Source organism: Bidens hawaiensis, unplaced genomic scaffold (assembly GCF_021521415.1).
Source record: "Bidens hawaiensis isolate Kalapana, Puna unplaced genomic scaffold, B.hawaiensis_p1.1 tig00000978_1, whole genome shotgun sequence".
NCBI lineage: Eukaryota > Viridiplantae > Streptophyta > Magnoliopsida > Asterales > Asteraceae > Bidens > Bidens hawaiensis.
In genome coordinates, this window is record NW_027491058.1 from 590,038 (window position 1) to 662,126 (window position 72,089).

At 36.2% G+C, this 72,089-nt stretch overlaps 1 protein-coding gene and 1 pseudogene across 2 annotated transcripts; both read right to left on the bottom strand.

Moving 5' to 3' along the window:
• Positions 1 to 27,350: 27,350 nt before the first annotated feature.
• LOC143549317 (G-type lectin S-receptor-like serine/threonine-protein kinase At4g27290) lies at positions 27,351 to 38,021 on the bottom strand (annotated as a pseudogene). The gene is made up of 7 exons (XR_013138121.1): positions 38,015 to 38,021; positions 33,797 to 34,987; positions 33,431 to 33,720; positions 33,150 to 33,360; positions 32,808 to 33,045; positions 32,555 to 32,701; positions 27,351 to 27,646 (listed from the first exon to the last, which is right to left on the bottom strand). The product of XR_013138121.1 is annotated as a G-type lectin S-receptor-like serine/threonine-protein kinase At4g27290 (transcript).
• A 17,445-nt stretch (positions 38,022 to 55,466) lies between these two features.
• On the bottom strand, positions 55,467 to 58,992 carry LOC143550234 (G-type lectin S-receptor-like serine/threonine-protein kinase At4g27290). The gene is made up of 6 exons (XM_077040928.1): positions 57,602 to 58,992; positions 57,070 to 57,365; positions 56,783 to 56,993; positions 56,451 to 56,688; positions 56,196 to 56,349; positions 55,467 to 56,120 (listed from the first exon to the last, which is right to left on the bottom strand). The coding sequence occupies exons 1-6, from the start codon at positions 58,881 to 58,883 to the stop codon at positions 55,824 to 55,826; spliced, it is 2,478 nt and encodes an 825-aa protein (XP_076897043.1). The 5' UTR covers positions 58,884 to 58,992; the 3' UTR covers positions 55,467 to 55,823.
• Between the last annotated feature and the right edge of the window lie 13,097 nt (positions 58,993 to 72,089).

Consider the following 72,089-nt stretch of genomic DNA (forward strand, 5'->3'; position numbering starts at 1 on the left):
CACTACTGGAAGTACCTCTTTCCCATCATTGTCCACTTCCTGTCAGATCTGAAGGAAGGTTTGACAGTATGAGAATCGATTGGATTAGTTTCATGGCATACTTTATAAACAAGGTCAAATTAAACTACTCAAAGCTCATCTTTCTATGCATGCATGCCAATGTAGGATTGGAAAGTCGTTGGATGCTTTGTCCAAGATTTGTACAATTATTTATCGATGACAAGATGTCAGAAGTACCAAGACCGGTTTACGAGAAAGAATATGATGAGAATGGAGTAGAGATGCCACCTTATAAGCCTCACCATGCTAATATGGTAAAAGAATATATTTGATTACATGTTAAGTAGTGGTTCTAAGAGGAGTTACCGGTACTCAAGCAGGGTGCAGTGGCATAAATTTGGGTTGTTTAATGAAACAAAACCAATTTGTGAATAAGAAGGAGATAATGAGCAGAGTACTGATCAGTCAGACCTGAAGTTGAAGTGAGAAAGCCTATAACGAGGGTTGCGAAAGCTGAAAAGAAGAAGAGAAAGACCTCCAGCAATCCTTCAGCTAGTGGTTCTACCCAACAACAAGGAGAGGAAGAAGAAGAGGCTGAAAGATCTCTCAAATGAATAAGGGTTGGAGAAACAAAGAGGACTGCAAGTTTGTTGATAAGAATATCCAAGGGCCAAGGGACAGAGACATCTACACCACCACCCAAGACAAATCACCGAGACCCACACGTTACCTCTCCCACCACCCTACACCGTGATATTGAGAAATTGAAAGGGAAAAAATTAAATTCCCTAAAACCAAACCCAATCCAAACCCTTAAAACTAAACCTTCACGACTCTCCCACACCAAGCCTAGAACCTTCACCAAACAACAACACTCACCGCAGACTTCCCAACCTCCCCTGACCGACCCATAACCTCACCAGAACAAACCTCAACCTCTCCACGTGCCTCACACCTTGTACTTTCCCCACTACAATCACCCCTTAGGTTTTATAGCACAAAAACTTCACCCACTTGCTTACCACTTACCATTTCATTCCCTACATTTTCCTAATCCCAAACCCAAACTCAACCTTAATCTACAACCCTTCCACCTCAAACCTTACCTTTAGTTCAAACAACTACCTACCAAACCCAAGCTATAACCATGCCCATTCATTCAATCACTCACCCTACCCAATCAGACACTCCACCCTCAACCACCGAACCAAAAATCCTATATCCCATCCCTCTATCCAGTTTCAAGTCACAAAAGTATCTCGTGCTCACAAATCCTATTATAGAAAGGATTGTAGCATTGGAGGAATCAAACTTAAAAAGGGCAGAAAGGTAGACAGTTATAATTAATGTTGGGAAGAAAAAGAAAGATAAGATGGAGAGCCTCAAGAAATAAAGGGTAGCTGATATGCCTTGAAAAGGAAAGGGCAGTCGATAAGGAGAATATTGCAAGACATGAGGTCTTGATATCAACCCTTCAGCCATGAGTGGACAACCAACAACGTTTGATAAACAATCAATCGTTGTCCGAATGAATTGCGGATGTCAAAAGACTAGAGTTTGTGGTTGCATCTTTGGAGAATGATCTCGAGTCATCAAACAACATTGAAGACAAACTAATGACTGAGATCACCCAGATGATCATGTCAGAGATGGACACTATTATGAAATCGAGTTTTAGTGATATACACCCCGCCGGGTCAATGCGACACTTTCGAAGAAAAGTGTCACCGTATGTATGCTTGAAAATTTCTGGAATGTTTTGGTGACGATTTCAGCGGGCTTGTGTGACTATTGCGTAGAGAATCACCTCTTTGGTCACACTAAGCATAACGTATGTCACATATATTAGTGACGTTTAATCGGAATGTGATTAAATGTCATTATTTGGTCCCGTTTTTCGTTTGTCACAAATGTAATTTTTTTGTGGTACCATAGATAAACATATGGTCGCATATGGCAATTGTTTGTGTCACTATATAATGACGCACATTCAGTGACTTAACGTAACTGTGAGTAAATGTAGTTTACAATGACAGTAAACATTTGTTTGTGTGACGTTAAGTTTATGTTTATTAGTCACACTAATTAATTGTGTTACCATATGTTAAAGTTTATGGTACAATGAAAATTACAGTGTCACTAACTATAACTAATAGCCATGACAAATGTAAAAAACATGTGACTAGAAGTAACAAATGGTCAGCTTCCATTTTACTATGTGTAACTAAAAATTTAAACTAATGAAATAGTTATTGATGTATAAGAAGTTTATGGTCACAACTAGAATATGGATGTGTGACAATTTATATATTCTGGTTATGGTCAATGGAAAAAAACATGTGACTAGAATTACAATTTGGTGATTGTTCACTTTATTAGGTGTGACTAACGGTTAACAATAAGAGAACGTTAGTGAAGTCTAAGTACTTTATAGTCATAGTTCATTTTAGTAGATGTGACTAGAATTTTTAATACTAAGGCAACATTATTGATGTATAAGTATTTATTTGTCACATATCCAATTCGGATGTGTGATAAAATATATATTATGGTGATGGTAAATGCATACAATATGTGTCTAGGTGTAAAATATGTTAATTGTTCACTTTGTTAGACGTGACTAAATGTTCAATAGACAATCATCGTTGTTGATGTATGATTACTTTTTAGTCATATCTCCAATTTGGATGTGTGACAAAATATATATTATGGTGATGGTAAATGCATACAATTTGTGACTAGAAGTAAAATATGCTAATTGTTCACTTTGTTAGGTGTGACTAAATGTTCAATAGATAATCATCTTTATTGATGTATAATTACTTTTTGGTCATATCTCAAATATGGATGCGTGACAAATTATATATTATGGTAATGGTAAATGCATACAATATGTGACTAGAAGTAACATAGGTTAATTGTTCATTTAGTTAGGTGTGACTAAATTTTCATTACTAAGGAAATGTTAGTGTAGTGTAAGTACTTTTTAGTCAACATGTGACCATTACATTCTTTACATTCTTTTAAGGAAACGTTAGTGTTGTCTTAGTAGTTTATAGTCACAGTTACATTATTTACAAAAGAGTGTGAATAAAGGTGTGTTAGGGTCATGTATTGTAAGGTCCCGTTACCGGTAGCCCGACTTTAGTGTTTGATTTACTCAAAACACAGTTCTAAATATCAGAGTTAATTAAAACTTTCGCGGAAATAATAAACTTCAACCAATATATTACATATCCATCATTCTTGTCTTCAACGAACATTCAAATCATTTAAACTTAAAACATTGTCTTATAAAACATCATAACATAACACTTCATTGAGATGCCAGTGTCTTCAAATCCATGCCATGTGCTTCCCCTCAAGCAAGTTGCCTCATTCTACTCACCTGCGTGCATACTAGAAGTCAGCTACGCTGAGTGAGTTCTAGTTAATCAGGCGACATACAATACATTCACATACGTGCATATGCACCCGGAGGTACATACCTTCATATCTTCTTACACACTTACTTACATACGTACTTTCATTCTTTCTTTCGTACTTACTTACATACTTTCATTCATACATATACGTTTTAAAGAGCATTCCGCCCTATAACATTCGCCGATACTATTAGGGTCGGTTCCCTACATTCTCCGATACTATTAGGGTCGGTTCCCTACATTCTCCGATACTATTAGGGTCGGTTCCCTACATTCTCCGATACTATTAGGGTCGGTTCCCTTCATTCGCCGATACTATTAGGGTCGGTTCCCTTCATTCGCCGATATTATTAGGGTCGGTTCCCTACATTGGTGCTACTATAATGTAACAACCCAGCTACCACCGCACCATAATATTGTCCGCTTTGGCCGGGACGTACCACCATCGCCTCACGGATTTGCTTTTGGTTGCCCAGGTGGTCACCCATTCTCATACTTCTCCCACCTGAGCACGCTTAACTGTGGAATTCTCCTCTCATCCACTGCCATTAAGCGCCCAAAACGCGTTATGATGGGGAAGGTATCCACCTCCTTATAAAGAAGGCTTAGTTCTCCTTCCCAACCGATGTGGGATGTCACAATCCACCCCCCTTAGGGGTCCAGCGTCCTCGCGGGACCTGACACCACCGGTCCGGCCCTGGCTTTGATACCATTTGTAACAACCCAGCTACCACCGCACAATAATATTGTCCGCTTTAGCCGGGACATACCACCATCGCCTCACGGATTTGCTTTTGGTTGCCCAGGTGGTCACCCATTCTCATACTTCTCCCACCTGAGCACGCTTAACTGTGGAATTCTCCTCTCATCCACTACCATTAAGCGCCCAAAACGCGTTATGATGGGGAAGGTATCCACCTCCTTATAAAGAAGGCTTAGTTCTCCTTCCCAACCGATGTGGGATGTCACAATCTACTATAACATACCAGTCCTTTACATACTTTCCTCGACATATGTGCAATCTCCGAAGAGCGTTCACGTACCATCAACATATCATACATATATTGTTCATACATCATATATATTCATACATACATCATTCATACATCACACATATCAATCATACCTTTAACTACCACTTGACGGCACGTGCAATATCCGAAGATCGTTCACACACCGTCAAGCAGTCATCATACATAAATCATGCAAGGCGTACACTTATCACCTAAGGTAAGTGTATTAACTATATGCACACAGCCCCGGAAACACAACAAGGAATGGAGCTAGAAACTCACCTGAAGTCGGTTGTGTTTACTGTTAATAGTTATTCCCTTCTTTAGCTGTGCATGACTAACTGTATAACAATTACACGTATCAATTAACTATCACTACCCATATCACGTTTCTAGTCTAATTATAACCCTCAACTAACGGGGTCCGGGGGCAGCGGGGTCTAGGGGTGGCATCCCCTAGAAGGGTCCTAGGGGCAGAGCCCCTGGCTGGGGTCAAGCTGCCAGGTCAGCTTGGAAAAATTTTATTTCTATTAACCCTCTTATCACATTTTCCATTAACATTTTAAATCATTAATTAATTTACTAACTTAAAAGTTCAAGGGTTAATGTGTAATTATATCATTCTTTTATAGGCCAAGGACTGTTCTGTCATTCTTCCAAACATCCAGTTCGTTATTCCGTTCTTAACGAATTAGCCCCCATAACGAACCGACTATTGTAGCGAATTAACCCATTTAGTGAACTGATCTGCATAACGAATTGACCTCTAAGACGAATTGATCTGGTCAACGAATGAACTCTATAACGAATGGGGTTCATTCGTCCCTCTCATAACGAATGGCCTTAACGAATGAGCTAGTTCGTCCTTATTTCCTTAACGAACTACATGCTAGTTCGTTATTTTTCCGCTAACGAATTAGGGTTAGGTCAGAGAATGTCAGAAACATTCTCTGACACTTTAACCTTGTACATAACTTTTCTGGCGCCGCCATTGCCGGAATACCGCAAAACTCACCAGAAAAACGTATTGTCACCGTTTTACACCATTTTTCATCGTTTTTCGTCCCGTTCGACCCAGATCTGAGCTAGGGTGACCCCTAAGCTAATCTTAGGTTCGGTTTATACCCGATTCCACCCAAATCTCGTGACTTTAAAGATGTAACGGTGTCGGCTCGTCGTTTTGTGATTATATCTAACAGGTTTAAGCTCATACAATATCATACTATCATACCTTGGATCGTAATCGGTTCTTCTTCTATGTTTCGGCTAGAGAGAGAGACTAGAGAGAGAGAGAGAGCGCTTAATTGTGTGTTTTGGGAGGTGTATGGAATATGTATGAAATGAAATTAAATGGGTATTAAAGGGAAAATAGGGCCTACGTTCTGGGGTGGGAGGGTATTCTAGAAATGTGATAACCGTAGTACTATTTATACTTGGTTACATACCAATATTGTCCAATAACATAGTCAGAGGGCATGTATTTATTTTAGTCCAACGGATATTGTCATATGGTTAAACACTTAAAAACTATTTATACATATATTACTATTTATTTACACTAATTGATATGACTAACCAGCCTCTTTTTTCTATTTTTAGTTAAAACAATATATATTCTTTTAACAACAAATTGATTCTATCAAAATTCCTCTAACACCTTGTACTTATAAGGATGTAAACACATCATCTTCATTTTGAAAGAGCAGACACCATACCACTAGACCATTATATTTATAGATCATGGGCTTAAGCCCATGGTCTTTTCCTCTTTCCTTAATAAACCAAGTCCATAACCCAATTCCATTTAGCCCAACACTAGCCCGACTCCTAATAACTCATACTTTCATTTATTAACCAAAACCCGAAAAACGGGATGTTACGTGTATTTTTGTAACAATGTGATTAAAGGTTAAACAATAGTGACTCTAAAAATAATTCATGTCTTTATGGACCTGTATTATCTATATTATAATTTTTCATTTTTTTAGGCGTGTAAAATATTACTAATTAATTAGGTGTAATTATAGTGAGTTTTAATTTTAATGTGTGACTAAAGACTATATTATGGTTTTTAATGGGCCATTTTGCTTAAAATATGATTAATTGGGCCTTTTTTTCAAAACACGATAATTTGGGCCCATTTTTGTTCTAAACACAATTATAAGCAGTTTGATTTATGAATAACAAGTGTATGCAACCACGATTTCGTCATCCTTTCTATTCGCGTTTTGCGTAATGAATGTAGTTAATAAATGAAGAGTTATTAATTATACAATCTATTTTATGAATCCAATTTTGATTTATTAAAGTTTGATCAAACTATTTGATATGTATGCATGTACTTTTGAATTTACCGAAACGTTTATATTTACTATTCGATATGGTATAGCGGAATTTATAACATAAAGTAGTCACAACACATTCACTCTTAACATTCAGTATATTGATTATAACAATCAGAGTATAAACTGAATAACCGTCATGATTGTTACAAAAATCAACATGAAAAGCTCTATATATAGATGAACAATGACAACGTATAAGGTCAGGCTCCGTATAAGCTTATACGGGCATAATCTATAAAACTTAGAACTCCATCCATATAAACCTTTCTGTTACTATTCATTACCATCAAAAACTTGTCCATCTTTGAAATCACCACTGTAAACAAATTCACATAATTTATTTAGGTATGAATCTATATTTACTTTCCTTTTCAACTAATCGAACAACATAATTATTCTACTCATAATTAAACTAAATAAGTATTTATTATTTTCAATTAATCGAAAAACATAATTATTCTACTAATAAAAAAGAGGGAAATAATACATACCTTACTTTGTATTTCTCACAAACGTTTAGATTTGGAACCTACGTTGTGATGTGTTTATAAATTGGGTCGAACCTACGTGTGATGTGTTTAGATTTGGGTCGAAACGGGTCATGGGTCGGAACGGGTTAGGGTCGAGTTATATATATATATATATATATATATATATATATATAGATATAAGAAGGATAGAATGGTAATTTACCCCAAAAATTCTTAAAATTAACAGGTACAAACAATTTAAGCATAATGTACAAGATTTTATTGCATTTGAAACTTCCAAAAATTCAACCTACATACAAGTGGGCTCCTGACTGAGAACTTAAAATTCAAACACCAAAACTCTCACTCTCTCTCATACATACAAACGCATAGCATCCAACCATAAACCTTATTTACACCTGCAATCGATGAACAGGAGTAGGAATCGATCAAGTGGAACAATTTACACCTGCAAACAATCCAAGCACTAAAGTCTCGACGCCGCTTTAGCCTCGAATCCATCAGACACTCGCTCCGGCACCAGCGAAGGAGTTGAAATCCAGTGGCCTAGGGTTTTAGGAGATAACGAACAGCTAAATGGCAGCAAACGGTTAATAGGTGCGATTGAGTATTGGATTATGAGGCTTGAGGTTTGTTGAGATTGAATTTGAGAGAGTGAAAGAAGACGTCTGCATTTTGAGATCTTGGTGTTTGGTGAGAATGAATGAATGGATGCAGTGTAGAGGTGTTTGTGTGGGGGTGCTGTTGTTATTTTATATGAGTTGGGTACGGTGTTTTTAATAGGGATATTCTTGGTATTGCCATTGGTTTGGGTTCGAATCGAGAAAAGGGTGAAGAATCGGTAGCATATGTTTCATATCGAGACTACAAGAGGTATGTTTTTGATTTGATTGCGTTAGCGAACGATGATAATCGATAATGACTGTTCCATACTTGTGCTTTGTAAATGTATTTGGGGTTTAACGGGACCCATTGTAGCTGCTCAGTGGTTAGATCTAAGACAACCAAGGTATGTCTCATTTTCACCTATGATTTTCAATATGTCATCAGTCTAGGATGTTCTTGTGAAGTTTTTAATTTAGTTTTAAGTTGTTAAGTTCCATGAAGGAAGTAGATTTGGGTTTTTCAAACGGATTAAGGTTAGGATGTGACTTTTGATGCTTGTATAACAATATATGAATTTGTGATGCATCGCTTGCATTGAATTCATAATGGTTTTATATTGGTTTGAAGTACATATGCTGTTAAGAAATTCATCTTTTGTTTTTTTTCTACGCCTTTGTGCTATTAACTTCGTAGATCCTTAACTCTCAAAATTATAATATATGCAGCTCATAGCCTCATACGCATCAAGTGATGTGAAATGGTTATCTGCTAATTGCTTTAAGTGGTGGGTTCAAAGTTCAAACAACAAAGAGTAATGGTAAACATTTCCACTCATGGTACTTTTTATTTTTAAATTTCAGAGAAGGGTTTTGAGTTGACCAAAAGTAAGCTTGTTTACTAAACGAGTCCAAAGCTTGAGCCGGCTCGCGAGCCTGAATGAGTTTTATATATAATAACAGTAATAATAATTATTAGTGTATATATAATTATGCAGACCAGCGCGCCGCGGGCTGTCAGGGCGCGCTCGCTGTCAGCGGGTGCAGACCAGCGCGCGCGGGCTGCCGGCGGGTGCAGACCAGCGCGCGTGGGCTGCCGGCGCGTGCAGACCAGCGCGCTGGCTGTCGGCACGTGTAGACCCGCGCGCGCGGGCTGCCGGCGTGTGCAGACCAGCGCGTGCAGACCATTGCGCGCGGGCTGCCGGCTGTGCAGACCAGCGCGTGCAGGCAGTAAGCTTCAGTCCGTTGGGGCCACATCAGAGCAAATGAACACATTATTTGGTTTTGTTTTTCGAAAAGAGTATAACATATGAACTTGATTATAATATGATTCTTTTTTGTCTGTTAGGTTGCATGGGACTGCAGGGTAGTATGCCCATATTAAGTTCTAACCCAACTAATTTCAGGTTTCGAGCCAACACGAGTTTCGCATTGAACGAGTTGGGTTTTGGTTTCTTATGTTTCTTTTTGGACGATTTATTATATTTTATAATATAATTTTTTGAATTTTTTTCTGAGAAGTTTTTGTTAAGATTAAAAACCCTCAAAAAAGTATTCAAAATTAATAATAAAAAAATCACAACTTAAAATATAAATCAAAAATAAAAAAAGTAAAAAGACTAAAATGTTTCCTCTGTTTTCCTCGATAAATATATATATATATATATATATATATATATATATATATATATATATATAGGGGATGGTTCAAGAGAGAAATGAAATTACTGCGAGAAATGAATATGGACCACTAGTTTTATTTTAGGTTTTAAAAGCTTCAAAATTAATTAAGAATCTATAAATGCATCTCTCTCTTCAATTAATATATCTATTAAATGAATATAACTAATCAAATTACTATAATTGAAAAATATTAAGAATTCATTTATTTTCTATCCAAATTTTTATCCTACACAAGTACAATTTATTCATACGTTAAAATTTCTTTCTATCCAAATTTCTTCCAACTCAATATATAAATATCCATCAACATGTAGTTACATTGTGATAAATAATATAAAAAACTATTTTACATGTGTTAGCATTAAATATCAACAAAAAAAATATATAAATAGCCTACACTTGTTATGAGAATAGGAAAACATATAATATACACACAAAATTCATTATCAATAAAATATACACGCACACGAAAACATATAACCTACACATGAAAACTTTATCCTACACAAATACAATTTACTCATACATTGAAAAAAATTTCTATTTAAAACCAATTTCTTCCAACTCAACTTATCAATATCCATCGACACCTAGTTACATTGTGATGAACAATACAAAAACCTATCTTACATATGTTTGCATTAAATGTGAAATATACATCCTACACAATAACATATAACCCACACTTGTTCTAAGAATAAGAAAACATAACCTACACACGAAAAACATATAACTTACACACATGTAGGATATGTGTATATTTGTGTAGTTTATATAATTGTTGATAACGAATTTAATATGTAAGTTGTATGTTTTTTTTGTATATTGTACGTTTTTATTGCTCAAAACAAGTGTAGGTTTTATAATTTTGTGTAGGTTGTATATTTATTGTTTATATTTAATGGACACATTTGTATGACATTTTTTTATTATTTATGAAAACTAAATTAGTGTTTTTATCTTTTTAATTATTTTAGTTAAATTATGTATATATTAATTAAAGAGAGATTTATTATGGTTATATTAGTTGTATTAATTGGAGAGAGATTGTGCATTTATTGTTACATTTATATTTTTTTCATTTATATTTAAACTTTTAAAACCTAAAATAAAATTACTGGCTCATATTCATTTCTTGCATTTCTCGCAGTAATTGCATTTCTTTCTTGAACTTAAACATATATATATACTAGTAGGTGCCCGCGCGATGCGGCAGAGCCAACAAGTTACAACATGATACTCGTTTATGTTAAAAAAACACGTGTTACGGTAAGGTTTATCACGTATAATTTACAATCCGTTCAAGTTTCATGTGCTACAAAGAAACAACAAACATCAAGATATGTGCAAAACAACCATATTCATTGTTAATGTTGGTTTGTTTATTTTAATTATGTGACATGTTACTATCAGAAAGTTTGGCACTTACAAATAGCCAACCTAGCATGTAGTCAACACTCAAAGCAAATATAGCACTAAGGTTTCACAATTTTTAATTATGACTTGTTTAGGGCCTCATACGACTTGAAAGCTCTTTCTAAACACGTAACTTGAAAGCTCGAGTATCCGCCTGGTCATCATTAGCAAACAAATTTTAAATTTGGTTGGTAAAAGAAAAAACAAACTATTCTTAGAAAAACAGAATAATATAAACATAAATTGTGATGTAAGTGAATAAATCATTATAAAAAACAATTAAGAAAGCAATATCATGCATATATATACATAACGTACCAGTAGAATGTGAGCCAGCTAATCCTCCACCAATACTGCACAACTTATTAATATTTGTTCAACACAAGCCAAGATTTCCAACAAAACTGTGAGCGGTCAACCGAAAAATACAATGTATTTCAAGAATTCATGTTAAAGTTGCATTAAACTATTATTTGAAAACTCAGAACTCACCGATCGTTCCAAGTTGATCAAGAGCACCATTAGATGGAATGGGATAGGCCTAGTCAGAAAGTTGTTAGAGTCTTTGCTTCAAAAGTACTGAATACATAAATCAACAAAGGGTTCAATAACAATATTAAAACGTATTGCTATGATATCCCTGCAATTAACATAAACAAAATTCTATTAGTTTTAGGAATGAATTATCCCTTGATCTTGAGGGTAACATATTTATTATTTAACTAATAAGTTTCTTGAACAAAATAATGAATTATAAGTTTCTTAGAAGCTAAGAGGATATTTACATAACAACTTACAATTTTTGAAGCTTGGAAAGATATCCTAATACAGTTGGAATAACCCCATCGGGCTAAGTTTTTAATTTCGGTTTGGTTTCAGGTTTTTTTTGGGTTTCGTCTTTCTTTTTTGTTTCGTTTCCGTTCATAATTTTTTATTTCAATTCGGTTTAATTTTTTTTTTTGGGGTTTTAGTTAAATTTTGGTTTTTGGTTTTTAATCATTTTTGGTTTTTGTTTCGCTTTCTAATCCGTCAGTTCAGGAAGAAAAGGTTTCAGTCACTTATATGAATAACTTCGATTTTCATGGTCGAGATTGATAAATTAAAGTCAACAAAGATTCGTTACAAAGGGTTATCACTGTCAATGTTGGACGGTTATGGTAAATCAAGGTTAGGTCTGAATAGTGTAAGTATATATGGAGTATAAGACCTTCCTCTATGGGCGCAATGACAGGAGTAGGTGGGCGTGATGCGCTAAACACCACCAATGGGCGCCCTTGGTGGTGGGGCGCGGTGATGGAGTGTGGTCAGAATGATGGGCGCAAGGGGCTTCCTCTCTCCATCTTTCTCTCTCTCTCTCTCTCTCTCTCTCACACACACACACACATATATATATATATAATAGGGTGTCCAATGGCTTTAAACCACAACGAGACATTATAGGTTGAGGCTTTGATGCCCCGGTGCACACGTGTCGCTGACGTGGCATTGTGAATGGGCATCGATGCCCCTCCCCATAGAGGATAGTCTAAGGATCAATTAGAGTAAATATGTATATCAATATTGGTCTTCGCGCATCAAATGATGGACATATAAGGTCAATATTGGCGAATGATAGTTTATCAAGGTAAATGATGGTTATTACGTCTCACTTAGACTTAAGCTGTTGGGTATGGGCCATGGAAGCCCCTTTAAGGGTCCTACGTGAACAATCCCTTCTTCAATGGTAAAGGAGGAACATCACGCCGCCCTCAAATAGTCACACGTGAAATGAGATGAATGGGGGGTGGTCATACCTCCAAGTGTCCAATAAAAAAATCTTTTTTTTTTCTTTTACATTTCCTTGTATTATTAAATAATATAATGATGAAAAATGAAGGGAATGAACTATGATATGGGTTGTGTGATGAGATTGTATGATAAAGAAAAAATTAAGTTGACACTGACATCGTGCATACATAATAAACAAAAAAAGAATAATGAAAATCAACCGTAATGGTCTTACTATAGTCTGATAGGCTATTTAAGGCTTGTGAATTGGTATATTAATGTGTTACAAGTGCGACAACAAAGATACACATAATTTCTATATATTTAGATGGATCATCTGAATCAGTTGGGCTATCGACGATTAGCCAGGTAATATATTATAGATGAATTTGGTAAAAACATAAACATTGTTTATTTATGTTGGTTATAATTAATATATTATAAATGAATCAATTTATCATCAATTTATCCACTTGACTAGTTTTTTTTTCTCGCAATTTGCCTTTTGGTCAATTGAAATGAAAGGGATGTTTAAGACTTTGGATATTTGAGTTCTTATGTTTGAAACCTAACTGAAAAGGATTTTTCATAATAGTGAGTTTCCTCCTCGATATGAACATGAACGATTAATAACTAATCTTCGGAATACTCACTTGGTAATAAGAGTTCCAAATGTTGTTAAAAATATTAAAACTTCCCACCATCCACAAATTCGCTCAAACTCATTAATTCTCTCATGTTTAATTAAATAATATTTTTTTTACCATTATCATTATTATTTTTTCTCTCATTTACTCACAACTAATTCAACAAATATTAAAAAATATATAGGGGCAAACAAAGTTTTCCTAAATTTATAAAAAATCACTACCTTTTTTTTCTCAACCTTTTAATTTACACTCATAACCACACCCTGTAATTTGCAAAACACCTCATATAATTTTAGAGGATGGGCTAAGAATGCTCTAATTAATTTAAAGTTTTGTGATAAATTGGTTGAGGCTCAATGGTAGAGCACTCACTTTACTAGTGAGAGGTAGGGAGTTAAAACCTCACTACCACCAATTTATAAGGGAGATATGAGGGATGACCTGGCTTGCTAGGGTTCGAGTCCTGATCTTACCCGGTTTTACAAGCTCCTCGCTGTCGTGCCGTTTGGCGGGCGTGGGGTCGGGTTTTATCCGGTGAATCCCTCAATAGGTGGACTGCTAGGGGCTCCGTTCGTCCGGACTAGTGGCCAGATCGAGCTACCTTTAGTGATTGGGGGCCACGTACAGAGTACCCGGCGTTACTTAGGTGGCCGTTCAAAGAAAATTTATGTTTTGTGAGTTTAATTGGATCTAATAAGAAAATAACAAGTGATCATAGTTGGTGTTTAGATCGTGATCATAGAGCAAAAAGTATTTTTCTTTCTAAATCTAATTTATTGGGGACGATAAGTCATACAAGTGGATCACTATGCTAAAACATTCAACCCATTTGCTATCCTTTTATGGTTCACCTAGCAAGGGCAAATGAATCAGTGACCTTCTATTCATAATTTTCTTTTAGTAGCGAGTGTTGCTATTCATACTTTCTTGTTCATATTCTTATTGTTGGAAAGTTGTGTCTTCTTTGCGATTCACAGGTTTATTTTTGTAACATTCGTCATTTTCGGTCCTTTTTGTATTTGTATTTGTATCAAAACCCGACCCGATTTGTAAACCGAATCTTTCAATAATATAAGATAATGGGTTTTTATGTTTCATAATCATCTCTTACTTTTTGGATTTGTTACTAGTTTGTATTATTTGACTTGTTTAAACCTTTTTTTAAAAAAAAACACATGCAAGTATTGATATAAAACAAAGAAAACAACTTTGACTACTTCCCTATATAAACAAGCCTATCCTCTTCATTTCTTCTTGCTCATTTCATCTTCTTTCTCTCTTAAACTAAGAACACCATTCTCTAACCCTCAAGGTTCATAATTATCAAACAACAATCTTCTTTAACTTTTGTTTTGTTACTTACTAATTCATATCTTGTGGTACAACATATATATAATATGCACCCCTTGTTTCCTTCGGCTTTCATCTTCTTCGGGAGGTGATATGCTACAAGGCAAGGCTTCATGGAGAACTTTTTGTAGTTCTTGATTATACTATTTTCCTTTAATGCTTACTAGTCTTGTTTATATTGTAAGTAGTTTAGTTTCTAATTCATGTTTAAAGAGTTCATGGTATTGGGTATGAAGTCACTAGTCTTGGTTTCATCACGAGATTAGATCCGAATCAAGACCGAACCAAGACCGAACTCTTGTTTACTAGTTTTTGTTTTAAATAGTTTTGTTTACTAGTTTTGTTTGAAGTAGTTAAACAAACATGTTAATGTAAGATTTGAATATTATAACTTCTAAAAATCATTTTTATAGTTCTATGGTATTTGGGTATGTGGCAACCATCCTCGGTATCATTCCGAGTCAAGGACCGAACCAAAACCGAACTAAACCGAGTTCAATTGCTTAAGACACACAAGTGTGTTTTTGGCCACCGAAACTCATCTTTTCTTCAAGAATGTATTTTAAACTATTTTACCAACTTACTTGGTGTGTCGGAATCTAACTTGATCTTATAACAAGTTTGGACCGGTGAAACCAAATACTCACTTAACGGACGTTAAGGTTCTTCACAATAGAACTATATACTTGGTTAAGTCTTTTGATTTTATTGAGTTATCTCAAAACATTTTGGAAAGTTAACTTTGAGTTTAGTTAATTATCTAGACCCAAATTAACAAATCCGAATACTCGATTAAAACCTTGTTTTGGTATTTATATAACCAAGGATCTTGCACTAGTGCATTATAACCCACATAAATTACTTAACATAGGTTGAGTAATATTTATGAATGAAATACCAAGACCCGGTTTCGAGTAAACTTACTTTTTAGAACATGTCTTTAATTTCCCAAATATTTACATTTTAAACCATAAGCTTCCTTTATTTACTTTGCTTGTCATATTTTACTTTAAACCCTTCCAAGACTACCTACTAACTTAAGACCCGTTTAATCTAGGTCTTGCTCGTTAAACCCGATCTCCGATTATTCACGAATCAATCTTTCAAGTTACTTAGTTAACGTGAGTACATTTCATCCCCCGTTTTCACTTTTATCTTTTGGGGGTAACATACATACTTATTCAAACAAAAATGATTTATTATACTCATTTCTTAAACCACAAACTTTAGGGTGTATGATGCTAGAATACTTGCTCTATTGTGTGTTATATGTCTCATATGCTTTACGTGCGCGAGTGTTTATTTTTATGTTGTTGTTGTGCCTCATTAAGTATGATTATGCGCTCCCCTAACTACTTAGCCTTGTGCAAGTAGAATAGGGCCTCATTATCCAAGTATGTCGGTTGTTACCGATTAGAAAGGATCCTCATTTACATATGTTTTATATACCACGATTGATGCTTTTATTTATAGTTTCATATATGTTTGTGGATTTCGCTCATATTATATATACTCAAAACTATGAAATTGCTCACCAACATACGTGTTGACAAATGTTATTTTATGCATTGTTATAGGTTTGATTATTACTTAAGTCGGAGTTCGAAGACGTCATTCTATTTGATACCACTAGGTTATTAGAAGAATGAAAAATATCTATCGTTTATATTTTGATGTTTATTTGTATGAAAAATATGTGTTACTTTGATGATTGAATGAAATTAATGAGTTGATTAAATATTGTCACTTTAATAGTGTCTTGTGTTCTTGGGCAATCAGTTACACCCCGGCATGTTCCGCCGCCTTTGGTCGTGGTGTTACAGATTCGTATTAGAGCCAAGACTATAAGATAGGTGGTTAGATGTAACAGCCTAATATAGTTTTGCTTTAGGGTCCTTATACGTGTTGCTTATACGTGTTACCCTACTTGATTGTTCATTACACTTATACAGTTAATTGCTTATTTATTTCATTTAATTTTCAAAAAATATACACATGCACACACTCTCATAGTATTCCAATGTATCCTTACCTTAAAACGCAAAACATTAGTTTTTATATTGTGTTTTATGGATCACAAACTTAATTTGGATCTCGTTATTTAAGATCTCCTTAAAGGTTGCATTTATATTGGATCTATAACCATCATGGAAAGCGAAACACTATGAAACGACCATTTGACAAAAAGATTCCACGAATCGAAGGTGATATACTTACCTGGGATGGTTGAATTATAGTGTGTGTTTTCTAGGCCTACGAATCGTGTTATACATGTCAATACTTTAAGTTGTCGAATGCAAGCGTTCCGGTTGCCTCCTTATATTTTTTTTGGCGTTAAAAATACAAGTTGTTTTTAACATCTCGTTGTATCTCCGTTTTTATTATATGTTATTATCGTTATTTGAGTCACATCAACATAATTAGACGCGGTGGTACGTGCACATGTTCGACTCCACCTATTATTTTATACAACTTTATTTGTCGGGATATCAAACCCTAGTGATTTCATGTACGATTTCCCGACTATATATATAAATTTTAAAATCTCAAAACCTCAAATTTTTAAATGGCAAAAGTTTGAAACTTATAAATATATATACATTTTTATTTTTTGATGCAAGTATAAAATGGTTTTTACTAACATTCTTATTCTCATAACTCTAGGTTTCACAATCATTAAACCCTACATTTACTTATACCATTTCTCTTTTATTATTTTAAAATGCCTCCAATCCGTCGCCAACTATGCAAGCCGAGCTAAGATGGCCCTGCAGTAAATTGATTTCAAGCCTTGATAAATCATAGGGTTTCGAGGTATAATTTTTCGTTGGTGATATTCTTTTGTGGGCTTTCTGACTTTTTCAACAAGTAAATCAATAGGGTTTCGAGGTATAATTTATGTTAACCGACATATTCAAAAGTATATAAGGAGAATTAATTCTTTGGTGGAATTTAATTCTGTCATCAAAAGAAGCTGCTGTCGAAGACAATAACAAAGAAAGTTTTGGTGCTTCATTTTTCTGGGGTTTATGTGAAGAGATAAGAGACGTTCAAGAGACCGCTATTTTTCTTGCTGGTGTTACTTCTTACTCTTTGTTTTATTCCATATACTTGATGTTAGTTTGTACCAAGTATATGATGATTTGTGTATGCCTCCAGTTTTATCTAGAGAAGAACTTTTTGTATTGTTCATTATTGGTGATAGTGGATTTGAAGCGGCTCTAGTAGTCCCGTGGTTTTTACTCTCGCCTTGAGAGGTTTTCCAAGCTAAAAATTATTGTGTCATATTTACTTTTAATTACCCTATTTGTTTGCATCCTCATTGGTTCATCGGGTCGAGAAAAAGTTTAGCCAAACGAAGATTATTTCCGCAATTTTTGTTTGTCATTCGTGGCTAAGTGGTCATTTTTCCCAACACACTCAATTTATTTGCACAGATTTGGATTCCCACTACATCATAATAGGGAATTCAAATTCGTTATTAATTGCTTACTCAAACAAATTGTAATTATTGTATACATAGATATATAATACACTCAATGATGACGCGATGAAAAAATGTACGTGACAAATTGACCGAGTGTATGATTATTAATGCACTAAAAGATGTCTAGTGAATGTGAGGAATTGACCAAGTGAATATAACCAAGTGTAAGATTATTAATGCACTGAAAGATGTCTAGTGAATGTGAGGAATTGACCAAGTGAATGTGAACGCACCTAACAATATATAGTGAATGTGATTTGTTGAACGTGCATGTATATTAATTGTTAGTTATTATTAGGGCACTACATAATTGTTACAGTATTTGTCCCGCCGAGTAAATGTCGATTTTATTCAGGTGTTTATATTGTCTTTATATAGTTCGGTTATAGGATCATACAGGAAGATTTAATTCAAAGCTCAGGGGATAATTAAAGATTTATGTCTATACCCAATTTTTGTATTTGTTGTAAAAGTGTAATGCTTTATCATTAATGGAATTTATGCATTGAATTCATATAGTGTAAAAGTGGCATATCAGCCCTCGTGGTGGAGGGGTGTTACGGTGCATTCTTGACTTTGACCCAGCATACACGACTTTGAAAGTCAAACAATATCATTTCCAACCTATTCATAAATCATATTAATACTTTGTTTTAAATTGAGTTGAATTATATAATATCAAACCTTATTCATACACCCCGTTACGAACAATTTATGTGCTCGATTCCTGGTCCCATTAATATGAAGAAAACCTTGTCAAAGAATTCAGAACATAACACTTTGTATGGAATCAATGTAGGTTAACTATTTTCTAAAAGGAATTAAGAAATTCATCTTTCAAAAAAAAACTGTTTTCTAAAAGGTTTCCAACAAGGGATTAAGAAATTCATCTTTAAAAAAAATAAACTGTTTCCTAAAAGGTTAACCGTTAACACAAAATCATGGAAATAAAATATTGATTTGCCATGTACTTTGATATGCCTTGTTTGTGTCCAATACCACAAAATGGAGAAGCATTTATGCAGAGTTTGGTATGTATATATGAAAGGAGAATGAAATAAGTCAGTGTGAGGGAATGAAAAATGAGTGTTTGGTTAGCAAATAGAATAGAATCAACTATTACATAAGGAATTTCATTTCATTAAAACCATTTCTCCTCACCGCCCTTTATTTTTTTCATTCTATTCCTCTTTCACCATACTCTCTAGATAACACCATCAGACAACCACCACCCGACAACAACAATGACTGTCGCGACCACCACCACTACTACCACCATTGCCACCACTTGACCACCACAACTACTACAACCCTAGCACCAACGCTACCACCAACACTGCTGCCACCAGCACTACCACTGCTGCCACCAGCACTACCATTGCTGCCACCAACACTACCATTGCCGCCACCACCAACACCACCATAGCCTTAGTCACCACCAGCGTCACCACTATTGTCTCCATCACCACCACCACCTAACCACCAACGCTACCACCACCATTGTCACCATCACCACGGCCACCTGACCACTGGCATTGTCACCGCCACCATCATCGTCCTCACCGCCAACACCATCACCGTTGCCGCCGCCACCAATATGAAATCAAATTGATCATTGTCATTTCTTTGTCTCGTTTAGTTAAACTATGGAATTGAACGAGTTATTACTTTATGTTGTTTAGTAGCTACAAAAAACCACATGAATGAAATAGAAATGGTAAAAACAATCTTATATTCAAATTAAAAATTTCAATGATGGCAGTGGGGGTGGTTTTGCGACCGGCGATAATGTCAGGTGATGGTGGTCAGGCGACGATGGCGGTGGCGGCTGCAGCGCTAGTGGCCTGGTGGTAGTGGTCTGTTTAATGATACTATTAATGGCGGTGGTGGTTAGGGGGTGACGTCGGTTGCAATGATGACATTGGTTGTGGTGGCTACGGAGGTGGTGGTGGCGGTGGTAGAGCTGATGGTCATGTAGGGGTGGTGATAGTGGTGGTGGTTGTCAAGTGGTGTTGTCAAAATAACATCGTGAAAGAAGAATGGAATAAAAAAGAGGGGGTGTGAAGGAATTATTTTGATGGAATGAGATTCCTTATGTAATCGTTGATCCATTCCATTGACCAACCTAACACAACTTTTATCATTCACTCACAATGACTCATTTAATTCCCCTCTCATTCCCGCATACCAAACGCTACCTAAATGTTTTAGGAGTTTCCTCAAACTTGTATTACCAAGTGTGTTATGGATTAAATTAAAATTTTTGTGGACCAAACATGTTATTTAAGCAAACTAGACTTTAGGGGTATTTGAGAAATAAAGCAAAAAAAAAGGGATTGATCAAATTATAACCAGGTGCGACGTCTACGTCGCAAGTTCGAGTGATTCAAGGGTGATTTTGTTAGTTTCCATCGATCTCTAGTGTTACAGGTATGTATTTTCTATCTTTGTGTTAGCAAATTCATGGAGTAGGGTTATTGATCTTGAGGAGAAAACCGTAAGTTGTATGCTATATTAACTGAATGTAACTTTTGATTCATGGGTTTTATCATTTGTCATGGATTAAGAGTTAATCTTACTATACTATTAAAACAACACATCTTTTCCACATGTTATTTAGCTAGGTTATCCACATAGTATGCAAAGTATACAATTTCTATATATAAATTATCCACCTAATAAACAATTTAATTTTAAATATTAACTCCTAAATTGGAGAAGGTTCTCTAAATAAATTGTTGTAATCACCATTTATTGAGTAATAAATGCAACTAATTGTCTTCATTGTTATTTTTAAAATTTTGAGACTTTGTTATTATCAATATTTTTTTGGATTATGGGAAATTATTTATGAACGTTTGGACCGGATGTATGAGTGTTTGGATTGCAATTGTGGTTTAAGTCACGAAGTTTGGATTGTTATGTGGTATAAGTTAGAGATATGTTTTAAATTATTATGTTTCTCTGTTTGTCTTTGTATGTTAGATTTTTTTAATTAAAACAATGTGATACCTTATATTAATAATGTTAGACTAGGATATTGGCCCGTGTTTCACACGGGTTGAAAATATTTCAAACGTTATATATGTATACATATCATAAGAATTATTTACCATGTTCTCTGCAAAACCACAAGATGTAGGAAAAATATGTATAAATGGTGGAATGAGAAAATACTATACAAATCATTGAATTGGTAAAATAGTCATACTAAAAAAATAAGAACACAAAATCAGTTATAAATAATTAATTGTTGTCAAAATCGGTTTATAAATCATTTGAAATGAAATGGTTGGTTATGATTATAAAAAACATTAATTAGTGAGGTTATGATTGTAGAAAACATTAATTAATAAGTTACATGGCAATTCTATATATGAAAACTGGATGACTTGGAAGCTTTTGTGGACATGTTAGTTGAAGGTCATGTGGATATCTTATATTGTTTTAATAGTATAGTAAGATGATTGTAGAAAACATTAATTAGTGAGTTATGTGACAATTTTATAGATGGAAATCGGATGACTTGGAAGCCTATGTGGACATGTTAGTTCAAGGCCATGTGGATATCTCGTATTGCTTCAATAGTATAGTAAGAGTAAGATTATCCGATGTTTACAGTTCATTAAAATGTATAACATACACACACACACACACATATATATATATTAATTTTATATATTTCCACCCGTGTGTAACACGGGATCTAAATATGTAAGTAGGGTGTGAATGCAAAGATGGTCATGATAAGATTTTGTGAATTAACGTTATGTGGTGAAGTTTGATTTAATAAAGAGAGATTTTGAATGTGTATATAAACTAAACCTTATGAGATTAGAGAGAGTAGACATCATTGATAATGATAGGGAATAGAAATCTAATTTGATTTAAAAATGGTGATTAATAGTTCATGCATGCATGGTATTCGACGAAATGTTTAAACTACTAAAATAGTGAAACTGTGTATGAGTCGTATTACTTTGTGTCATAATTTGTTTTAAGAGTTAAACCAGTGGGCATGAGGTTATGATAAGCCTAAATAGTGTCAATGAGTGATACTGTCAGGACCGGACAAGAAATCGAACAAGAACACTCACGAAACACAAATATGTGAAGACCTCTAAATGTAGCCGGCGGAAACAACCACTAATAGATAGTTTCTAATTATAGAAAGTCTATTAGGAATAAGCAAACGATATAACTCAAAAGATTTCCATTATAATGACAATCGGAAAGATACAAAGGAAAAGTTAGGTTTAATGTAGCAAGTCGTCAGGTGTGATGCTAGATCGTCGCTATCTAGTAAAAACAATTATAATCAAGTCCTAATCACCTAAGCAAGGTAGGCTAAGTAGGGTGTCGAACCACGAGGAGTATGTGGTTAGTGTAACATGCAACATATTTCTAAGATTATGAAGTAGCAACTAACAATGCTGATCACACTAGAAAAAGATTGGATTTAATATCAAACAAGTAAATTAAGCAAAGTTCAATCAATAAACAAGACAAATCACACCCGGGGTTCAAGCAAGTAAATAATCAGTAATCTCATGTTCACTAAACAGATAATTGTTAAAGATCAAACTAGATTGACTAACTAGGCAAACCTTAGGCATCAACAATCGCTATCACACAACACTTGTTATCAAATAGTCCCTATTATTGTGACTCAACTAAGGGCAATTGTATGCTTCATCATATTCAAACTATTCAAAACAACCCTATAAGCAATTATCATAGCCACTGGAAACTAATCGTTCTGATCGAAATAAACCTAAACCGACTGAGTGCACAGTAATACCAAAAATAAATACTCATAGATTAATCAATAAAAATTACAAATAACTCATTCTTAGACAGATGAGAAAAACTGTAAAATACAATATTCTACATCTCGGGTGTGATTCGAGAAGACTAGCCGAGCATCGTCATCGATAGGTCTTCAATAATGATGAGGAAAACCATTAAGATTCATCAAGAGATGATTGGTAACCCTGGAATGAACCCAAAATCGCCTAACAGCTACTGAAATTTGTAATAATGGTTTAAGGTTCGTAAAATAGAAGACATAGGTCAAAAACCGTTTTTTCATGTTTTTAAGTCGATCGCGTATTGCGATGGCCTCATACACATTTGGTCTCGTTTTGCGACCAAAGATAACATCATATTCAGATTACTCTCATCGAGAAATCCAAAATTCATATATTATGGGCCTCGTAACTCATTTTGTAGCCCATGATATGCTCGTTTTACTTCTCGGTTGCTTTTTGTCAACCCATCTTGTTTAGTTTTATCATCGGCCTCAAGTTTCTCATACAAACTCTTCCCAAATCATTCTATAACATCCATCTTCACTTTATTATGCTTCCTATATCTCGGAACTTGTTTTCATCATCCTAATGGCTCCGGATTAGCTCGCTTAAGCATAGAATGCCTGCATTCGTAAAATAACCCAAAGTAATCGTGTTCGCCATCTCTAAACTATTAAAATACATGAAATAAAACATATATATATATATACATGATTATACTTGACCATCACATCCCCACACTTATCTTTTACTTGCCCTCAAGTAAACATCTACCTCCATCATAGGTATGTCAATTATCACCATAAATACTCTTAAGGTTTAAGGTTATACCCAGTTTCCCAGACTGACACTTTTTAGATTGACAACCCTTAAACATATTTAAATGATTCTATAAAAAACAATAGAGCCGCCCGGATGAGTGTACTTTGTTTCTGGTTAACGCATACATGTTCATACCCCTCACACTATCAACACTCCTCTCAGTTTAATATCTGGACTAGCAAAATATGTGCTAGTATAAATCTCTGCCCTCAAATACCAAATATGAGCCACAACTTAATATGCTTGCAGGTCAGTCTTATCTCCACCAATAACCCACCGGTTACATAAAGACTCGGATTAAGGGTTTTGCTAAGGCTTAGATTTAGGTGCGGATTGGGCATATTTAGCGACTTGGGTGGATGAAAACCAGTTAAAACAATAAACAAACAAACACTCAGATACAAGCAAACTGGTATTTACAACGACTGAAACATAACTAATAACTTCTTTTTGCCTTTTTCTGATTTTTTTAACATCAACAATACACTGAACAAATATAAACAACTCTAACATTCAAATATTTACAACTCTTCTGACTATATACATCTCCTTCTGACTATATACATCTCGATAACAAACTGGATTTCATCACACATGTAAAAAAAATGAAGGCCAAGGATAAAATGGCGTGTAATGTGGGGTTAACAAATTAAAAGGAATAAGGTCCAAATTGGTACCCAGGGTAAAAATGTCAGGTGAGGAATTTTATTTAGTGGGGGAAACTGTATGTATGGGTTTTCTAAAGTCCTAATCTCCATACAGGTGGTGGTATTAAGATCTCGATAAGCATATGACAAGCGAGTTCTAATTCTGTGAAAGATACCGGTAACCCTCAAATCATCATATGACATGTTTGATTTTTATTATATACCATGTGTATTTAGTATAGGGGGATATCTCACAATATGAATGAAAATATGGGCTGCTAATATGAAACATGAATACGTGTCCCCTTGACTCGTTATCCCCGCCTAAATGACCCCATTTTCAATTTCTCTTTTTGAAAAAAAAAATGTTAGGAAAACTATCGAGAAGTTGAAGACCAACGATGACCAGAAGCCTATAACTTGGCATTAATGACAATATTTACCAGTTAACATCTTTGGTTTCCGAACATTCTTCGAGGTACTATCGGGCTATAATTTCAATTTTCTCACATCCCCACACTTGAGGTTGACATTGTCCTCAATGTTAAAAATATAAACCGTTTAAAGAACATTTGGAGGACGGCGTTGAAATTGACCATTTAACACTTTAAAACCAGGGCTCTAATATGATGATTCTGACACTAAAATCTACAATTACACTTCTAACACTCAAACTAAAATAACAAAATAAATTATGAAACAGAAATCACCTGATATGAAGGATAATGCAATGTAAACGTGGCTCGTAAACTCTCATGAACACTCCTCTCCACCAAATACCATAACCAAATCTGCAAAATCTCGAGACGTGTAGAAGCAAGCTTCTCACAAGTGTATGACATAGGTCTTTTAAAAGTTTTGCAAAACTGAATTTTTTATTGTTTTATTATTTTAATAAAACAATTACTGAGCCAAATTAGTTAGTTTCATAATAAATTTTGTTAAACAAGTTAGAATGTTAAAAAAACCTAACTCAATTTCGTAGGAATCATGATTGCATTTAGCGTATACAACAAGCCCTTAACAACCCCCCCCCCCCCCCCCCGCCTGGGTGGACGAATGAGGTCTCATGAGGGTTTAAAGTGAACTACACCCACAATGTTCCAAATACAACAAAATATACACGTACCTGGATTAACCACAACAAAAAGCACACGAAAGCACTCTGGGTAGCTTAATTGAAACCTCGTATTCTATCAAAAACCTTATCGAACATATCAAAATTCCAATTTTTTCAGTGTGGTATCCCCACACTTAACTTTTGCTATGATGGTACGCTTGAAATACATTTAGTAATATACAAACTAAAACAAAATGCAAAATAAAAATATACAAAAATGTACAATTACCACCCTTTTGAAAATTTTATGACATTCAAGGTGGGCGGCTGGCCCGCTCCTGTGAAGCCTCCTAGTTACTTGCACGCTCCTCCTCAACCGGTTGCTCCCAACCGTTTAGCACGCTAGAAACCGGCCCAAACATTGCCAACCTCCTTTTTTCATCACATTCAGGTGGTTTCTTTACCTCTTTCTTTCTCGTCTTCTTTCTCTTTCTTGATATTGCTTCCTCGACATCTCTTACCCCATGCAATATCTCATTCTATCCTTTCACCTCCATGCTACCCTTTAGCTCATTCTCGACAGTCATGAAACATTCCTCTTTCGTGTGATCCTTGCTCAAGGATACATATTTGTTAACAAGAGGGTTAGTAACATTTTCAAACAATGATAACCGTTTATCACAGTCTCCACACTTGATTCCCAATACTCCCTTAACAGAATCAAGTACTGCATGTGCTATGACAAGGAATGGCCTACCCAATATGACTTGTGATTGTGTATTATTCACACGTTTAGTATAGTCAGGTACAAGAGAGTCAACTGGGTAGCAAAATTCCTCCACCTGAACCATTACATTAGTCACCATGCCCCGAGGGAGTGTATGAGTTTGATCCGCCAATGCCACGATGGTGTTTACCCTTTCTAACGGACCAAATTCATATTGATCATATAAACTACCGGGCATGATACTAACACATGCTCCAAGATCTAGAACTGCCTGATCCGTGTTAATTTCTCCAATATGGATTGATATAAGTGGCACTCCTGGGTCTTGGAGTTTAGTTGGGGTGATATTATTTTTTACCTTATGTTAGTTAATTTACCCATTAAACATTTATCACATGAACAATTTTCATTAAAAGATGTTTCATTTGTTTTTAATTCTGAATTGTTTTGGAATTTTTTTCATTTTGACCAACACAATCACTCTCATTACTAACATCTTCCACCACTCCCTCAATAAAACGTGGTGATAAATCAACTTCAAGACTAGAAATCTTCAAAGTTATGTAAAAGACTTACCGCATTGATATGCATCTTCAAGCTCGAGCTGAAGTGTTGTGGGTTGACTGTGGTATCGCTTGGTAACTGATCCACACTTTTCTACAACTTAGCCATGTTAGAGGCTAACTGACCGATCTGTTTTGCCATTGCTTCTGAAGATTTGTCTCGTAACTCGAACTGTTTCCGAGTGTCTTTCTAATTATCTGTCACTATCGTTAGCAAAGCATCCAACTTCGAGTGTATAGACTTGTCTAATTTACCCTAGGACCCTTTTTGTTGGTCCTAATTCTAGCCACCTGATGAACAGTTACCCTAATAACCATCTCTATAATAACCCCGGCTGCTATTCTTATTATACGAACCCTGCTGATAACCACCTTGACGGTAACTACCATGTTGTTTATTCTGGTTAGACCCCTGAAAATTCGGGTTTGACTGACCCGAAGAATTACCATATATGAAGTTTGGGTGATTCCTCGGACCGGGGTGATATGTGTTAGTCAAACCCCTGGCCTTTGGAATCCCCGTAAGCGTAGTTAGCCTCCTTATCGGGATCCTCTTCATCATCATCAAACTCGGGGCAGTTTTCTGCCTTGTGCACGAGTTTACCACAATCCTCACGATACGGGAATTTCACCCTGACTTTACTAACTTCTTTCTTTTTACCCTTATTTAACAACCCTAGTTCCCGTTCCAACTCTGATATTCTGTCCAACTCACTTACAACTGATTTTACCGATATGATGTTCCCTTGTTTCCTTCTTCTTTTTGCTGCTGCCTCTAACTTAGAATCTTCACACATAAACTCAAGATAGTCCCAGTCGTCTTCTTTCGGTTGGTTTAACAGTTGACCATTACATGAGGCTTTTAAGGGCTATCTGTCTTCGTATGTTAACCCATCCACAAGAACTTTACCAATTCCCACAATAGATCTGGTGGTGCGGGCATTTTCTGATCATCTGTTTAAAACAGGTAAATGTCTCGTGAAACGGCTCTCCCGGAATTGTGGAAAATGATGAATCTCAATTTGGGTCTCGTTTGTCTTCGACTATGAATAGTACTTGCTAAGGAACACCTGCTGTACATAGGTAACGAGTTAAACCAGTGTTTTACTTTGTCTTTCAATGAGAGCTGGAATAACCGTAACCATACCTCATCCTGGTCAAACGTACCATCACCAATTGAGCCACAAACAGCCAAAAATTCAGACAAATAAAAATACGGTCGTCCGAGGCCATCCCGTGAAAATGGGGAACGATGTAAATGTGAGACGACCATGTTTTAAATGTTTGTTGTCCAAGTATGCGCACCTGTGGGAATATCGAGGATACATCGTCTGAAATGGCTGATCTGAATCGACTGTTAACACCGTGAATCGGGGCTACATAATTTCTCCTTCACCCCTTAATTAACCGGACCACCTCTGTTTACCTAAATTCCATGGCCTTTATCAATTCTGTCGGCTTTGTTAACTCTCTTTCTCCCAATACCATTTCTGTTCAATAACCCTTTACCTCTCTGATTCACTGGTTCTTCAACCTCTTCATTCCAACCATCATTAAATTCAATTACCGGCTCAAACCCCTCATTCTTTAACATCTTCATCCAACCATCATCCCAGCCCAACTTATGATGTTGTACATCGGTAATGAGTTAAACTAGTGTTTTGCTTTGTATTTTAATGAGAACTAGAATAACCATAACTGAACCTCATCCTTGTCAAACGTACCATCACTAATCGAGCCAAAATTAGCCGAAAAATCAGAAAAATGTGAATAGGGGTCTTCTTAGGCCATCCCGTGCAAATGGGAAATGATGTTAATATAAGACGGCCATGATTTAAATGTTTTTTTCAGGTATGCGCACATGTGGGATTTTTGGGGTTGCACCGTCTGAAATGGCCGGTCTGAACCGAATATTAACACCCTGAACCGGGGCTACATAAATTTTCCTTCGCCCCCTTGATTAACAAGAGCACCTCACCTCTGTTGACCTGAATTCCCTGGATTTTGTCATCTCTGTTAACTTTGTTCCTCTCAATACCATTTATGTTCCTATTCAACAACGCTTTACCTCTCTGATACATGGTGTTAGGATTAAACGCACACACGAAACCGAACACGACACGAAAGCAATAAACGAACACGAGGATTTAACGTGGTTCGGTCTAAACTGACCTACGTCCACGGGTGGCAACTAGGTATATCTTTATTGAGTGACCAAATATTACAAGTACATAATGTTGTTTATATAGAGACTGAACTAGGGTTAGTAAATTATTATGCAAGAAATCTAAACCGGGCCGGGCTTGGGCCCGACCGCCCACACCCGTCTCCTCTTTTGACTTCATATAATAAACCGGGCCAACAAGGCCTACGAACCCAACAATCTCCCACTCGGAGGCCTTGAGTACTCTCGTCTGCACTCCTGATTGTACTTCTGTAATCTGAACATTAAACTTCTTCTAGTTGCCACCGCCTTCTCATCAATTAACCTGAAAGCCCGTTGAAGCTCCCCGGAGCTCCAACACGTCAGTCACAGCTAAAACTGCCCCTGACCCGTTCTCTGTCCCTACCGGCTCCCACTGAAACAAACTACCGGATCCCGAGATACTCTGAGAACAAACACTCTCCATATTCAGCAAGTAATTCACTGGAGAGACTTTTACAGCTGGAATACTGGTTTTCTTAATCCACTGTCGACCTGGAACTGTAACTGAAACACGACCTGTGCTCCCACTGTCACGATGTCCCCCAACTGATTTAACCTTCCTAGCTCGTTCATCCTGAATCTTCACTTTGGCTCTGGGTTTGTTACTTGCAAAACGAACCTTCTTCTGCCCACGAGATTCTGTGAACCGGATTTTGTCTTTCACCAAAACTGGATCCACTCCTTTCGATGACATGCCGACCATATACAATGAACCAATTTTCTTTCCACGAGCAACAACGAGATTCCCTTTGACTACTTTCCACTGCCCATTCCCGAACTTAACATCGTGCCCTTGGTCATCCAACTGCCCAACTGAAATCAAACGTTTCTTCAAACTTGGAATAACCCTCACGTCTTTCAAAGTCCAAGAAGTACCGGCTGAAGTTATCAAATCAACGTCTCCCATACCCGTAACCTCTAAAATATCATCATTCGCTAGTCGAACCTTTCCAAAATCCCCAAATTTAAGATTCTTCATCGTTTCACTACAGTGAGTGGCATGAAACGATGCACCAGAATCCATCACCCAAGCATCAACGCTACTCTCAACACTACAAACCAAAGCCTCATCACTACTGACCCCGTCATCTGTGTCGTCTTCTGTAACGTTCACCTCTTTCTTACCATTCGGACACTGATTCCTGAAGTGTCCTTTCTCTTTACAACCCCAACATTCAATATCCTTACGAGTCTTAGACTGACTCCTCTTCCTGCTCCCACTGCCTCGCTGTTTTCCCCTACCTCTACCTTCTGTGACTAGCATATTGCCTGATGATTCACCTGAACTTCTGCGTCTTGAATCTTCTCCCAGAATCAGATCTCGAATCCCATCGAAAGTAATATTTGTAGACGAACTACAAACTGCAGTCACTGTTTGCGACCAACTGTCGGGCAAAGAGGATAATAACAAGAGGCCTTGAACTTCATCATCAAACTTAATGTCAACTGACACTAAGCGGGACAAGATCGAATTAAGATTATTGATATGAGTTGTAACTGACCCACCCTCTTTCATTCTTGTTGTCACTAGCTCTCGGATAAGATAGACTTTATTCGCTGCCGAAGGCTTCTCATACATGTTGGATAGTGCGTCCATCATACCACGGGCTGTGGTTTCTTTCATGACGTTAAACGCCACATCTTCCGACAACGACAATGTAATACAAGCCCTAGCTTTCTTGTCTAACTTCTTCCAATCTGCTTCTGACAACTTTTCTGGTTTTTCATCCTCAAACACTAAATCCAAGTCTTTCTGACAAAGTAGTGCCTCAATCTGCATCTTCCACCAACCAAACTTCTGTCCGTCAAACTTCTGTATCGAAACCTTTCCGTCTTCTGCCATGGCAATGACTAAAACGAAAAACTGGATAAAACAGAGACAGACACAGCAACACGAGCCTGAACTTAACGATTGTTCTACTGAACTCTGTTAAAAAATCAACCTATTTAAACCGCAGCGGAAATACGAACTGTAAATCAGAAACCGAAACTTTAAACTGAAACGATAAACCTGACAAACGCGGTTGGCACTGGTTCTCCGTTTCTTTAACGCTTCTTCTGACTTGACAACGATTATTCAACTAAAATAGGATCTTGATTAACGCGTTCCTGGCTCGTACTTTGCAAAATATGATCTCGTCCCAAAGAAAATATATGAATTTTACCCAAATAATTGTTTATTGTCTAAAGTGCTAGGCCCTCTCAAAAAATTAAACAATCTGGATAAAGTTGGTGGCCATTGAACTCCCTTGTCAACAAAATAATATTGTTTTTCCTTGTCTTTTCCTAGTCTGGCATGAATCTCAAGAGAAAAATAATAATACAAACCCTTCTTTTCTTCTCTGTTCAAACGCCACTAGCGGAAACAAAAGAGACAACCTGGAATCGAACAATACGATGCTTACAGCTTTCAAACGGAACCAACAAAAAAAACGCAGATCGCGCGGGCTGGGTTTAGTAGCGGCGAAACGACGGCGGAAACCCTAACGGCGATCGGAAAACCGTAGGCGGCGGCGGAACCCTAGCGCAGTAGGGTGGCGGCGGCTGGATCAACGTGTTCTTCGCGTGATCTGAACCTAAGCTCTGATACCACTTGTTAGGATTAAACGCACACACGAAACCGAACACGACACGAAAGCAATAAACGAACACGAGGATTTAACGTGGTTCGGTCTAAACTGACCTACGTCCACGGGTGGCAACTAGGTATATCTTTATTGAGTGACCAAATATTACAAGTACATAATGTTGTTTATATAGAGACTGAACTAGGGTTAGTAAATTATTATGCAAGAAATCTAAACCGGGCCGGGCTTGGGCCCGACCGCCCACACCCGTCTCCTCTTTTGACTTCATATAATAAACCGGGCCAACAAGGCCTACGAACCCAACACATGGTTCTTCAACCTCTTCATCCCAACCATCATTAAATTCCATTACCGGCTCAGACCCCTTATTCTGCCTAATCCTCCAATCCTCCCCCATTACTTCCATCCTGACCCTGATCTGATTCATCCCATTCCCCGTCTTCTTCTTCATCCACGATGTACTGACATAATCTTTACCTTATATGTTTGGGCGTATTATGTGGGGTTGATGGTCCGGGTTGATTGTTGTTTCGGTTTTGATTTCTGGATAAGCGAGATGATTTGTTCGGGTTTGGTTGCTCCTTGGAATTTATTGGTGGATTTGGGTCGTTTTCGGGGCAGATCATGGTTGTTATTGTTATTTGGGTGGAAAGCATTGTCTTTATTGAGTGGGTTTTGGTTTCAGTTTTGATTCTAGTTTCGAATCCTACTCTCCATTGCTGATTCACTAAACTGTTACTACACAATCAACACACCCCACGTAAAATGGGAAAATAAAATAAAATAAAATAAAATATAAACTAAATTAAAATTAAAACTAATACTAAAATAAACACGAAAATCAAATCCCACAAAAACACTAAGCGCACTAAGTTCCCGGCGAAGGCGCCACTTTGATGACCTTCATTCGAGTCATTATGATCTTTATGAGAGAATCCTCTGTTTTTTCTTACCGCTCACTATCTCCAACACCAAAACACCAAAGCTAAATACGTCTGACTTTACAAAGAATCTCCCGTGAACCGCATACTCTGGTGAAATGTATCCACTGCAGTAAAGTAAACGGAATAAATTGAAATTAGCAATCTGTTTTTTTCTCTCTCTTTATGTCTGGGAAAATTAATGGAAAATATGTTCTAATAAATCATAGTTTTAATGTCCCAACCACTTTTTTGGTTATAGCAGCAATACCAGATCCTGCAAACTTTCTAGCAAGACCAAAGTCAGATATTTTTGGGTTCATGTCGTTGTCCAACAAAATATTACCTGCCTTGAGATCTCTATGGATAATTTGAAGACGGAAATCTTGAGGTAAATATAGAATAACTCGAGCTATCCCATGTATGATATTAAGACGTTTAGGCCATTCAAGCATTAAACTTCTGGTTTCATCTGTGGGAAGATAACCACATAATAATTTAATGTCTGTTGAGGAATTTAACAGCATTGCTACCTCCAATAAATGACATGTGCATTGAGATAGAAGTGAGTCAAACCGAATAGAATTTTGTCCTAGCTTTTATTAGCCATGTATTCATAAATCAAAATCATTTCATTTCCATGCACGCAGTATCCAAGAAGCTTCACAAGATTCCGGTGCTGAAGTTTTGCAATACATATGACCTCATTCTTGAATTCATCAAGCCCTTGTGTGAATGTTTTTGATAGCCTCTTTATAGCTACTTATTGACCATCTTCCAACACACCCTAATATAACAAGGTAATCTTTTCTAAAACTGATAATACCCGAATGCTTTAGAGATTGAAAATCAGTTACCTTGTAAACAGGACCATAGCCACCTTCTCCTATTTTATTATTGATGCTGAAATTATCTGTAGCCTTTGCTATTTTATGTAGGTTAAAAAAAGGCAGCTCATCCAGATATTCAATTTGAACATCTGTGTTCTTTTTATGAAGGGCATACCAGTTACTTCTTCCTTTCATGCGAGACTTCCTATTTTTCTTTATGCAAACATATGCTACCGAAAACAGAAGCATGAAAGATGATGAACTTGATATGACCAAGATGAGCGCCCTTTTCCATCTATATTGGGAGACCATGTTAACTTCGGTACTTAATGAGTCATGTGTCATTTTTTTACTAACAGTAAATTGCATTATATGGTACTTGTACTAGCATACCTGATAATTTGATAGCAGCCAACCTAACATGAAGATCTTGCCCATTTTGTGAGTACACTCGTACGTCAATCAAATCTCCAAACCATAGCAAGCGTCCAACTCCACCCGTGGTCGTGTTTGGATTTGCCTAGGCGGTGCACGAGCAAATATCCTTGCACGCTACCTCACATTCCTGGATACTCAAGCTGAAATAATACACGTTCTTTGTGTCTGGCAATTTCATGCTTGAAAACTTTAGAAATCCCTCTTCAGGCCCACAATCCAAGGCTCTGCTACGTGTGCATCCACTAGTCCAATTATCAAATCCTTTCAAGCACTTACAAGTAGGAAAAGTGGCTGTATTACAGCTTCCATAAGGGCCGCATAAACCATAGTTGTCACAATAATCTGCTGGTATGGTGTGATCTTGCATCCATTTGTGGTTCTGGTTATTTAGCCGTGAGATCTCAAGCTTGCCACTAGGATTCAGAGTAGAGTTGAATGAAATTCTTGTGAGATTAGAATTATACCGGAAATACTTCTCCTTTTGATGGGCAACCATATCTAATATGCACATATGAATAGAGGTATGCGTATACTTTGGCAAGCCTGCAAACTCTCTACCATCATACGGCCCGAATTCCTGTTTCAATAACAGAACTTCTCTTTATGTAAAATTGTGGATATCTGCACTCCTCCATGATGTCAAGTACAACTCTCTTCCTGTTATGAAATTCTTCCCCAATTTCATTCCTGATATCAAGGTATCTCCAGGGTAATCAAAACTCTGCCAAATGACATTACTCGCATCCTTAATTACCAAATTACCCGTATCCAAAAGTTGTGCTACGGGATGGCTATTTGTGAAGGAAACAAAGGAGGTGGATGATCAAATGGTCTTACCAGCACCATTAAAAATAGATAGGATCCCTTGGTTGTCCAACTTGACCATGCCCATTGTGTTTGTAAGGGGAGTTTCCCGGTTCGCCACCCATATAACCCTAGGAGGAGATGTGTTCTTAAACCATACCCCCAGGTATCGGTTCTTCGAACCACCTGGGCTAAAGAAACCGAGCTCAAACTTTTCATTCCCCGAAACGATGGTCTCACCATCTATGATATTTTTATACACAGGTATGGTGTCTAACGAAGTGCAAACTCTTAACATTATATGAGGGAGTAACGTTACTATTTTTTGATTCATATCGATTTCTTATAATCTACCTCAAGAATTATTTTTTTATTATAGTCAGATGAGGGAGTACTATTCTCATTAAACTAATTTTTATTAACATTTAACACAAACCAAACTATTTTCTCTACCACCTTTAAATTATTTTTTTTCTTTTTTAGTTAGTTATAATTTTTACCCCAACTAATTGAATTAAGTGCCACTCAAAAGTGATTAATTTACATCTTAAGAAAAACATTAAAACCTCTGGACCACATATGAAATGAATAAACGTGATATTTCAATATAAGTAAAACTAGTTTAAGGTAATTTTTTATGTACCTGGTTTGTAGTGGACGGGGAAACATTTACCACTGACTTCTTGATCAACTGATTTCGTTTACATCAATTTGGGTGCCTGAAACCGGGTCCACGGTTAAGAGTGAGATAGAGGACATAAAATCAATCAACAAGCTGAAAATTGTCGGAGACGTGAATTTTCTAAATTTTCTATTAACAGAAACCGGGTCCACGGTCTGCGAACAGGTGGGAGAGTCAGAGTCAGAGTCAGAATCAGAGATACATGGCCAAGGAAGAAAAGGGGTCCAGCAGAAGGTGGCGTTGAGACTTTTTATTTTGGCTTTTTAGTAGTTATTATTATTATTATTATTTAAGATTTTGGCTATAATAATAATATTAATCTTTATCCACTCCTGATGTCAAAAGTAGAGGTGAAAACGACTCGAGTTAATGTCGAGCGCAACTATACTTGATTTTGGCTCGTTTTGAGTTAAAAATGGTTCAAGCTTTGCTCATTTTGACTTGGGCTCAGCTAATATATTATGTTGTTAACTAATTTGTTATTATTTTCTTCGTAGTTTTAATTTTTATATATCACTTATATTTGTCATCATAATTTTATGTATATATATAATTACCATTATGTAGTTATAATATTATGTGATCGATGTCGAAAGAACAATCAAAAACATTTATAAAATACCTTTACTAGCTATGGCAAGTAATGTGTCGAATCCACAAGGAATCAGTGGAAAGTGCAACTGAAACTCAAGTTTTATTATAAAAATAGTTAAAATGGACAGACGATGTCAAGCAGTTTAGTTGATTAGTTTGTAAACAATAATATAAAAATAACCAAACTCTAGGGTTCGGGTTTTCAAGCAAGTTAAGGAATTGATAAACTTCTTTGGACGGTTTCTTATAAGATATGTAATCAAAAGACTTAACGATTGACTGTTGATCGTCAGAACTGAATCCGAACAGTTGACACGGCTAAATGAAAATCTATTTGATAATCGATTTTACTTGTTGAAACACAAAATCAATAATATGGTTAATGATAAACGGGTCAATGACGAAAGAACTTAATCCTAATTGTTGATGACCACAAATCAATTAACTAACAAAAGATTAAGTAATCAATTAATAAAAACCGTTTAAACACAAAAGCAAACACAAAGAATTGATCAACCGAATGACTGATCAATTATAAATCCAAAGTTGAAGTATAGAATAACAAAACCTAACATGCAACTCAACCCTACACCCGGAGATGGTTATGAAGCCTTTAGCCTAGCATCTCGATCTTCATGTTCTTGATGGTTGTGTTGAGGAATGATTTCATTGATTAATTTAGTGATTAGAGTGTGTTGTGATGGTGTAATATCGCCTCTAAGGAGTCCCACCACTAACTTAATATTGAATGAATTCGACCTTGGGGTTTAATGGCTTTATATATAGAAGAAAATCACCAAAATCCCCTTTTCCGTCAGATCAGGCCATAAGCTACGGTTGATGGACTCTGCCTTACGGTCACTGCCAGGCCAAAACACTGTTTTCTTCATAAAATCTTCATTTCAACTCCGTTTTCCTCCCCATTTGCGGCCACGTCTTCGTATTTCAATTCTCTATCATATCATACATCATTAATTTCATTTCCACTACATCATGAATGCTCCAACTTCACGCCTTTAAGCTTCGTTAAGCTCCGCACACCGGTAACCACAAAACGCACTCGAAGTACTCGTGTTCACAATATTTAACTAATTAAAACACACGAAATTAGACGCTTAATGCACATACTTTTATCCCCACATCATTATGGAAATTTGTATTTTTTTTAATAATCTCATCTTTATATAGATGTAGTAGTATGAAATCGTTAATCGAATGATTCTCATAAATATGAATGACTCATATATACATTCGTACATACACATACAAGAAATATCATCCACCCTGGAAGAACTCATTCCGGGGAGGAGACTCTCTCATAGGGATAAAACCTTAGATCTCAATCAAAATACACAATGCACTCAATGCTAGACAAATTAATAAAAACATCTATTTATCCTAGTCTAGCATGACTTGGTCTTCAATCCATCCACCCTTTGTTGAGACCAAACAATATATTTTTCACCCACATATTAATTCGATGCGTCGGTCTAAAATATAAGACCCAACAATCTCCCCCTTAAACGGATGCCATCGAATTACTTCCATGATTAACTCATAACCCGTTGTCTTCCCTTGAAATTCTCCAACGCACTTTAAGCGGCTTTGAAAGTCAATGATCAACATCACGTAACAAGGTCATCATAAAAGGAAATACACTTACTGTTATCATCAAATAATCTTCAATTTTTCCCGTTTGTGGTGTGGATGTTGAGACGGCAGATTCCATCCGATTACGTCATCAAGATCCTCCACATCTCTGAAAAACCTTGGATTATTTATCTAGATCAACTATTCCTTAACTTGAGTCTTTTACTTGATTTAAAGCAACCAATTTGCAATGAAATTCAAAGAATTTTACTCCCCCAATTTCATTGCAGTTATCTTTAACAAACGTGTCTTCAAATCAAGTGCGGGTGAAAACATGAGACTCTTTAATTTCAACAATCTTTGACTTGGTCGACTCAAGATGATCCGGAAAATCAAACATCTTGTTCTTGTAAGCACCTTGTTGAAGTTGTGAAATTTTAGGTGAATTTTGCCCAATTTTTGTTCAAAAATCTTCAAAAATGACCAAAATACCCCTCGTTTACCCGACATAGTCAACGGCCAAGTTGACCAGAAAAATCACTTCCAAACAGTCAATCATACATGGGAAAACATCTTTCATGTAGAACACATGGTCAAAAAGTCAACGGATAGCCGAGTATACATTCCTTTCTTCATCCTGGCATGTTTGACTTTGAAAGTCAACTGCATCAAATATCCAAAAATTTCTTCCAAAAACTTGAAATATTTCACAAACACAAACTTTCTGTTCACGAGCACACATATTTCCCTTCACGAGCATGCTAGGCCATAGTGATGCTTGTGAGTAAGAAGTGTGCTCGAGAGTAAAAAGATAGGAAGTGAGTAATCATGAAGGTTTTTCTTCACAAGCATGCTCGTGAGCAAAGGTGTGCTTGAGACACCATTCTAATTTTTTAAGTCAAAACAAAGTGTGCTCGAAAGATTATTAGTTTGGGGTAAAACATTACGTGCTCGAGGTCAAAACTATGTGCTCGGAGCATCAAAATACTTATCCTTTTTGCACCAAAACACTTGTAACAACATTGAAAAGACGAAACTGCCTCTGATGAAACTGTTTTGCAACAGCTGCAGTAGGAACATACTAAAATCAGCAGCTTGAATGAAGCTCGTTAATCAGCAACTTATCCACAATTTAAGCACTAAAATCAGCATTTCAGCAGCTCATTAACATCACTTTTTAATCAGCAAACAATCAGCTCGTTAACAGCACGTTAATTCAGAAAGTAAGCAACTCATTAACGGTACATTTTAATCAGCAATAATCAGCTCATTAACAACAAATAATCAGCTAGTTAACGATAGTTTTTAACAACACTTTTGGCATATTAATAGCACGTTTTAACAACAAAAATCATCCCCAATGTGCCCTTATAAACAAAATTGTGCAGCGACAGCAACTTGACCATTTTATCCCCCTGAAATCAACTCCAAAATTACAAAAGTGACCGTTGCAGCAGCAAACAGTTTGGTCAGCAGCTATGTACTAGAACACTTATATGTTCGGGCCCATTACACGCATTTCAGCAGCTTCACGCAGCAGTAAACTACCCAAACAAAAGACCTGTGCAGCAGCTTATATAATCTTGCAGCAGCAACCCATACAATCTGTAGAAAACTTACACCAACAACGAACTACTAAAACGCCCCTGCAAACAACTATTAAATGTTGGTTTATGCAACAATATTAACGTCAATGGCAAAATTCCAAAACTGCCCCTTGCAGATCATGTTGTAACCATACTTATATGTTAGAGAAGTGCATATGTGGTTGTAGATTAGGTTGTTTTAGAAGTGCAGCAGCAACTCACTAATTTCGAACTCAATTGTGCTATATTACGCACTCGGGAATAACATGCTTCATCAACAACTGTTCTGTGTGAAGAAACGTGTATCGACTTACTTGTATTCGATCTACGTTCCTCGGGTATGAGTGTGCTATATCACCGATGGTTTTCCGAGATACGAGTTCTTCCACCTACAAAACGAACAGCACCGTGAGCTTACCCCTCAGAAAGGGACAGAGGGGTCCTCTTTGGGGTAACCCTCCGGTGTGAGAATAAGATGTTGCAGGAGAAGATAAGAATGTGAAAATGAGTAAAGGATTCAGAATATATTTCTTGCTTGACCCCAACTGTGGAGGTGGTGTGGTATTTATAGTATTAGGGTTTCCAATGATTGGGCTCAGACCCAATTAGGGCCTTTTTGGCCTCCTCCTATGGCTTCGCGCCACGTGTACTTAGGAAACCTGGTGCTTTTTCATTGATTATTCTCTGACCAAGGTATTTTACCTAACCCATGTGCCATCACGTGGTGGCACATGGGTTTTGCTGAGTTGTCCACCCTTCATTGGCAGCTGTCAACATTAGCACATTCTTTATTCCTTAAAAGATACCTTCTGGAAGGTTGTCTGATGAGTACAATCATGGTTGTCCTTATCCTGATTTGGATTAGACTATTGTCTCATTTGTTGTGTTGTCCTTTATGCGCCTATCCCGGGGATGCGCAAGGTCTTCTCTTTATTCTCACGCGCAGATGTTTCATGCGCAGATGTGATATGCGTGAGCATGTGATATGCGTAAGCATATGTAATATGCGTGAGCATATGTGATATGCGCCACGCGCAGATGTGATATGCGTGAGCATATGTGATGTGTGAGCATATGTGATGCGTGAGCATATGTGATGCGTGAGCATATGTGATATGTGCCACGCGCATAGGTTTTGGCTTTGTGTCTTCATGACATCCTGATTTCAAGCCTCTTGTCTATATCTTGTAGGTTGACCCGACCCGCTCGATGTTAAGGCGGGTGCATACCCCTTCAAGCCCCCCAGTCTAATGTGTGTCTTGTCTCGCGCGAGCGAGGTAAGATAGATATTAGACTTAATAGTTTGCTCTTTTAACAGGGTTTGTCTTTTCTTTTTCATTTCTCATATGTGCGTTGCGCGAAATTCTATCCCTTTGGTTAAAACGAAACGTCAATGCACGTGGTTGGTTGATGCTGACATGCATCAGAGATGGAGACGTTATGTGTCAGACCTTTCGCGTGCTCGAGGTGCTACAGTTTCCTTTCACGTCTCCTCATACTGTGTCAGGAACACGTGTCGCGCTTATGTTGGCCTACGCCTGCGCGTGGGGGCGCATGAGCGTAGATCTGATTATTACTTGTTTCTCTTTCTCTCCCCTGGGCCTATAAAACCAAACCTTTTGAACGGTTTTTTCTTCATCTCCATTGTCATTTTCAGAGCTTTTGCTTCTTCAATTTACATTCCGATTAAGAGCCATTATCTTTGCTTCCAGATTTCCGTGCTTAAAGTAACCATATTGTTCGATTCGCAATTGTATGTCTGATAACCCAGACACCACAATTTCCCCTAGTAAAGGCCGTGTAAAATCAGTGGTTATGTCTACTTTGAAGAAGACCGGCAAGGGTAAACGGATTGCCGAGGCCTCGTCGGAGGAGGGAGGGAAGAACAAGGCGGTGAAGAGATGGGATGAGATTCCCTGCAAGTTGAAACAATCTGACTTTGATAAGCTTGTCGCCTCTCAGGGTTTTCTCCCTGAGTATGGCTGTCTGCTCCCGGCGACCGGGCAAACCACCTCTTTATACTCTCATTTTTTCACCCACTGTAATCTTCGTCTTCCAATGACGAGGTTTATAGGTGCGCTCCTCCAGTTTTACGGGATTCATATATCTTAGGTTCATCCCTGTGGACTAGTGCGCATGACTCATTTTGAGTTCATGTGCAAAGCTCAGCGCGAGGAGCCCACCTCTCGGCGCTTTCAATATTTTTATAAGCCGAAAATCCAAGATTCTTGGTTCTCATTCACACCGCGCAGTCAGAAGGTTAAGTGCTGCACTGTTTCCTTCAAAAGTCTTCATGACTGGGCTGAAAAATTCTTTTATATCAAGGCTGGTGTGATTCCCATCCGCATGACTATGCGCGCGATTACTTCCGCGCCCGCGGATGATGACGTTCTTAAGAATCCATCTGGCGCGTGGGTTAAGAAGTTATCTGCTGAACCATCCCCCGCTAGGAAAATTTGCGAGGAAGCGTTGGTGGGGGTTGGCATGAGCAAGAGGTGGATTGACAGCGGGACTGAGCATGTCATCCATGTTGATGGCTCAGGTGGGTTGTTTGTTCATTGCATTAATTTTGCGCGAGTATAATTCGTTTTGCTAATATCACTTGTCTTGTTTTATGCAGAAAGCAAGGAATACATCCACGCCGCCTATGACGAGCATACGGAAGGTGGCTCTGTCGCGCTGAGCGCTGGGGAAGTTGCTTTCCCTGATCGCTTCGATGATATGTTCATCCCTGTCGATTTAGAATTTTGTTTTTACAGCGATGCGCCTGGTAAGCCTTTGTATTTGTGCTTAGGCCCTTAGAGTACCAAATTTGGTTTTAACATTTCTGTTGCGCGTATTGTAGATGCGCTCGCTAATTATGAGTTGGAGCTTGTGGAAGAGGAAGTGGAGGAGGAAGAAGCTGAAGCGCAAAAACTCAAGCGCAAGGCTAAAGGCAAAACTGGCGCAAGGGCCAGTAAAAAACAGAAAAAAGATGATGCCTCTGTTGCCCAGAATCTTCCTCCTACTCAGGCGAAGGGACTTGAGAAAACCAAGGGTTTTACTTCCAAGTTTTCCTCGTCTTCTTTGCCTCAATGTGTGGACAGTCCTCCCGTCCACACGAGGTATGGTGCCGCCACCTCGTCTCTGCGTGCGGCGGACAAGGGAAGCGGTGTTGTGCCTGCTGTTTCGTCTTCTCCAACAGGTATACTTTGTTTATTTTTTGTGGTTTTATGAGCGTGATTCTGATAGTCATTAATGAAGCTTTGTTCACTCAAATGTTTGTAGAGCCGGCAACGTTGGTGGCTCAACCTCAGGCGCAGCAAGGTGCCGAGGCTACGCCGAAGGTTGTTTTGAAGTCCCCTGTTTTACCCTCGAAAAGGGGGAAAATGGACTTCATGGCGATGTTTAATTCGCGGACTGCGGTGCGCCAAGGTATTTATTGCGCTTTGATTGTCTGATTTTTTCCTTTAGTTCAAGTCATGAATCATTTCTCCTTGTTGGTTTTTTAATAGGAATTATAGCTGGCACACAAGCTGCTGGTGGAACTGCTAGCGCTGGCGCCGTTAGTTCTGCTCCTGCTCCAACAAGTACTGAATCTCCTCTCATTGGGATCACTAAGGAGCAGGAGACTATTTTACGCGCTGATCTAACAGCGTCAAGACCTCCCTCACCTCTTCCTGCGCGCAGCCCTCCTCGTGAGATTATTTTTGATTTTTCCAAGTCGCAGGAGAAGAGACCTGTTATAGAGGATGATGAGGAGATTAATTTTGAAGATTCTGATGGTGGCCGCGTAATCCCTATAGCGCCACGAGATTTCGTGGCGCAGCCTTTTTCTCATGGGGTGGGCAGGAGCTCGCCAGCTGGCGCTAACCTTTCTGCCGGTTCTCCGCAGGTATAAGTTTATTTTGCTCCGCTGTGCAGACTTCCAAATTAGTGTTTAGATAACTAAAACCTTTCTTTGCGTTGCTTTGTGTTTGTAGGGAGCCGATCACATATACCGCCCGAGCTGGAATATCACTGAAGAGAGCTCATTCCAATCCATGGGCGTATGTGAAGACTTTTGGGCTCACTCTGTTCCTCCAGCTGAAAGGAGGTTTCAAGAGGACCGCGCTCGCGTGGACTTGCTTAATGACCACCTTTTTGCTGGGTCTGCGTTCTTTGCTGCCTCCAAAGAGCTTCGCAATGATTATATAAAGGTACGTGATGCCCTTGCGGAGGCCAAGCAAAAGGCTAAGATTTCTGCTTGGAATCTTTCTGATGCCCGAGAGAGGGCTGAGAAACTCCAAGCAGAACTTAGCGAGAACCGGGCAAGTGCCAACGCTGCTTTTGTGAAGCACGGGTTTGAGCTGCAAGCTGCGCGGGAGAAGCTGCAAGCGGCAGAGGCAGACACGGCCAAGTACGCGCGTCGAGCGCGTGACCTGGAGTTGGAAGCAGAGGCGCGTGACCAAACTATTGCGCAGGTTAATACTGACAAATCTTTATTGGAGAGTGAGGTTGCGCGCCTGAAGAAAGAGCTCGATGCTGCGCGAGCGGAAAAGAATGAAGCCTTGGCGGCAGCGACGTCTGACAAAGAAGAGCTAAAACAAGCCAAGGAAACTGTTGAGTTGTTAAACTCTCAGATCCCTGCTCTTGAGACGTCTGTTTCTTCCCTCGCACAGGACCGTCAATGGCTGATTTCACAGGGTGTGACTCGTTGCGCTTATGCGATGAAATACTCAGACGAGTTTCAGACCCTTGTGATGGATTGTAATGCGGCGTCGCGCTTGGTGGGTCGAGCTGAAGGGTTTAAGGATGGTTATGAATATGGCATGCTAAAGAAGAATCCATCCGACTACCCTTATCAGCTCGAGGTTGTCTGCGCTGACATGGCTGAGGTGGGGGAGAAGTACCTGAATACTCCAATTCCCATCCTTGAGCAGGTATTTTAACCTTAATGAGTTTACTTGACTTATTTTCATAATCTTTTGTACTCATACTGTTCCTTGTGACTTGCAGATAGCCGCGCTTGCTGACCAGCCCGATCTTGGCGCTTTAAAGAAATTACTTGATGAATGTGAAGGGACTGGTGGCAGTGATGATGGCGCGGGCAACGCTACCTCTGCCAGCGGCTCTGGCGTGGCCAAAGGACCTACTCCTGACGCTATCATAATAGAAGACGACTATATTCAAGACGAACAGCTTGATTATGGTAAGTTTGGAGATGACGAGGAGCGGGCTGCGCCAGATGCTGAGGGAGGAAGTAATGATGAGGACGATGAAGAGGCTGATATTGATATAGAGACTTGAAAAGCCCTTCTTGTTTTTTTTTTTTTTTTTTTTGTATTTGGAGTTTTTACCTCATCATTTGTAAATTTGTAAACTTCTATGTTTGTGGAATGAAATTTTGTTTTTCCCTTATTCGCATCTTGCGCATTCCCAATTCGTCTCTTTATATTGCATGTTTGTGCTCGTTGAATATAAGGTATGCTTACACATTGAAACTTGGACAAGGCTGTAAGGAAATTATTTTATTTAATCCTTAACAGTTGTCATATTTCAAGTTATTTTGCAATATTCTGAATATGCTGATACGTGCCTTAGCATTTCATTGTTCCTCTTTTGCGGGACGTTATCGTGCATTTATTATAGGGAATTATGAATGAGTTTTTTAGCCTTTACGTATCAGTATGTGTTACTCTGCTTATATCCATTATAATCCCATGCGCGGCCCCGACCTGAGACCTTAACAACTATGCTTTGGCATGTGCTTTGCCTTAGTTGTGCTTAGGTATTTTTATGGTCCAGCTGCGCAATACGTAGGATGGATGCTATGAGTAATTTGAGCTAAGGCTCATATTATTGGGCTAAGGCCCTGAGCTAAGGCTCATATTATTGGGCTAAGGCCCTGACGTTTTAGAGTTAAAACTCGTTAACGCGTTTGAGCTTGAAGCTCACGCATGTATGTTTTACTTCGTTTTATTTTTAGTTTGATGTCAATACAATGTTGTCATATTGCTCAAAATTAATAAAGGGAAGTGTGAAACATGTATGCAAAAGGTAATAAAACGCATATTAAGAGAAAATAGCGCGTATCATTATTCATAATGGCTTAAAAAGCCTTGATTACAAACTTGACAACTTTTACATGAAACATTTTCTAAGTTGTGCTGCGTTCCATGTGCGCGGGATCTTCTTTCCATTTAAATCTTTTAAAGCGGATGCGCCTTTTCCCAATTCTTCCGAGACTTGATAAGGTCCCTCCCAGTTGGGAGACATCTTTCCCGGGGGTATTGCGCGACTAGCTTCATTGTTTCGAAGGACAAAATCATTCTTCTTGAAGTGGCATTCTTTCACTGATGATAGCCGCCTCTCTGCGCCCTTCAAGTAAATTGAGATCCAACCTCCTTTCTTGCTCATTATTCGTCTTACTCATCATGAGCACTCTATAGGATGGGCATCCAATTTCTGCTGGAATCATAGCCTCCGTTCCATAGGTTAGGCTGAACGGGGACTCGCCATTGCTGGTTTTGCTTAATGTCCTGTGCGCCCACAGGACATTAGGTAACTCCTCGACCCATGCATGGGACTCTCCCTCCAACCTTTTCTTCAGCCCATTCAGCAAGCTCTGGTTCGCGCGTTCCACTTGGCCATTCCCTTGAGGGTGGTATACTGAAGTGAAGGCCTGGTTGATGCGCCATTCCTTGAGCCAACTGGATATCTTCCTGTCAGTGAATTGTTTGCCATTGTCGCTCACGATTTCCATGGGCAGGCCAAAACGGCATACGATGTGGCTCCAAATAAATTGCTTCATTGCCTCGGCTGTGATTTTTGCCAGTGGCTTGGCTTCAACCCATTTTGTGAAATAGTCTACTGCCACTACCAAAAACTTTACTCGCCCTGGCGCTTGCGGCAAGGGACCCACAATATCGATTGCCCACTTGTGGAAAGGCCATGCAGAGGTCACCGGAATCAAGTTGTTCTTTGGTCGCATGGTATTTGGCGCATAGCTCTGACACGCTTTGCATTTTTGGATCTCTTTTAACGCGTCCAAGTACATGCCTGGCCAATAATAACCTGCGCTCATTGCCTTGGCGACCACCATGCGCGGGCCAGCATGTATTCCGCAGATTCCTTCGTGTATCTCTCTGATCACATAGCTTGCTTCCTCAGCGTCTAGGCATTTCATGAGTGGTCCAAGATAAGAGCGTCGATATAACGTACCATCGAGCAGTTCGTAGTTCTGCGACTTGTGTCTTATCTTCCTCGCCTGTGCGCGATCGTCTGGTACCTTTCCCTCCTTCAAGAATTCCATTATTGGAGTTATCCATGATGAAGGTGTTGTATGAATTACAAGAACAGATTTCGCTCCCACTGACGGGTTGCTCATTACTTCCACCCTGACATCTTTGCCAAAATGATCGAAGCTGGTTGATGCCATTTTGCTTAGCGCGTCGGTGGACTTATTTTCACTGCGCGGAATGTGTATGATTCTGAAAAAGTCAAATTGTTTGGTGAGTTTCTTCGCTTGCTCTAGATACAGAGGCATGGTGTTCTCCTTGGCAACATAAAGGCCATTGACTTGTGCTGCTACCAGGTATGAATCTACATGAGCCTCTAGCTTTTTAACTCCGAACTTGTGCGCGATGCGCAAACCAGCCAGCAGGGCTTCATACTCAGCTTCATTGTTGGTGCTCTTGAAATCCAACCTGATTGCGTAGGTATACTCATGATTTTCTGGATCCACCAGTTTGAGGCCTGCGCCGGACCCTTCGTTGTTTGAAGCTCCATCAGTGAATAATCTCCAAACGTTTTCTTCATTATTGGCTTGCGGAGGGTCTACTTCGCGCTGAGCCTCTTCGACTTTTCCTTCAGGGATTTCTGCGATGAAATCAGCTAAGACTTGTCCCTTGATTGCTGGACGAGGCTTATAGGTGATCGTGTGCTCCCCTAATTCCAACGCCCATTTTGTCAGCTTTCCTAAGAGCGCGGGACGCCGCAAGACTTGCTGGATGTTGTAACCAGTCAGGACTTCAATAGGATGACCATTGAAATATCTGTGAAGCTTGCGCGACGCATGCGTTAGTGATAAAACTAACTTTTCTATGATGGTGTAGCGCGTCTCCGGATCTGTTAGCACCCGACTTACATAATAAATTGGTGTTTGGATTCCCTTGCGATCCACCAACAATACTGCGCCAATGGCGCGTTCTCCTGCTGACAGGTATAACGTTAAAGTTTCACCAGGTAGTGGAGCTGTGAGCGCAGGCAGATTTATCAGACATTCTTTTATCTCACTGAAAGCTTGCTCGGCCTCAGACGTCCACTTGAATTGGCTTTTCTTTAAGCAATTTCTCAATGTGTTAATGAATGGGGTAGATTTGCTTGCATGGTTTGCTAGGAACCTGTTAATTGATACCAATCTACCATTCAACTTTTAAACTTCCTTCATGGTGGATGGTGAGGGCATGCTGAGGATAGCCTCCACCTTCTCTGGGTTCACCCTGAAACCATCCTTGGTGACCATTACGCCGAGAAATTTCCCTTCTTCCACGCCGAATATGCACTTGCTCGGGTTGAGCTTCATGTTTACTTCCTTTCGGCGCCGAAGGGTTTCTTCGATGTCTTTGAGCATTTGTTTTTCCTCCCTGCTTTTAATCACCAAATCATCCACGTAGACTTCTAAGTTTTTTCCAATCTGCTCGTTGAAAATTGCATCCATGAGTCTTTGGTAAGTGGCTCCTGCATTCTTCAAACCAAAGGGCATTTTTGTGTAACAGAAAACACCCTTGTCAGTTCTGAAAGCAGTCTTGTCTTCATCCTGCGGTGCCATTTGAATTTGGTGATAGCCCTTATAGGCATCCAGGAAACATTTGAGCTTAAATGGCGCCACAGAGTCCACCTTCGCGTCAATGTTTGGGAGGGGGTAACAATCTTTTGGACACGCTTTGTTGAGGTCTTTGAAATCAATGCACATTCTCCATGACCCATTGCTCTTCTTTACCATCACAGGATTGGCTACCCATGTTTGGTATCGTATTGGGCGAATGATATTCGCGCGCAGTAGATCTTCTACTTGCTCATTCATGGCCTTTGCCTTCTCGTCTCCCATGACTCTTTTCTTTTGAGCAATTGGCTCTACAGACTTGAATGTGTTGAGAGAGTGCTGCGCCAGGTCTCGCGGAACCCCAGTCATATCAGAATGTTGCCACGCGAAGACTGACGTATACGTTGTGAGCAATCTTTTCATTCTCACCCTTGTGTCATCTGATATCGTAGCTCCGATTGTGATTGTTTGTTCTGGGAATTTTGGGTTGAGAATCCATTCCTCTGGCGCGTTGTTTGCCACTGGAAGCTTCATTCTCCCTTCTCGAGGTATACTTGTTACTGCGCATAAATGATCTCGATACACAAATGTTACTCCTGTTGGTGTTGGGAACCCCAACGCGCCATGCGCTGGTGACGGTATGGCGTTGAATTGGGCAATCGTTCCTCTACCCAAGATCATACTATGGCATGAAGTGGTGGGCAAGACCAGAAAGTTGACAATTTCAGCTCGCTTGTGCTTCTCAACCCCCATAGTTAGTTCGAATTGTATCTGACCTAGGGGGTGAATAATTTCGTTTGAGACACCTGAGATTGGTGCACTCACAACTTCGAGCCTTGCTTGGTCCTCTGGATCCAACTTCCCGAAACATTGCTCATACATGATGTCTGACTCACTACCGGTGTCCACCAGGACTCTTGACACCTCATAATTAGCGATGTGTGCAGTGATGACTACAGGACTGCTGATAGACGGGCCTCCTCTGATTCTTGGAAAGATTACTTGTTGCTCGCGCCAATCCCCTTGGATTTGCGCGCTTCTCTTCCTCGATCTTTGCCCTTGCCTTCCTCCTTCAGCTACACAGATTCTTTTGAATTTTTTACTGGCTGAGGCTCCGTCTGGTTGTTCGTTCTCTGGTCTTGGGTTTTTTACTAGGTGAGCCAACTTGCCTGATTTCACATCTTTTTCGATCGCATCCTTCAAATGGTGGCATGCATCGGTGTTGTGCCCTGTGGATTTGTGAAACTCACAATATTTGCCACTGTTTGGTGGTCCCTTATGGAGTAATGGCCTGGGGCTTTTAAACTGGACATTCTCTGTGCTTAACACTTGCGAAGGCGTTTTGGTAAGGGGAGTCCATATTCTTGGTAGAGGTCTATTAGGCTCTATGCCACCTTCCTTCTTGTCACCCTCTCCGCGATTAAGAATGTCTTTTTGGGGCTAGGGTGAACTTTGTTGCGCTTGCTTTTCTGCGGGAGAATAATTGGTTTGTTGCAACCTGGACCATACGGAGTTTTGTTTGCCCCTCCTTTCATTGTTGCGTGGTGCTTCTGTTTGATGCCCTCTATCTCTTGCTCTGTCTTGGGCAATTTGTTTTTCATTTCACGCGAAGACTCACGATGCTTCCATAAGCTTAGCCCAAGTGGTTGGCATGCCTTCTCTGCTCACGAGAGCTCTGCGGAGTTGATCACTGTGCGCACCTTGTATAAAGGCAACGCGCAAGAGTTGTTCAGTGATGCCTCCAATTGCAAGAGATTCCTGATTGAAACGAGTTATGTAGTCCTCAATGGTTTCATCATTCCTGCGCACGCAGTGCATGATGTCATCGGGGTCGCGCGTGTGTCTGCGCTGCTGTACAAAGTGAGCCTGGAACTTTTCCAATAGCTCTTCGAACCCATCGATTTGTCCTGTCGGCAAGCTTTCGAACCAGACACGCGCTGCGCCCGTGAGGCAGCGAGCAAACATGTGACACCATGTTGGCATCGTCCAGCTCTCTAGGTTTCCAGTGTTGTAAAAACCTTGTAAGAAATCATCTGGATCTGTTGTACCATCGTACTTGCCTAAACCACTTGGCATCTTGGTTTTGTGTTGAATGGGAGCCTTCGCAATGCGCTCAGTGAATTTTGAATGTTTTACCAAGATGGCTGGCCTATATGGTGTGGTTACGTCCACTTGCTCTTTCTCTTGTGGGTTGTATGGTGTGTATAGATCCATATCAGCTTTGGCTCCAGGTGCTATGTTCATGTGTGCGCGAAGCTGTGAACCTCCTGCATGAGTATCTCGCGTCTTCCTCATGCTGTGCACCTCTTCCTCATCACTAATATCAGCGTGTTCGGTGTGAACAGAATGACCGTCTTCCGGCGCGCGCGCCTTTTTTGTTGTTCCCTGAATGGTTTGTTTATCAAATGCGAGCCTTTGTGTTAAGTCGGCTAACTTTTTGTGTTTTACCAGCTCATTGTATTTGTCCATTAAACGCTGTTGTTCGTTTAATGACAAATCAGCACCGTATGTTCGAAAATTGAATTCAGTATGTACTTGTGTATAGTTAGAGCATATCAGCAACTGTTCAAACTCAATCCCAACAAGGACAATGAAACTGCATCAGATCAGCAACAAATATACCAGCTAACTGTCTAAAACCAGACATCATATCAGCATCAACAAACTCGAGACCTGCAATATCTTCATATCAGCTGCTAACAAAAATATATTTTGTTGATAAAGATCCAGCTATCTTCTCGTTAAATAACAATTCAGCTGCAGCCAGTTTGTTCAACATCTTAACAACTGCTCGAGTATCTTCATCATGTTGCATCCAATAACTACTCGAGGCATCTTCATATTGATTTGACAAATTAATACCAAAAACACAAAACTGAATCATGAACCAACGACAATCAATTTGAACACACATTAGGGATCGAACACTATCTTTTGTAACTTTGAACCACATTTGCACGTTCAAACATTTACACCCAATCTGCTCATGAGGAATCTAATTGAACACTTAATTCTTAGCACCTTGAACACATATTAAAACCCCATAGATTTCCCCTTTTTAACATATAAACCCTAAAAACTTAGATATGAAATTAAACCTCTCATACACGAAATTGAACAATGAAATTTCATCAAACCATCTCAAAATCATCAGTCTGTCACTAACCTAACATCAATTTCATCACACACTCAGATGTAGAACATCAAATATAACGAGTTCGACCTAAAACGAACCGAAAACTGAAGATCTGGACGAACTTGAACATATAAACATAAAATTGATGTTGAATCTCCGAACTAATCATCAACCCAAACATCAATTCCCAGAAATCATCTTCGAATCATCAAACTTCATTCAAATACTAGCAAAAACCCACGAAAACTCCAACGAACTTCATGTTTAATGTTCATGGAGGATTCAAGAGCGAATTGAATCATATTCAGCGGTTAGTCTGGACGATTTGGTAATCCGTTCTGATACTAATTAACAAAACCGAGCTTTGGTGCGGAAGCGTGTCGAACGGTGATAAACGAGCTCGGAACTAGGATCGATCTACAACATGTATTCACTCTGAAAGATCTAATGGACGGATGTGGAGAGTTCGTTTCGATTAACAATAATCAATAAAGTAAGAACAACAATTGTATGTAATCGAAACACAATAGATAGATGTAGTAGTATAATTTCATTAGTCGAATGATTCTCATAAAGATGAATCACTCATACATACATTCATACATACACAAGAAATATCATCCACCCTGGGAGAACTCATCCCGGGGAGGAAACTCTCGCATAGGGATAAAACCCTAGATCTCAATCAAAATACACAATGCACTCAATGCTAGACAAATGAATAAAAACAATTATTTATACTAGTCTAGCATGACATGGTCTTCAATCCATCCACCCTTTGTTGAGACCAAACAATATATTTTTCACCCACATATTAATTCGATGCGTCGGTCTAAAATATAAGACCCAACAATAATACAAAGCTGAAGATTCAGGGCCCTAACAATCTTTTATTTTCTGACTACAAACATAGAGAGTCCAAGGCTTGAATCTTAATAAAGGAAGAAATAAATTAGAAAACAAAAATCCTAAGACAAATTTCTTTTGAATTTTTTTTTATTTTCCTTTTCCTTTCTGACAAAAATCCTAAGACAAGTTACTTAAGACAACTGTGATCAGGTAATGAAAGGCTTGGGTATAACATGTTATTTACGTTTATGCTTTTATTAATATGATTTTATTTGGAGTCGGCAACCGCTTCATAATAGTGTAACCACTAGCAAAGGCAGGAATTTAAGTTTATATCTCTTTGACACCTACTCATTGTCAAGTCTATCTACCCTTCAAGCAATGATCTTGTTGGCTTTTGATCTACTCTTTTCATGTGCTAGGATCATTAGTGATAATTTCTTATCATTTTCCAATAGTTGTATCAATTTCTTAAAGTTTTATAATTGTTGTAAAATCCGACTCCCTCTAAGAAGGAGCTCCCACTAAACGAGAGATTATCTTTTTGATACTTTTTCTGATTTTCTTAATAAAATATAAAGTAGACTAAAACTAAAATAATTTTGACGAGTCAAATGACTCATTTAGCTTTACTTAAAGGAGCTAAAAATCTTTTTGGTGAGTTAAACTTAACTAATTTTCTCCCAAAAACTATAGGCTTTATATATTCAATATTAAAGATAAGGATTTCACCAAGAACTATAGGCTTTATATATTCAATATTAAAGAACTTTAGACCTAGGGTTTCACCAAGAACTGTAGGCTTTGCATAAAACAACAATCAAACGTTTAGCACTTGCTAGAATGATCAAACTAGCGTACAATCATTACTCTAAACACATAACAACAATCAAAGACTTAATTGGACATCTAGGGTTTCTCAAGACTCTTCAAAACATGAAATTGATACATAAAACTTACCAATTAGCCTTAGGAAATGTTAGAATCACTTAAAGAAACCACCAATTGCAAGAATTAAGATTGAATTGATGGGTGTGTGTATGTGTGTGTGTGTGTGTTGAAATAGATGAGAGGGAGAGGAGAACGATCGTTTCTTGGGTTTGGGGTATTTTATTTAATATAATAATAATAATCATATTTACAGGAATGACCCCTTTAGAATGAGTTTTGGGCTTAAACGAACTTATTAATACCAAACCGGATTATAATGAATCATTATGACTAAAATACTAAGCCAATTTTATAAAATAAACTCTCTTGTGAAAGCCAAAAAACGAACAAAATACGCGCAAATGATTGAAATTTCATGAAAAAAGCTACGAACTAAGCACGTAATCAATTTACATGTAATTTCACATAGACGATATTATAAAGATATACTCGAGATATTATTTTAATATTTCACCAACGTTCGGAATTATTGAAGCGAAAAAGAATAAGTCCGGAAAATATGATCTTACATAACATGTTATACCCAAGATCCTAAAATCTGAGATCTTACATAACATGTTATAATTTCACATAGACGATATTATAAATATATGCTCGCATTAACGTACATGTTATACCCGAGATCCTAAAATCTGAGATATTACCTTATCACGGTTGTCTTATGAAATTAAGTGTCAATTTTATTTTGTTGTGTAAAGAAAAAAAGTTAAAATAGAAAAAGGAAAGAGCCAAAAAAAAGTTAAACAAAAGAAAAGAAAAGTTCAAAAGAAGTGTGTTAGGATCTTTTATTTCTTATTTATTTCTTCCTTTATTTTGATTCAAGCCTTGGACTTTCTACATTTGTAATCATACAAGATCCGTTTGTTAAGGCCCTGAATCTTCTACTTTGTTTTAATTACTTTCTTTTGTTCAAGCATTGGACTTTTTTTGCGCAATAATATGGTATTACCTGACTTGACTGTTAAGGCCCTGAACTTTAGCTTTATTTTAATTTTTCTAGATAGAGTCAAATACCCAAAATAAAAATGTCAGCGTGTCAATAAGCATATTGTGATCAAATAAGAAAGGTTTAAGTCAAGTTAAGGTGATATGTGAACACGAATTATGCCTGAGGTATGATGGAGTTTGTAAGTTGTTAGATTAAATGGAACCACATAAGTATTGTGTTTAATACATACCATAACACATCACACTGACATCAAAATACTTGTTAAGTTTAATCTGCACAAAATATATATCTACAATCGAGTTTGGGTTTATGGCGTAATAACATTGGAATAGAATTGTGATCTAGAACGTTAATAGGTAATTTGATTTCATGTTGTGATATTTCTAGCAAAAAGATGTAAACTTTCAATCAATATTATCGATATATAATATTAATTTCATCTTTAGTCCTATCTTATTTTTATTTTTTCTTTTGTTTTATTTTATGTTTAAACTTCAAAATATTATGTATATATTTTCGTAATTTTAAAATATATGAAAATACCCAAAAAAAATTAAGTTTTTATTGTATTCGTACATATTTTATTAAACCTTTGTTTTATTCAAAATCATGTGTTTTGTTGTCAAAGTCGTTCATGCAAAGTTCGTTAGAAAATTGGGATTTAAACAAATCATTTATAAGTTGAGGGACAGAAGATAGTATATTTTATAAAAAGTTAAGATAAAATAAATTCTCAGAGTTATTCTGCAAATGCTTCAAACCAAGGGATGTTTTGAAAAAGAAAATTCTTGTTGACCCTGAGGGTATGTGAACGAATCTTATTTGTTCTAAGTTTTGTGCACCTATATATGGACAAGTAGTTCAAGATCAAGTCTGATGGCTGCAGAGACTGAAATTAGAGATGTTGAAGCGCTTAAAAGAAAACAAGAACGTGTAAGTTGATGGTTGAACCTAAAAATGAACCGATCGTGTCTTAAGATCAACCGAAAGACAAAGGAAAAAACCAGCCGGCTCAAGAAGGTCAACAAAAGAAAGTTAGATGTCGAGCCTCCTGCATCTGATGTTTCTAAAATTTGTTGTTGCCGATCCTTCAAAGAAAATAAGATTAAAGTTCAAGTTTACAAGAAATGAAAAATAAAGAATTTTCCAAAATCCAATCTAGTTCAAACTCTTGGATCAAGATAAATACTAAATTTCAAGAAATAAAGACGAAACAAAGAACTTGACAAATGTTACTCGACATACTCAATTCTAGAGGGAGATTTTAGGGCTAATAATCTATATTATTATTAGGATTGTGTATGTTTTTCTATTTACTTATAGTCGGTGTATTGCGTACTCAATACGTTTATTTTGTACCCATGAAATGTAAACATTGGAGAAAGGGGACCCTATAAAAGGGTCACTTTACCCATCTCTCTAAACAACACCCTTGGAAATAAAACAACTTTCTACTAACTTCACATTTTTCTCTCTTTATGTTTGCAAAACTAAGATCCCAGATTCAAGTGTTGTTGGTGATTTCCGCTAACTAACAACATAAATTGATCCAAGTAAATTTGTGAGATCCATTTAGAGGACCTACACAATCATTAATATGAGATGATAAATTTCCATTCAAATACATAATTGATCAATAGAAACTGAGATTACCAACTATGGGAAGAAGAAGATACTCACTCATTAATCATATTTTTTATCCATATTTGCTCTACTCCCCTTCATTATATTCTACAACGACCCCTAATTGTTTTCAATTGGTTGGGCCTCCTTAACTGGGCTAGTTGGGCTCGGGTACAATTCATAACATTGCTCCCCTGTTTCAAACTCACCTTCTCCTCAAGGTCTAAAGTTGTAAATAAGAAATTGAGATGATCAACGTTTAGAATGCAATTCTACACTTATCGCGTTATTTATAATGAATGCACATATTTAGACATCCTGAAATATTATTACACAGATCTCCAAACAGTATACATTTTATAATACAACTTGAAAATGCAAGTCCCGTCTTACTATGGAATTTTGGACTAAAAGTTAAACCTTCTGTCTTGCCTCATAGTCTGCCATCTATTTCACTTAGTGTCACTCCATTAACTGATGCAGGGCGAATTAAAACAGAATTACTTTCACTTCCATGAATGTAGAAAGCAGGTGATTTGGGAGAAGGCAGTGATCCTTCACCAGCTAACATGGCAACCACAACCGATGTGGTAGGTCTATCTTCCGCTCGATGTTGAACACATAATAAACCAATGTGTATTGATCGTAGAACTTCACTAGTACTCCACGACTCACCAAATGATGTGTCGATTAGATCAAGAGACTTGCCTTCTTTGTAAAGTCTCCAAGCCTAAATCAATTCAAGTAACCAACCACTGATTAGTTCAATTCATCAATTAAATGATCATTAATTCAACACACTCACATGTCCAAGCAGGTTAACATCATGGTCGTCTTCGTGAACAAAACCTCTATTTTTCTTTCCACTCACAATCTCCAACACTAAAACCCTGTAGCTAAATATATCCGACTTAGCGGAGAACAAACCTTTTTCCGCGTACTCTGGAGATATGTAGCCCCTATGTAGAAGATATATATAACACCACCATGCAAATGGCCAATAGAAAAAAGAAAAAGATATAACTGATAAAAAAAGAATAGAGAGTTGAGTTATTCTTACAAAGTTCCCACTACTTTCTTTGTACTCGCTTCACTCTCATGTCCTTCAAACATTCTAGCCAACCCAAAGTCTGATACTTTTGGATTCATGTCATGATCGAGCAAAACATTGCCTGCTTTCAAGTCCCTATGTACAACTCTAAGTCGGGAATCTTGATGAAGATAAAGAAGACCTCGAGCAATCTCATGGATAATGTGGAAACGTTGTGTCCAGTTTAGTAATGACTTCCTTGAATCATCTGATGAATATGCAAAAAGTTGATGTATATTATGTAAATTTGTATTCCTTATCTAATGTATAAATTACTTGTATGGATTTGAAAGAGAGAGAACCAAATAAAAACCAGTCCAGGCTTTTGTTAGGCATGTATTCATACACCAACATTGTTTCCTCCCCTTGAATGCAGTATCCTAAGAGCCTCACAAGATTCCTATGCTGAAGTTTAGCAATGCATATAACTTCATTCTTGAATTCATTAAGCCCTTGTTTAGATGACTTTGAAAGCCGCTTTACAGCGATCTCTTGCCCTTCTTCTAGCACACCCTGAATGATTTTAACATTGTTAGACATACAGTTCTATCACACATTGGCGTTGATGTTAATCGCCAGGCCCCATCACCTTGTATACCGGGCCAAAACCACCTTCTCCAAGCTTGTTATCAATAGAGAACTTATCTGTAGCCCTAGAAATTGTTGATAAACTAAAAACTGGCAACTCTATGATTTCCTTCTTTCTGCTGCTGTTGTGTCTGCTCCTTATTGTAACCCATGTCCAGATTGCTAATATCAGAACCAACACTGCTGATGTTGACAAACTGATTTCAATAGCAAGTCGCCTCTTTTTTGTAATAACTGCTCGTCTCTCTCTTGGGAATCTAGAACGAATTCCACCAATAACAGTCGTTGACGAATTAACTATAACAAATAATATATAAGTTACAACAAGTCAACAAACAAAAATGATGTCAAATTTGGGGTAATCAAAGGTATGAGTACACCAATAGATAGCATATGTCTTTGCTACTAAAACACATATAAGCCCCTGTTTATTTAGTTTGTACAATCCAAAAAGTAGACTAGTAAGCCTTAAAAGCTTGAATAACAACAGAATCAGCTTATAATGCTTATTTGTTTTTTATGTATTAGCTTACCTAATAACCCGGAGTCTGCCAGTCTAACATAAAGATCTTGTCCATTTAGTGTGTACGCTCGTACATCAATCAAATCACCAAACCATAGCAAACATCCAACTCCGTCTGCTGTGCTGTTTGGATTTGCGTATGCAGTGCATGAGCAGTTATTCTTGCAAGCTACCTCACACTCTTGCAGGCTCATGTTGCCATCGTAAGCAGCATTCTGAGTGGCTGGCAATTTCAGGCTTGATATCTTTAGAAATCCTTCTTTCGACGAACAATCCAAAGATCTTGTTCTTCTACAACCACTACTCCAATTATAATTACTCGTTTCTAGTGGATCTCTTAGTTCAAACCCTTTCAAGCACCCACAAATCCCATAACTGTCGACAGTACTACAGATTCCATATGGGCCACAAACTCCATAGCTGTCACATTTATCAGACGGAAAGTAGAGATCCTGCGTCCATTTTTGGGTTTTCTTATTCAGATGCCAGGCTTCAAACTTTCCACCAGGACTTAATATTGGCCTTATAATCAAAAAGGTGCTCTCAAAATTATAGGAAAAATACATCTCATCCACATTGACAATCATATAAAACTGTAAGATATATAACGGGTTAGTGTTATTGATTGGATGGCCTCCAGATGTTATTCCGTTACTCGGTGCAGCCCTTGTTTGAATAACAGAGGTTTTCCTAATATATCCTTGTGGATAATTACCCTTAACCATTGAAAACCATAGTGTATACTCAACAGGGGAAGGATCATCCGCACTTTTCCATGATGTCAAGTACATCTGTCGTCCTGTCATGAAATTCGTCCCCAACTTCATTCCTGGTAAGAAGGTATCTCCAGGGTAATCAAAACTTTGCCATATGATAGTTGCCTTGTTGGTTTTGTTTTCTTTCATAATTACCAGATTGCCCGTATCTAAGAGTTGTGCTATTGGATTGACATTTGTGTTCGATGCAGAGGAGTTGGATGACCAAATGGTGGTGCCACTGCCATTGACAAGAAACAATATCCCTTGGTTATCCAATTTGACTATGCCGGAACTATCGATAAGTGGTGTTTCCCGGTTTGCAACCCATGCAACCACATGAGGTGTTGTGTTTGCATACCATATCCCCAGGTATCGATTCTTGGAACTGCCTGGGCTAAAGAAACCTAACTCGAATGTTTTGCCCCTTGAAACTATGGTCTCCCCATCTAAGAAGTTTTGATGCACAACTATGATGTCTAATGATGAACCACAAGTTTGTAGCATGAGAAAGAAGGTAACCAAAGGGAGTAACATCTTTTAATCATGAAATGTTCAAAAAAAGACCAAATGCCAGTTATGAACTTAAGGCAGTCCCATAGGCTATAGGGGTTGGGGCGGTGTTCCCGCGGGCCCAAGCTTCGCGACATCTACCACTCTTATAACAAGGCCTCGAAAGTTTTGGGGCTCATTTCAAAATTCCATTTTAAAATCCAAATTTTAGGGCTGTAGACATTAAATATATAAATAAATAAGCCCGAAAGAAATCTAGTGGGTGTTTAAGTCGAATCTCCATCTTCCCATTGGCTATTCTGCTCATCACATTTCTTGGAGTGGAAGTGGTTGTACCCACAATTATTGGAATTATATTCATTACCTGGGGGCTGGGGCATTGACTTGGTGTGACTTTGACCGGACAGCATAGGTTAAATTCGAGGGCTCTACTCATCTATCACATTTAAGTTAGATGTAGTATTGGTCTCGAATGTCTGGTTATGGCTTTATTAAGGATGATAATTCAAACTTACTCAAAAAACAATGTGTGTGAAAACATCTCCTGAGACAAATGATATTTTGCATTATATTGTCATTGACTTTGACTCATTGCATCCGCCTACCAGAAAAAAAAAATTAAAACGAGTTACAGAAAATAATATTTTAAAAGAAACTCGTGTATTGCAAATTAAAATTTGGTTATTAATAATATTAATATTAATATTTTTAATTAATACTTTAGTAATATCTATCTATCTATCTATCTATCTATCTATCTATACGTATAAATGTCTACCAAATAATCTTATATGTATCATTTTCTATTTGTCCCCCACCTCTCTCAAACCACCAGATTGTTTGTTTTGTGATCTGAGACTTTTCATGTGTGCTTTGTGATCTGAGACTTTTCATGCGTATGACCCGAATTTGCGCCTATGAGTCTCATCAAACCCGGATAGTCTTTAAATGAGTTATAACATCTCATTTATTTGGTGAACCCATTATAATTGAACAATAATTTAGGCGGGTCATAGGCTTCATCAAACCCGGATAGCTCTTAAACGAGTTATAACATCTTATTTAACCCCTTAATCACCAAACAATAATTTGCGCAGGTAATGGGTCTTACAAAACTCGGATATCCCTTAAACGAGTTATAACATCTCATTTATTTGCGAAACCTACTTTCATCGTCAAACCTTTATTTATTTATCTCGTTTACATATTCTCCGTCGATGATCTATCCTTCTCCATCACCGGTTAACTTTCGGCTACCACCTGTAGGTCCCCTAATGGATTCCACAATGAACGAATTTTGTTCTTGATAAACGATCGATACGGGTGCGGTGAAATAATACGATCAAACAAATAATATTAAGATAATAAGGATAATAAATGGCTTCGTAATCGATAAAAGATTTGATATATTAATAAACGAACCGACCTCACGGAATGTGAGCTCCCCTTGGGTGGGTCATACATATGACTTGTAAAGTCCTATTTATAGCTAAATAAAAATATTCTAGAAGATCTCCTCCTCGTTGAAGCTAAACTCGTGCACCGAAGCTCTCGTCTCGTATCTGGATTTTCGCACCCACTTTAATTATTAACCGGACCATAAATATATTACGAGTTTCGCATTTTGATATCGTAAGTCACAAATTATGAGCCTTACAATCACCCCTTTTACTTGTGATATCAAAACATTGTCGAACCGTGTGTCGCATCTTCATAAATCACCAAATAAATCGAAGCCTCTTCGTTTCAATTCACCCCATTAAGGTATGACCCACCTAATTTAATATGGAGGAGTTCTTGCTTCTTTATATATTCTCAGATCTTAAGTAATATAGGTTGAGATAAGCTCGAATATCCACAAATCGTTCTCAAAACACTGGGTTCAACAGTCAAATGACAAAGCTTATAATTTGTTAGAAGTTCACCTTTTGGATTCAACTTCTCGAACGCCTAAAAATAACAAGCTTTGAACATAGTCAAACAATGACGATAACCCGATCAATTTTCATTCTTCAATTTGGTCAATCTAACATCATCGCCGCCGACCACAACCTCCAACACCGGCCACAACAACCTTCATCCTCATCATCTCGCCTTGTTGACCTTTTCCGGCCAACAACACATACACGTCAATATCCGCCGCCACCAAAGCAGATTATGTCAAAAATCTCAAGTACAAACGAATCGAGTCTATCAAAATGAATCGAATCAAGTTTGAAAATTAATCAAATCGAGTGTTAAAACAAATCGAGTCGAATGAGAAACGAATCGAATCAAATTAGGAAATTCAATTCGACTGGAACAATTTCGATTTCTTTAGTTAAATTTTCGAATCGTTTCAGAAACGCGATTCGTTTCAGATCATGCCGAAAAAACAATTACGGATCTGCAACCACCGAAACCCAATCTCCGGCCACGAAACCAGAGTCACTGTCTACATCTCACAGTTGCAACAATCAGAGATAACACTCACCAAGCTAAATATCGGAGTTTGATTTTTACATCGCCGGAGAAGAACTCAAGGCTCGCTGGAATTTCGACGCATGGTGGAATGGTCCCAAAATGTCGGATCTACAAAAAAGAACTTCTAGCACGATTATTTCAACTTTATTTTCAAAACTTCAATGTAATTAACGTCTCGGTTCGGGTAATAGCGGGAATAGAACGCAAATATCAAGAACAAGTTCAATCAGTTGATTCAAGCCCTCTCTGATACCACTAGTAGGTCCTGACGCCGGATCCGACAAACGAACGGATTTTTTCTTGATAAACGTGTAGACGGGTGCGGTAAATCAGACGACCGAACATATAATATAAAGATAATATAAAGAATAGTGAACGATCTCGTTATCGGTAAATATTTTATATATTAATAAATGAACCGACCCCACCCAAGGTGAGCTCCCCTTGGGTAGGTAATTTACACCATGAAAAGCACACACACATATGACGCGTAAAGTCATATATATAGCCAAATAATAACATTCTAGAAGATCTGCTTCTAGTTGAAGCTAAACTCGTGCATCGAAGATCTCGTCTTGTATCTGGATTTTTTGGCTCACTTTAATGATTAACTTGACCATAAATATATCACGAGTTTTGCATTTTGATATCGTAAGTCACAAATTATTGGTCTTACACCACTCACCATCATCAACCTCCACTCTCATGCATAACCACCATCGTCACCTTACATCAACCGTCCATTTTTCAAGACAAATATTTGTGTTCATATTTTTTTGTTTAAAAAAAATCAACGTGTTTGTGTTCGTTTATGCTCGTTGGTAAAAATATAAAAAAGCTACACATAAGAGCCCAAATGTTAAAATATATAATGAATATAACAAACTAATGTATATGTATTAAATCAAAACAAAACTACATTAAAAATAAAACAAATTATTACAAAATATAAAATAGCAAAATGATTAAAAACAAAAACCTTAATACCCCCCCCCCCCCCAAATAACATGTGGGAGGGATTTTTTTGGAAGGGGAGGGGTGTTGTTGTCTCAAACTTGTATTTTAATATTTTATTAAATATCAGTACTTTTAGTTTAAAGACATTAATTTGTTTGTTATTATGCAACTTTTCTAATTAAAAAAAGAAAAAACTTATGGTACATAGACATGTATGGAAATAAAATATGTGTTTTTTGTTTAACTGATAGAAGTTAATGAAGCAAAAGAAGAATAGTAGATAATAGACATGTATTCATATTATATATATATATATGTTTAAGTTCAATAGAGAAATATTATTACTGTGAGAGATGCGATAAATGATATGAGCCATTAGTTTTATTTTAGATTTTAAATACTTAAAAATAATTTAAAAAATATAAATATAACAATAAATGCACTATCTCTCTTCAATTAATACAACTAATATAACCATAATAAATTTCTCTTTAATTAATATACCTAACTAATTTAACTATAATAATTAAAAAGATAAAAACACTAATTTAGCTTTATAATTTATTTACCTCCTCTTCATTGTATCCAATAAAAATACAATTTATGCATATAATACTCTTTCTGATATTAAAAAAAAACAATTTTTTTCCCCTAAATTTATTAGCATAACACTAGGTTGAGTGAGTAGCACACCAGATTTTGTGTGTATATAATAATAAATAAAAATGCAACAGTGTCAAATGAGATAAGCAATTCAACCAATGAGCAAGTAAATGAGTTGTCGATGAGCACGATTCCAGGTAAACTGGACGATGACTATTACGACGGTCGTATGATCATACTGTTTTGAGATTATACTGGACCTCTCCGAATGCGATTCAAGTAGATCATATAAACATATAAAACGTAAGGTATACATTGTTAAACGCACATGACAAACAGTTACAATTTGTGAATAAGATAATAGGAAAATATATAGTAACGCATACGTCCCAAAACGGTAAAAATAACGGTAAAAGGGGGAATGTGATACTCACCTGATCGGATGGACTAAATATAAGTGATGATGTGAGAAAGATAAATCATTCAGGATATGCCGTCAAGGAATCCTAGTTAAAAAATAATAATATGTATTAATTATAAAATATATAACACGATTTAATGAATTTAGGATTTCAATGTGACTTGAGTTATGATTTGTGATTAGAATACTTATTGATCGAACGCTGTTGTTAGAATCCTTGGTCTTATTAATTACAAAATCACCATTAATTATTCTTAAAAATATATAATTAAATACTTAAATGATTAAAACAATTAAGATATAAAATATGCTTGGAATAATAATATATAAATAAATAAATAAGTAAATATTTTAGATAAAACAATTTGATTAAATATAAACTAAGATATGCTTATAATTATACGAATATATAAATAAATAAATAAATAAATAATCATAATAATGGGTAATTATTTAGATATAATATATAGCAAGTTATAAATATTTGTTTAAATCTTTAAAGAAAATCTGTTTAATACATTTAGTTTATAATATATATATATATATATATATATATATATATTTAAGTGCAAGAAAGAAATCAAATTATTGCAAGAAATGAGAGAAGTGGCTTCAACAATAAAAAATTTCCTATTCTTTTTTTCATTTTATTTAATTGGCTTCAACCAAAGCCAATTATTTGTTTGTTACTAACTCGTAGTCAAAGAAAACAATAAATTTAAATAAAAAAAACATAATATAAAGAATAGGCTTAGTTGGGGAAAAGTCAACATGCTTTGATTGATACATTGAAATGAAAAATCTTGATATATGAATTTTAGGATAGAAAGATTACGGTAACTGTAATCATTAAATGATTTTCAAAACAATTTTTAGGAAATTATTTTATTCTAAGTGTTTGTTATAAAACAAGAAGACCAAACTACCATTTTTCTATTAAAAGTCTCATAAATAATTTGTTATTTATTACAAGATTGCATTATCATTTTAAACCATAGATCAAACATAATCAATGACCCAGATTCATTTCTCGCACTTATCGCAGTAAGATGACTTCTCTCCTGAACCATCCCCTATAAATATATATATATATACATATATATATATGTAAAATAAATATAAGTAAGTTTATGAAGACGTTCAACGACAAGAATCCCCAATGATGAAGTTAGGTTTAAATAAGTCAAAGTTTATTATTAATATATATTTACAATACTTATATATATATAAATATATAGACATTCATATAGAAAATGGTTAAAATAAAAATAGATAGTTTTCTAAGAATGGTAAGAAGAACATAAAATTTGAAGTTAGGAAACTATGTAGTCTAAATCCTAGATCCTAGGAAACTAACAATTTCAACCACTGTATCATAATTTCAATGACCTAGATCGATTATTACTTTTTTTAGAAATCTATTTATTTTTATTTTAGCATGCCCACATATATATAGGGTTGGTATTATTTAAGAACTTTAAAAAAATTAAGAACTTTTAGGAACTCTAAACAAAACATTTTTTTAACTATATATTAACATTATTTAAGAGTTGTTTTATCATATTTTATATAAAAAAAATTATTACATATATTAATCACAAGTTTACATATTTGTAAAATTTATGTATAAACAAGTTTACATATGTGTAAAACAAAACATATATATGTATAAAAACTAATTTTCAAAATTGTAATTGTAAATATAAATATAAAAAATGATAAAACTACACTCAAATAACATTAACATACAAAATTTTTTATAAAAAACGTTAGTTTTAAAGGGTTCTTTCAAGTTCTTAAATAATTTAATAGTTTTGTAATGATCTTACTATATAATAAAGAAGAACAATTGGACACTTGTCCCCTCACATTCAAAGTGCTGATGTGTCACTCATACAAGCAACCATGCTGATGTGTCAACCTTACAATGCACCTTAAAAAACCGGTTTATTATTAAAAAAACCGGTTCAATGGAGAAACCCTAAAAACATATCATCACATACATCCGCCTCTTTCTTTCACTCTGCCTCTTTTCTTCTTCTTTTCTCTCTTTTTCTCCAAATCATTCTCTTCTTATTATTCTCAAATCTGGATTTCTCTTAATCTAATAATCTGGATTCTTCTCAAAAATTTTATATGTGCTTTCTCTTAATCTTCTGATCCGGTTGATGGTTCTCCTAGTCACAATCAGATTGTGAGTCAAATCAACCAAAGATCTGTCTGTCAATCTTCAGGTATGAATATATTTTCCTTTGAATTCACTTCATTTGGTGTTATTTCATGACGATTTTTATTTTTTAGGTTAATGTGCATTCGAAGCAAGTAAAGATCTTACTAGGTTCAACAGATCTACAGTTTCTTCTTCAGGTTTGGATCTTTATGTGTTTTAATTCAATGTCTTTGAAATTATTAGATTATGTTATTTTGTTTACTTTTAGGTTTGAATTTGGACAATTTTCATTTGTGGATTTGAAGCAATTACAGATATGACTATGATCCAAAAGTCTTCCGTTTATTCTTCAGGTTTGGATCTTTAATTGTTTTAATTCAATGTCTTTGAAATTATTAGATTATCTTATTTTGTTTACTTTTAGCTTTTAATTTGGAAAATTTTCATTTGTGTATTTGAAGCAATTACAGATATGACTATGATCCAAAAGTCTTCCGTTTATTCTTCAGGTTTGGATCTTTAATTGTTTTAATTCAATGTCTTTGAAATTATTAGATTATCTTATTTTGTTTACTTTTAGCTTTTAATTTGGAAAATTTTCATTTGTGTATTTGAAGCAATTACAGATATGACTATGATCCAAAAGTCTTCCGTTTATTCTTCAGGTTTGGATATTTTTTTGTTATAATTCAATTTTTGTTAAATTATTAGATTACCTTCATTTATTTACTTTTAGGTTTTCTTTTGGACATTTTTATTTTTGGATTTGAAGCAATTGAAGATCTGACTAGGATTAACAAATCTACTGTTTGTTCTTCAGGTAATGGATATTTTTTTTCTTTTAATTCAAATATGTTTTTATTAACGCATATGTCCGTGGTTAATTCATTCAAAACTGTTTTTATTTCAGCGATACAAGCGTTATGCTATACAATTACCAACACATTCTGTTGCATTCCGTCACAATTAACCGTTCATTTAAAGGTACGAGTTTTCAAAAAATCTAATCTTATTTTATTTTAACTGATTAGACTCTTTGTATCAACATGTTTAAGTTTTTATTAATTTCATACATTTTGACAAATGATATGTGACAAGTGTAAACGAGGGAGTTTTGACTGAACTTATTGTCCGACCTGTATTACCACAAACTATGGATGATGAGCAAATGGTCAATATGGTATAACATCTTTTAATTATGTTTTTTACATGTCAAAATCTCAAATCTCAAAATACTAATATAATCAAATTTATATAATTTATTACCAGATATGTGTTGTCAACAGTCTTTCAAATACTCGCCCTTAACGAACGCGGTAAGATTATTAATTTCCTTCTTAACTGATTACACTATTTTTAATAAAATGTAACATTTTTAATAATTTAATATCTTTTCTTCAAATTCAAACGACGGACTTCATGGTCAACAAGCTTGACTTCATGGTCAACAATCACGAAACAACAACGGCTGCTATACCGGTATGATGGTAATCCTATAACTAGTTTGAATTATTATAATTGCAAATCTCATATTAAACATCTAAATATTTATGTTTGTAGGCACTTGGACATGATGTATACTCAAGTTATCAAATCTTCTATATACAACTTCCAAATATATATATATATATATATATATATATATATATATATATATATATATATGCATCAAATACTTTTTAAACTCTTTATACATGATACTTTTTAGAACATTTAAATGCATGTTACAAATGCTTGTGGTCAAATAGTTTATTGAGATATATACATAGTCAAATAGTAGATTACGACTTTACACCAAAATAGTTAAAAACTTTATTCTCTAACATGAAACTTTGATGTCTTCAAATACCTTAGAATAGGTTTATTGTTCATCTTATAAAAGGCTTTACATATAGTTGGTTTAAACTTATGCATGTTTTCATACATTTTTACTAAAAACACATACATTAGTTAATGGGATTTGATACATAGCTAAAATAGTTACACATGGTTACACATAACAAAAAGTCAAACAATTTAGAAGAATTTCATACCGTATATTTACAAGACATATCTTTTTTTTCACCCTCATTTAGTGTTCTCTAGCAAGACAAAACAATAATATTTTTAATATGTATTACAAAACTCGGATCCCAACTACTGTTTATAATGAGAAAAAAACATTTATGTTTTCATATTTCATATGGTTAACTTTTTAAAATTGTTTCTAAGATTTCATTATTCAAACAATAAAGATTTGATTTACAACAAAATAGGTAACAACTTCATTCTCTAAACATGACATTTACTTTGATGTTTTCAAACACCTTAGAATAGGTTTATTATCCACGTTATAAAAAGGGGTTGATATATAGTTGATGAGACCTATTCATGCTTTCAAAAACATTTTCTAAAATCACACATCTGGACGAATTCCAAGAAAGACATAACTTCATGGGATTGAATACATACCTAAAATAGTTAGATTTGGTAACACATAACAAAATTCAAAACAATTGATAAGATTTCATTATTCAAACAATAAAGATTTGATTTTACAACAAAATAGTTAAAAACTTGATTCTCTAAACATGACACTTACTTTGATGTCTTCAAACACCTTAGAATAGGTTTATTATCCATGTTATAAAAAGGGTTGACATATAGTTGATGAGACCTACTCATTCTTTCAAACAGTTTTTCTAAAATCACACATCTGGACGAATTCCAAGAAAGACATCACTTCATGGGATTAGATAGATACCTAAAATAGCTATATTTGGTAACACATAACAAAATTCAAAACAATTTATAAGATTTCATTATTCAAACAATAAAAATATTTGATTTACAACAAATTAGTTATAAACTTTATTTTCTAGACATGACACCTACTTTGATGTCTTCAAATACCTTAGAATAGGTTTATTATCCATGTTATATAAGGCTTTACATATAGTTGGTTTAAAGTTATACATGTTTTCATACACTTTTACTAAAAACACATACATTAGTTAATGGGATTTTATACATAGCTAAAATAGTTAGATATGGTTACACATAACAAAAAGTCAAACAATTTAGATGAATTTCATACCGTATATTTACAAGACATATCTTTTTTTTCACCCTCATTTAGTGTTCTATAGCAAGACAAAACAATAATTTATTTAATATGTATTACAAAACTCGGATTCCAACTACTTTTTAAAACTATAAAATAACATTTATTTTTCGTATTTTCATATTGTTAACTTTTTTAAAATAGTTTATAAGATTTTTATTCAAACAATAAAGATTTGATTTTACAACAAAATAGTTAAAAACTTAATTCTTTAAACATGACACTTACTTTGATGTCTTCACACACCTTAGAATAGGTTTATTATCCATGTTATAAAAAGGGTTAACATATAGTTGATGAGAACTACTCATTCTTTCAAAAACATTTTCTAAAATTACACATCTGGACGAATTCCAAGAAAGACATAACTTCATGGGATTGAATACATACCTAAAATAGTTAGATTTGGTAACACATAACAAAATTCAAAACAATTGATAAGATTTCATTATTCAAACAATAAAGATTTGATTTTACAACAAAATAGTTAAAAACTTGATTCTCTAAACACGACACTTACTTTGATATCTTCAAACACCTTAGAATAGGTTTATTATCCATGTTATAAAAAGGGTTGACATATAGTTGATGAGACCTACTCATTCTTTCAAAAAGTTTTTCTAAAATCACACATCTGGACGAATTCCAAGAAAGACATCACTTCATGGGATTGGATAGATACCTAAAATAGCTATATTTGGTAACACATAACAAAATTCAAAACAATTTATAAGATTTCATTATTCAAACAATAAAAGATTTGATTTACAATAAATTAGTTATAAACTTTATTTTCTAGACATGACACGTACTTTGATGTCTTCAAATACCTTAGAATAGGTTTATTATCCATGTTATAAAAGGCTTTACATATAGTTGGTTTAAAGTTATGCATGTTTTCATACGCTTTTACTAAAAACACATACATTAGTTAATGAGATTTTATACATAGCTAAAATAGTTAGATATGATTACACATAACAAAAGCCAAACAATTTAGAAGAATTTCATACCGTATTTTACAAGACATATATTTTTTTTTCACTCTCATTTAGTATTCTCTAGCAAGACAAAACAATAATTTTTTAATATGTATTACAAAAGTCGGATTCCAACTACCTTTTAAAACTAGAAAATAAAATTTATGTTTTCGTATTTCATATTGTTAACTTTTTTAAAATAGTTTATAAGATTTTTATTCAAACAATAAAGATTTGATTTTACAACAGAATAGTTAAAAACTTGATTCTCTAAACATGACACTTACTTTGATGTCTTCACACACCTTAGAATAGGTTTATTATCCATGTTACAAAAAGGGTTGACATATAGTTGATGAGAACTACTCATTCTTTCAAAAAGTTTTTTTAAATTCACACATCTGGACGAATTCCAAGAAAGACATCACTTCATGAGATTTGATACATACCTAAAATAGCTATATTTTGTAACACATAACAAAATTCAAAACGATTGATAAGATTTCATTATTCAAACAATAAAGATTTGATTTACAACAAAATAGTTATAAAATTTATTCTCTAAACATGACACGTACTTTGATGTCTTCAAATACCTTAGAATAGGTTTATTATCCATGTTATATAAGGCTTTACATATAGTTGGTTTAAAGTTATGCATGTTTTCATACACTTTTACTAAAAACACATACATTAGTTAATGGGATTTTATACATAGCTAAAATAGTTAGATATGGTTACACATAACAAAAGTCAAAAAATTTAGATGAATTTCATACCGTATATTTACAAGACATATCTTTTTTTTTCACCCTCATTTAGTGTTCTATAGCAAAACAAAACAATAATTTATTTAATATGTATTACAAAACTCGGATTCCAACTACTTTTTAAAACTAGAAAATAACATTTATTTTTCGTATTTTCATATTGTTAACTTTTTTAAAATAGTCTATAAGATTTTTATTCAAACAATAAATATTTGATTTTACAACAAAATAGTTAAAAACTTGATTTTTCTAAACATGACACTTACTTTGATGTATTCACACACCTTAGAATAGGTTTATTATCCATGTTATAAAAATGGTTGACATATAGTTGATGAGAACTACTCATTCTTTTAAAAAGTTTTTCTAAACTCACACATCTGGATGAATTCCAAGAAAGAATCACTTAATGTGATTTGATATATACCTAAAATAGCTAGATTTGGTAACACATAACAAAATTCAAAACAATTGATAAGATTTTCATTATTCAAACAATAAAGATTTGATTTACAACAAATAGTTATAAACTTTTTTCTCTAAACATGACATGTACTTTGATGTCTTCAAATACCTTAGAATAGGTTTATTATCCATCTTATTAAAGGATTTACATATACTTGGTTTAAAGTTATGCATGTTTTCATACACTTTTACTAAAAACACATACATTAGTTAATTGGATTAAGGCTAATTAGGGACGATTTTGGCCAAATTTAAGGTTTTACCGTTTAAACCGGCTGTTCACTGGTACCGGCCGGACCGCAAACCGTTAAACCCGGCCGATTTTTTAGAATATGGGTTGTATGGCATGACCAGACTGGATGCATAGCGGGTCACAGTCGGACCGGTCCGCCCGGCCGGTTCGGTCCTGTCCAGGTTTCAAACAATGGGATTAACATACACACCTAAGACTGATTAAATACGTTTATATATGTGAACCCTAAAACTGAAATCGATCAATGAAATACAATAATTAAAAATATAACTGATTAAATACGTTTATATATGTATGAACCCTAAAACTGAAATCGATCAAATTGCTAATGATTCGTTAAATTAATATTAGGGTTATTGAAATTGGGGTTAAGACTATCAAGATACATTAATCAATTACCAGATTCGATGATGTTCTTATGGTAAACGATGAACAGAGACCTTATGGCCTGAACGCGATCCAGAACTCCTATCAGCCAACTTGTAATGTGAAATTAAGTTTAGGGTTAATGATCTTGAGGTTATAAGGATTGTGCAGCCGCCATTAATTGAATTATAATGATCGAAATAATGTATTTTTGTTCACGAGTTTAAGTCCGTTCGTAATATAAGAAATTCGTATATTATAAGATCATGTTTTCCTAATTCAAAACGTCAGTGTGGCCGATTTGGTAAGAATCACGATATGCGCAAATCAATTTAGATTACAGACAAACGTTAAGGTGCAACTTACACAAACGGGTTACGGGTTTACGAAATGGATATTATATACGGGTTGGTTTAAAGGGTTTAGTATAATATTAATCAGATTTTGCGAAATAGTACTTCTACTATGAGTGTGGATGCAAAGATGGGTTAAAGTATAGCTTGGGGTTAAAAATGCACATAAATGAAAGTTATTTACATATATCAAATAATATAACAAAAAAAATTAATAATAAAATAATAATAACTCGATCGACGCGATATTCTCTTGATAAAATTTCCGAACATAAGAGTGGTCGGGTAACGATAAATATAATAATAATAATAATAATAATAATTTA

Excerpts from the sequence above, each read along its gene's own strand:
- LOC143550234 (XM_077040928.1), bottom strand. The coding sequence starts at position 58,883 with ATGTTACTCCCTTTGGTTACCTTCTTTCTCATGCTACAAACTTGTGGT. Across the intron at positions 56,350-56,450 it reads AAGAAAGTAGTGGGAACTTT|GGGCTACATATCTCCAGAGT; the intron begins GTAAGAATAACT and ends TCTTCTACATAG. Across the intron at positions 56,121-56,195 it reads ATGTTAACCTGCTTGGACAT|GCTTGGAGACTTTACAAAGA; the intron begins GTGAGTGTGTTG and ends GAATTGATTTAG.